The sequence below is a fragment of the Triticum aestivum genome, chromosome 1A (genome assembly GCF_018294505.1).
Source record: "Triticum aestivum cultivar Chinese Spring chromosome 1A, IWGSC CS RefSeq v2.1, whole genome shotgun sequence".
Lineage (NCBI taxonomy): Eukaryota > Viridiplantae > Streptophyta > Magnoliopsida > Poales > Poaceae > Triticum > Triticum aestivum.
Genome location: NC_057794.1, coordinates 12,005,982 through 12,078,070, shown reverse-complemented (window position 1 = coordinate 12,078,070; position 72,089 = coordinate 12,005,982). Strand labels below are relative to the sequence as shown.

Genomic DNA, 72,089 nt, shown 5'->3' with positions numbered 1-72,089 from the left:
GGCTCAAGATGATTCAGGATATGGCTGGAAGAACGGATGACACATTCTTTATGGCCTGGCTTGCGGTTGCCTTCAGCACTTTTCTAGCACCAACCACGGCCTTGAAGCTCAGCCCAAAGTGTTATGGACTTGTGCTAGATCATCAAATGCTAAAGAATACAAACATCTGCCTCTTTGTAGCAGAACACATTAATGAAGCTTTCCGGAACATGGACCAGGAGAAGCAAATTGTCTGTTGCTGCTTGTATCACTTGATGGTTAGTGAAAACGACCACTTTTTTCCATCTGTTCCTGTTCTTTCTGTGCAGTTATAGTTTGCTGAAATTCTCATAACAATAACTGAACTTGGCTTTTTCTTTTGTTTGGGTCTGGTGCAGATACTATACCTTGATGCGCTCGTACATGACATTCCAGTAAGCAATTGTGCAATACGATCGAATGCATAGGATAGTACTCTAATTGCCAAGGTGATCAAGAAGGATACTATCTCTCCTGGTGTGTTCGGCAAATTAGAAGTGAGTTCTTTTTTGTTTTTTTCCAACAGTGTCTTCCTTCTATGTTTTTTTGATGTCTGGTCACTCTTTTTGGAAATTACACAGAAAACTGTTATTAGTTGGCACAACAATGCATGTAGGTGCACAGATTGTAGCTTTAAGTTTGGCAATCTGCACACATGTTCATTTTAAATTGGCACACCATCCTTTTTAAGTTGCACAGTTTTACTAATCTTGTTGCACAGATGTGTTGCATCAGTTGGTAGAAACTTTTTTTAGGTGCCATGTTTGTTGCACAATTTTTGTGTCTTTGTTCAGTTGCATATATGTATAATTGAATTTGTCTACCCCAGTATCTTGTTGTAGTTGCACATGTTGTAATGTGTGGTTTCGTTTAACACACAAATCTATTTTGATAACCTTGTTATTTCCTGTTTCTCTTTTTTTCACATCAGCTTAAAGAGGAGTATAGAGGCACGGAGCAAACACCACTGTTTGGTGGAATTTTGCAAGCTGAAGCATTCGTGACATCCAAGTTACCAATAACATACAATCCGCAGGTTAGTGTTTTGCATACAGAAACTTGTATCACTTACCAATATTTTTCTGTTGGCTGGGGTGTATGTTCAGTTGGACATGTATAACTTTTGTAGTTGCGAGAATACAGAATTTAGTTGGCTGTGATGTATGTTCAGTTGCACATGTCCTTTTGGACAGTCAAAGTGTTCATTTACAACCATTGTCATTAACTTTTGGCAGAATGCATGTTTTTTAGTTTGTGCCATAGTGCATGTGTAGTTGGCTAGAATCATGTTTTTAGTTGGCCAGAAAGTGTGTATTAGTCGTTTTTTCTTATCACATCATGGTCAATTACAGACATTTTTACTTTTTATTATTTTTTCTAACTGAATCAGTACTGAATCTTTTTGTGTTGATGCAGAAAAAGGCAAAGATTACGAAAGTGGTCAATGAGTTGTGCAAGGCTGTAACTGAACAGGTTGGCACCTTCATTGAAATAGTTGCCAAGATCGATGACGAGGAACCAGATATTGATCCTTACGTACAACAGTCATCAATGCAAACTGGGGCGTCATGCCGTGCTCCAAAAAGAAAGAGATGGTGGTCAACTATACAAGAAGAAGAAGAGTTTGTTGAGGATGAGTCAGAAGAAGATGAGAAAATGGAAGCAGTGATAGATGCTGACGACGACGAGGACACAGATGTGGATGAATCAAAGGAGGAGGACAAGGATGAGGATGACAACGAAGAAGATGCGGAGGAGGAGGAGGAGGAGTAGGAAGAGGAAGAGGAGGAGGAGGAGGATGAGGAGGAGGACAAGGAAGAAGAGGACAAAGGAGAGGAGGAGGACAAGGAAGAAGATAGTGATGCAGAGGAGGAGGAAGAAGAAGGGGAGGCCAAAGAGGGGGACGGGGACAAAGGGGCAGCAGTTGATGGCAGTGAGAGGGAAGAAGACAAAGGCGCAACAGCTGATGGCAGTGAGAGGGAAGAAGACGATGATGAAGAACGAGGATGGTTATGGTGATGATAAAGGGGGATCCAATGGAGGCAGCGACAGCAGCGATGACGATGATGCTGACAACGCCCCTGGTTCTGGTGGTACAGGTGGCAACACAGCCAGAAGGACTAGCACTTCTGCCACCCCTGCGAGCAGTAGCAATTCATTGAGTAGCAAGAGCACACTACAGATGTTGATTGACAAAACTTGCTGGAAAGACAAGGATTTGCCGAAGTCAAAGAAAAATGACGAAGCAGAGTCTCAGGGCAGCATTGATATGTTCAAGCTCTACAACTTGAAGCCAGCTTTGCCAACCACCTTTCCCGTGCCAGATTCAGCGACAAAGATATGTGTGAGAAGATCAACTTTGCCATTGACAAGAGCCTATTCTTATCAAGTGATGCTGAAAAGAATCAAATTGACATGGAGGAAGCAGGAAAGGGTCTTGACTGGGTTCACAAAGGAAAAATACAAGGAATATTTAAAGCAGCTCCCAGACCTAAGCTCCACCAAGAGCAAGGCAGCATCCATGCCAAACCCTCACGTGGTCCAGAAGCGTAAAGCAGTTTCAATGAAGAAGAATCTGCAGTTGCCTCAAACAAGGAGAAGATGGTGAGTGCAGATGCTGAAGTAAATATGGTCAAGGAAGCTGTGCTTCAAACTGATATGCCAACTGTAGTGAGCAGAGAGACAACCAATGTCATAGAAGTTAACAGATCAAGGGGAAGACTCCCCTTTTAACAGTTCCACCAAAACCACCTAAGGAGAAGATTGTCAAGTTTGCCAGGGGCAAAGGGAGAACATGACACAAAAGGTTTGGGGTTCAGAGACGAGAGAGAACTACGAGCCGCAGCCATTGATGCAGGGGTGCCAAGTTCTGCTAGGTTGCTGCCAACTCAGATTGGAAAGATGCCAACTACAGATACCAGTGTGCCAACTGATGTGTCAGTTAGCAGCATGGTCACAGTCAAAACCACCACAGCTGGTCAGGAAGGCACCACTGCAACTGCAAGCCCCAAGGTGCCTACTCATAGAGATGCTTCAATGCCAAACACAAAAGGAGGTGATCCAACTATCAAAGTGCCATCCCCAAGAGCTGACTTTCAGCAACCATTAACACAAAAGGAGGTGTTCAACATTATAAGTAGGTGCAAGCCTCCAAGGCCGCCAACTACAGCACTATTGCGAACCAAGTCAGTGAACGATGCACCCGTGTTTGTGCCACAAGGAGATGCCCTGGTCCTTGAACCCTTACGAAGATCAAAGTCTAATCATGGTGACGAGTTCTGCGATGCATCATCTTTTGTCCTCAGCATAGATGGTGATGCTCCAGCAACAGAAACAGTGGAAGCCGGTGTCATTTGCATTGATGAGTGTGAGTTGGACCCAGCAGCTGTGAATGAAGGATGTGATGCTGCTGATGCTGGCAAGGCAATAGCTCAAGAGCTAGATGTTGGTTCACCAGAGAATTGTCACACCCCGATATGCGCAGAACCAGAAGCTGGCACGACCAGTTCTTCGGGACCACCTATTGCACGAAGACAGAGGAGGGTAATAAGGCCCGCAACATCTCAAAGGTCTCCATTCATCGACTACAACAAGAAGAAGACTTTCAGCACCAATGAGGCAGTGAACAAGCTTTACGCTGCCCTCTTGTATTGGGTCAGGCATCACAAGGAGCAGATGATGGAGCTACCAGGTAAACTAACTCCCCACAGCCTACATACATATCTTTTTCAGTTGCATAGGACCAGCCACTTAGTTGCACAGAAAGCATAGCATGTTGCACATAACAGGGCTTTTAGTTGCACACTGTTCTATTTTCAATTTCATGCACATTTTTTTGCTGCTGTGACCCTTCGAGCTAACTTGTCTTTTTATTGCTTTCAAAAAATAATCATCCCTGAGATAATCAGGTATGGTGCTTTCTACATTTCTTTAAAGGAGTTAGTTGATTCGATGAAGCTGGTTCAATGGTTGTCAAAAATTGTTATTGAGACTGGAATCTTACACATCATGGATAACTTACCAGAAGGGTCAAACAAGTTTGTTATGCCACTGAGGTTTTCTGTAAGTTTTTCCAAAACCTTCTTTTTACCCTCATCTTTGTTCTGTAGCACTTTTTTCGTTGACCATTTGAGGGAGGCCTTTCACCTACTAAGGAGTTTTGAGCCATGTTTTATTATCTCTGCAGATAAAATTACAGCAAGGGATCCACAATGTGAATGAGATAAACAAGAAGTTTGATTACAAGAACTGTCTCGACAAGAAAGACTTGGTGAGTGTTGTGCCCACATGATCAATCTTTTTTTAGTTGGCACCCACAGCATGTCCAGTTGCACATGACACATCTGTTAGTTGGCAGATACTTGTTGCAACTTGTTTTTAACTTGACCAAGTCTTTTACTGTTTTTTTAGCTACAGCCTATATTTGTGTTTGAAATCGTTCACGCTTGTAGGTCATGCTGCCAGTGCTCGAGTGCGCTGATGTAACCGATAAGGACGGAGGGAGGCATTATTGGGTCTTTAGTGACAACTTGAGGGACGGACGCTTCGAAGTTCTTGATTCAAGCAGGACGCTGGACACCATTGAGCTGATGAACACCGCCTCTACCGTCGCGGGGGCAGTACGCCAGCTATGGAGGAAGCATTACCCAAAGTTCAGCATCGAGCACTTCCAGATTATTGACATTGACGTACCGAAGCAGCTCGGCAAGTAAGACAATAAGCATTTCATTCCTTCTCAATCATATAACATCATTTTGTAGTTTTTAAAATTTTCTACATGTGCAATCTTTAGTGTTTTTTAGACACAATACTAGTCTTCAATCTGTTTTATCATTTTTATGAGTTTCTAATGGATTATCTAGCCAGTTGCAGAGTGGCGCATAAGTAGTTGCACACTGGCATGTAAGCAGTTGCACAGTGGTACATAATGAGTTGCAGTAGAACACAAGCAGTTGCACAGTAGGACATAAGCAGTTGCACAATAGAACAGAAGCAGTTGCACAGTAGGGCATAAGCAGTTGCACATAGTGCATTACCTTTATTTGGTTTTAATTTTATGTGACAATTTTTTTTGCCCATTTTGCAGTAATGAGTGTGGGTTGTTCGCATTGCTTAACGCCACCGAGTGGAATGGTAGCCAACTGCCCAACTACGACCCCAAGGAAGTACTCAACATCAGGAAGAAGCTGGCATATGATTTGGTCACCAGCGTGCACAACACCGCCCCATGAAGGAAGTTGTTGAGATATGACAAGGAGTAGGTCAGTACTATTTTTTCTTTTTTTCTGCTTCATGGAGGAAGTTGCTGGTTTATACAAATTTTTTAAGCAGATTTTGTAGTTGCACACTACTAGTAATTGCGTTTGCAACTCAATATCATCACTTTTGTTGATACATTAGGAGCACTGGATATACAATTGTTCAACAACTAAATATTTAACCAGTTGACAACAAAGGCACAAATAGCAACTTTTTTTACACAGTGCATGAACTAATTCAAGCAGCATAAATTAGATAAAGAGGAATCATAGATGCTGAATGTGTCCACTTGGTTCCAACATTGCTAAAAACATCATTCTTTTCCTTTTTTGTTCCAAAGTTACAAATGAGGAAACATAATCACAGGATCCTGAGTGGACACACACCAGCAGTGTGCTCTGTAGATTGACACTGGCTGCATTTGTTTTTCTTCTTTGGGTGTAGCTCCAGCGCTGATTTGTACCGTCGACTCTTTGCCTTACCCTTTGTTGTAGACCTTGGAGGATCCCTGGGCACAAAATCATCAAAAGCTTGTGCAAGGGATGCAGCCTCCAATGGGGCAGTAGGACCGTCACGATCACTTGTGTAATAATCATATAAAAAGTTTAGTATTTTTGTTATTGCGCAATTAGCACTGATGTTTTGTGCAACCACACAGCATATTTTGTGCAACTAACTGGTTGCTGTGTGGAAGTTAAGTTGAAAAAACACCTGCAGTAGCACGACCTGTCATGGTACTTGGATTGTAGTCGCCTATGGGCAGAACATGAAAAACAAGTTAGATTTTTAGCTTGATCCTCAAACTAACATAGCGCACGCAACTAGGCAACATGCTCTGTTCAACTGAGCACTATGATATGTGCAACTAAAGTCACTCACCCTAGTTTTTTTTGGAGTCGGTGATGGTACTAACCTGGGTGATGAGTCCCCTGAGTCCTACCTGTATGTCCATTGGGAGTAGCACAAAGAGCACTGCTAGTTGGGCCTGGCAGAGGAGGAGGTCTTTGAGGGTTGGCATCACCTATAGGCAGAACATGACAAACAAGTCAGTTGTGTTTATCTTTTGATGCTCGAACTAACACAGCGTGCGCAACTAGGTAGCTTGTTTGGTGCAACTGAGCACCATGATGTGTGCAACTGGAGTTACAGACCTAGTTTGATGGGGAGTTGGGGGCAGGTAATTACCTGGACGATGAGCCCCCTGAGTGCTGCCTGTAGGGCCATTGGGAGGAGCACGTGGGGGAGGAGGTGGCGGAGGATGCCGTGTACAGCCAGGAAGGGGAGGAGGTGCTTGAGGGTTGACATCACCTATATTCAGAACTGGAAAAATAAGTTAGGTGTATTATCTTGATGCTTGAACTAACACAGCGTACGCAACTAGGCAGTATGTTCTGTCCAAGGGGCTACCATGGTGTGTGCAACTGGGCACAATGATGTGTGCAACTGAAGTTACACACCTAGGTAGATCAGGAGTTGGGGCAGGTAATTACCTGGATGATGAGCCCCCTGATTGCTGCCTGGAGGTGGAGGAGGTCCTCGAGGGTTGCCATCATCTGATGGCCCCGTTGCAGCAGTCGGTTTTTTCTTTTTCTTGAACTTGTTCAGGTGGCTGATCTCGGTACGTGCTGCACGCATATGCTTGTATACAATAGCTTGTGCTGGATCAGAACCACTCGTAAACTTTGCTAGTTTCCGAAAATTGTATATCATGTTCCTCTCACTTATCTGTTTCTTTGATTGAGGAGGCATTTCATCTGGTTGCTCATAACCAGTCCCTGGCACACTAGGTACAACAGTAGGTGTCCACCGTCTTAGGAGGTACCTTTCCGGTATGACATCAACTCCAACATGGATGAACACCTTGAGGATGTGGCAACAGAGGATGCCGTCCTTGTCCATTTTACAGCACTCACACAAATAGGAACCCTCCTCCACCCTTGCCTGCACCAAGTAGTTTCGAGAACCATATTTGGCAACAAATTCCTGGTTCGGTCTGAGCTCAAATACATCAGCACCAACTTGGAATGCATTATAACGTCCAATCAGCTCAAACTCTTCTCTGAACTTGTGGTAAAGGTCCCTAGTATAGGTTTTGTAAGCTTGCTTCTCTATTGGAAGTTGGACCACAACTCAATCTCAAGGTGTTCTGTCCTGTAATCATTGCAGCCTTCTTTGGCAAGGATGTGGTTCTGGATTTTTTCATATTGCTTGACGAAGTTCAGCATTGAGTTGTGTGGGTTCACATATCTTTTCAGGACGGCGTTGAACCCCTCACTACGCTGTGTAGACTGGAGGAAGGGGAAGAAGCTGTGTTTGAAGTAGCACGACACCCAAGTTGACTTGTATTCGTACAACTTCTCAAAGTGCGTGTGTGTCATAGCCTCATACTTCATCATTAACCCAGCCCACACTCGTCTATAGTGAAGCTGAAGTCAACACACTTGTTGAAATCATCAGAGAGTCCAGCATTCCGGCACAGCAGCCAACCAACCTTTTCCTGAGCCTTTTTCATGATGTGCCATCGACAACAGCGGTGCACGGTGGTTGGAAAGATGCTCTGTATTGACTGCCTCATTGCACCGTCCTGATCGATGATGAAGTTGTTAGGAGGTTTGCCATCCATAGCCTCTAGGAATGCTCGAAAGACCCAATCAAAGCTCGATGCCAACTCCTGCCTCACAAACACGCAACCCAGCATGAAAGATTGGCCATGTCGGTTTATTCCTATGAAGGGCGTGAACGGCATATTGTACATGTTGGTCATGTAGGTGGTGTCAAACGATATGCAATCGTGGTACGCCTCCGCATAAGCTTTTCGAGCTAAGCCATCCACCCAAAATATGTTGACAACTCTGTCCTCTTCATCATATTTCACCTTATAGAAGAAGTCTGGATCGATTTTTTGTATATCCTTGAAGTGCGCAATTGTCTCAATCAGATCACCCTCCATTGTGTCATCTCTACGGAAACTTGTACAAAGATTTGTTATTGTCTTTGGTCCGAACGGCACCATCATCTCAGATCCATAGAACTCTGCGATTACATGCATCATTCGTCCTGCATAATACAAAAACAAACAGTATATCCTTTTTTTAGTTGCACAAATGCGCACATCCAGATGCACAGTAATAGGACACGTGTTGGCACAGAAGACAATCACAGGAAATGGACACCTAGTTGCACCTTTTTAAAAACACTTTGCAGTTTTTGCATACAGGACATTGTGTAGTTTACAGTAAAGACAATCTAGTTGCACAAGAAGCACCAAAAGTGATATACAAAAAGCATGGGAAGTTGGACACCAGTTGCACAGTTAAGCCATTTCAGTTGCACAATAGTACCATAACAGTTGCACACTGGACTGCCTAGAGGGAAACTTAATTCTTCAAGGGATATAGAAAAACACCACACCTGTAGTCAAGTTGCAGTTATACAAGATGCGCAGAAACTCCTTTTCATCAGGTGAGATGCCTTGGTGGGATCTCAAGTATTTGGACAATGAAGGTTTGTTCACGAGCGGATGATTGTGGTCACGAACAAAGTGCGTCACCTCTCATCGCCCATCTATGAGCTTCACCAACATTTTCACCTTGCATTCAGTCTGCTTTATTGTCTCACGTTTGCGCTTCTTCTTCTTCTTACTAGTACCAACCTCCTCTTCAGCAAATATTGGAGGTTCTTCTTCCATCTCCTCATCACTGTCAACAGATTTTGGATCTGGAATAGGGTCCAGGACAGGAGGAGCCTCAACTCCTCCATCATCAGCTTTGGGCTTCTTGAACTTGTTGCAACAAAACTATTGTTTTATCAATTCATTGGTGCGGGGTGTCCGTCTAGAGGTGTTCATCTTGATAGAGAAACCCATCCGTAGTGCGTAGCTGTTGTAGTGATCCTTAGCAATTTGAAGGCTGTCAAACCTCATGCCAACATAGGGTTCCATAGGTTGAGAACCAGCCTCATCCTCTCCTTCTTCTACTTGCACAGCTCCGTCAACAGCCCCAGCTCCTAGCTCAGTCCTGATTGCACCAGGAACATTTGACTCGGTTCCTGTGTCATCAAGAGTATGCCTCTCTGACTGCAAAGACACCACTACAGGGGCACCATGGGCTGATGACTGGCCTGCCACATTGTCTTGGCCCGTAGGGTTGCCATCACGACTTGCCCATGTGTAGTAAACAGATCGACCATTTTCTGTCCAATTTCCTTGTTGTATGTTGGGTTGCTGCTGATCCATATCATGAGGAAGCTCATTGAGATCTGGAGGCAACTCATTGAGATCAAGCATTTTTTTCCTTGTTTTTGGATGCTGCCACACACTCACTGCACATATAAAAAAGAAGAAATTGATGCCATCAGTTGGTAACCACAGAAAAAGAGTGTTTCAAACAACCTAAAAACTTAGTAAATAGGCAGTTGCACACCATTTTGTGATAATCTTAGTTCCAAAAGCAACATGACCGTAGCATAATCTTTATTATAACAGTTATGAAATTTTTTTTTTGCACAGATTTGTTATGTTAGTTGCACATTTTGCAGTAAATAACTGGCAAAAGCATGACTTCTTTTTGCTACAGAGTTTTTCTGACTTTTTCCCTTTTTGTTTTGTTGCAATGATCTGTAGGTTTCCGTTTCGCAAGGAGCTCTTTTCAGATTTTTCTGCACATAATTGGATGCTACATTTGAGAAGGAAAATCCAGGTGAAAGAAGAAAGAAGAATTGGAGGACAGATTATAGTTATATGTTTTTCGTCGCCGTTTATGTTTCTAGTTCTGGTATATTTGAACATATTAATATGGTTTACAATAGGTGTGGGACCAGAATATATGCGTGGGACAAGATTATATGTGTGAATGTGTTAATATGGTTTGTGGCTTCATTAGCCATGGACAAAAGTTCTTGTGTTTTTCCTGTTGCATTACAGATTTCTGGTTTTCGCTAGAATTGACGTCTCAATTGCCAGGATGCATCTTTCCACTTGGCCAGCATACATATTCAGTTGGACATTCAATATTTTTAGTTGGCTAGAATAGATGTCTCAGCTGGCCAGGTTGCATTTATTTCAGTTTTTGGCCAACATGCATGTTCAGTTGGACAGTTAATGCATTCAGTTGGCTAGAATAGATGTCTCAGTTGGCCAGGATACATTTTCTCAGTTTTTTGGCCAACATGCATGCTTAGTTGGCCAGAAAACATGTTTTTTATTTGCACATATACTACAGTTTTTCCAAAGTGTTCACTCACAAACATGTATTGCCAAATATACATGTTTACTTGGCCAAGATACATGTTTAGTTGGCCAGGATATATGTTTTTTAGTTGGCCAGAAAACATGTGGGGTATAATGCATGTTTTAGTTTTGGCTAGCATGCATGCCGAGTTGCCAGAATATAGGTTCAGTTGGCTGGGATGCATGTTCAGTTGCACATTTATGAATTTTTTGTTGCACATATCTATTGGGCAGTGAATTTTTTGTTCATTTTGCAAACAATAACTACAAGTTGGTAGAATGCATGTTTAGTTTTTGGCTACAATGCTTTGTTGAGTTGGCTTTAATCATGTTTTAATTGGCCAGAGAACTTGTTTTTAGTTGGCTTGTTTAACACATCCAGGTGGTAGAAACTTGTTTGGCATGCATCAAGTAGTTTCTGGCATGTTTAACACATCCAGCAGTAACATCAAGTAGGCTGGTGTGATGTGCCAGATTCACCTCTTTTTTGAAGCAGATTCTCCATGGATCCATGGAGAAGGGGGTTTACATATGCCTATGCAGTAGAAGAAAGAGGGAAGTGAAGAGGTGCAGAGGGGGCTTACCTGCTTGATCTTACTGCCTGGTATGGCTCTGACCACCCTGCCCTTTAGATCTTGAAGTAGTTCCTTCTACTTTGGGGCTCCCATGGCGGCTGTGTAGGAGGAGGAAGAAGGGTTGGGGGCAATTTCTGTTGGATCTGCTTCTGGCGCGAAGAAGAAGAAGGCAGCGTGAGAGGGGCTGAGGCGTGGGGGCGAGCGGGGGCGTGGGTGCGAGCTGGGGACAGCTGGTTATGTGGGGCGTTTTCTGTTTGGTGGCCGCTCGATCGGTTTGTTTGCTGGCCGGTCGATCGGTCGGTTTGATGGCCCTTCCTTTTCTGTTTCGTGGGGACAGGGGGTTTCCTTTTTCAGCCGGCTGCTCGGTTGCACTAGTGGGCAGCCGGCCGCCCACTAGACACGTCCTTAAAAAAATTAAAGAGTTGTTCCCATTTCTTTATTAGATAATATAATACAAAGCCGGCACCAACGTTTGGTTCCTTCCTATTCTGCCCTCCCCTTGGTGCACAATACCATTAATATTTTCCTTAATGTTTCCAACAATATAATAACTTTATGCAAAAAGCTAAATCATCGTTAGAACTTGATTTTTATCAAATCAAAACACGACCATTATTTTTCCAATTATTATAAATAGCAAAATCTAGAACCATGCGTCAATGCCAGTATAATCCACACACACACTTTAAGATATTGGCTGCATAACTATTATTTCATACCAAGAACATGAGCACAATGCTAAATATTTGGTGTCCACATTTTTATTTCCTTGTGTACATTAGTTAGCTATTTAAACATATAAGGATGCTAGCTAACTTGCCTCCAGGAGTCTCCCCCGATTTGGGCTTCATTGGCCGTCGGATCTATCTTCTGATGCGTCTAAGCCGTTGGATCTTCACAGCAGTAAAACCCAATTTTCACCTCACGGTCATTTTCGCTGGTCAATGACGGGTGGGCTCGCGTCGTGTGCTTGTTGGCTGGGTTCGCCGCCCCGCGTATAGTTCAATCTGCTCCACATAATCCGTGTCCAATCATACCCTCGCCTCGTCCCACTCCCACTCCAGCTGCCAGACAAATCCTAGTATTTTATAAAAGTTGCTGTATGCATAATTTTTAAAGAAAAGGTTTTGTCTTAGCCCGACAAAAGTCTTGATCCCGACATTTAATTAACAAAACCATTAACTAGTCAGGATTACAACAGAAGGCAACATACAACCATTGCAAGAAAGTAAAACGGGATGCAATGCGAAAGCTGTTGCAGGCACTAAAGGAACCTTTAAAAGGTACGGACGGAGGAAGAAAATACAACAACTTGAGGACCTAGTAGGGACTTGACCACGAGAAAAGAACTCGCCTGCGACGCACCGACGGTAAAGTGGAGCTTGTCGCCCGAGACTAAGAGCATCTTCAGCCGTGCCCCCAGAAAGGCCTTTCCAGACAATTTTTTCGCGCATTCGCAAAAAAATCGGCCCAGTCGCGTCCAGGAGCCCGATTTTCGCCGGCCTGGGCCGAAATTAGCGCCGGTGGATCCAGGCCGAACTCGGCGCGCTGGGGGCGCTCGGGGACGCCGGGGCGAGCGGTTTTGGCGCGAAAGAGCCGCGGGCCCACTGCGTCAGCGACACCGTGCGTCGTCTTCCCCCCACGCCTCGGTTTCCCGTGGGGAATCAATGGCAAGGTTGCCGCCGGTCAACCTTACCATTGATTCCTCACGGGCGGCGCGTCACGGGACGGCGCCAACACCTCCCCTCCCTCACACGCGTACAAACGGGCGCGGCGCGGCTATATAAAGACGGCGGCTTCCCTCGCCTCTGGCCACACCAGCCCAAGCCCTAGCCGCGCTAGCCGCCGAGCTCTGCCTCTCCCGAGAGCCGCCGCGGAGCCCCCTCTCCCGAGCGCCGCCGTCGAGCCCTCGCTCCCCCTCCCCTCCCGATGGCCGAGCGTTTCCCCGGAGATGAGGCGGCGGCCAACGGCTTCGGCCGCCGCTCGCTCCGTGAACAGGAGTCTTGGCTCCTGTTCCAGGCAAACATTCCGGCGCCGCCGGACATGAGCGCCGGGCCGACGGGCTGGAAGCTCAACAACGGAGGAGTGCCCATTCCCCCGCTGCCCGACGCCGTGGCCAAACCCGGGTACTTCGCCGAGGAGGTCGACGTTGTGCGCGCCTCCCTCACCGAAGCCCAACTCTCCCTCCCCTAGTACGCCGCCGACAACCATGCGGCTTGGGCGACGTACTTCGAGCGCCGTCAGCAGCAGCGGCTGGCGTCCACCAACGGCGCGGTGGTGGTCGCTGGCATGAAGAACAGCGAGGGGTGCCGCCTGTGGTGGGGCGTCCCCGGACGTACACTCGAGGGCGTGGTGACGCACCTCGAGGGCGGCAACGACCCGCCGTTGGCGTACCCCCGGCGAGGGCGGCCATCCAGGCGCACCACCGACGCGACGGGCCATGGGCGCCAAGGAGGTTCGGCTCCTCCTCTTTTTCCTCCTCCTCGCGCTCTTCCTCGCACTCCTCTGGCACTCCGGCGCTGCTCGGCGTCAAGGCCAAACCCGTGGCGGAGTCGCCGCTCGGCGGGCGCACTCGCAGCGCGGGCATCATCATCAACGAGGGCGGCCGGAGCCCCTCCTCGTCGGCTCCTCCTCCACGTTTCGTCAAGCCAAAGACGGAGCCGGGGTTCGCGCCGGTGAAGGCAGAACCGGGGCTCGCCGCCGTGAAGACGGAGCACGGCGAGGTCGAGCGCGACGACGACGCGACCCTTGAATGGGCACGCCAGGACTCCCTCAAGATGGTGATGGAGCGCCAGTGTGCCACCCTGCAGCGCTTCGCGGAGTGCCGCCGGGGCCGCGATGAAGGAGGAGTCGTCGTCATCGACGACAGCGACGACGACGACGCGACGCCGCCACCAGTCCGCCATGGCGACGCCGGGTCCAGCAGGGGCGCCCGCGTCAAGGAGGAGAAGGCCGACGACGAGGATGGCGGCGACGACGGCGACTACTCGGTGTTCAGCAAGTTTCTTTTAGATTAGTTTATTATATATTTGCTATGTAATGAAAATCGGCGAACTTTGTCCAAATACATGCCCAAGTTGGCTGAAATTTGTCATGTTTAGCCGAACTTCGCCCAACTGTGCCAAGATTTGCTATACTTTTTTTATTTAATCGCGCCAGGGGGCGGCCCTGGGGCCGGCGGCTGGGGACCAACCCGCCCCAGGCCCATTTTTGCGCCGGCTCACCCTCAGACGGCGATTTTAGGCTTCCCCGGGGAGCCAACGGCTGGAGTAGCTCTAAGCTAGAACGCGTGAAGGCGGTCATTGGAGAGGGAACGAGAACAGCCACCACAACAAGAAAATCCGCAGAGGACACAAGTTGCCGCCCACAACATGAAGCACGCTGGAGACAATAGGTACAGTAAACATCAGTGCACAGAAATAAAATATCACTTAATAATTACTCCCTCTGTTTCTGAAAGAAGGCTTATAAATTTGGTATGAATTCAAACCGTGCAATGTTTGACCAAGTTTACAGCAAAGTTTTCAAGAACTATGATACCGAGTAAATATAATTAGACACATGACAATTATATGTTTTCATATTATATTTATTTAATATTGTACTTATTGATGATTTTTCCAACAAACATGGTCAAATTATGCATGTTTGACTTCCTCAAAAATTTATATGCATTTTTTTAAGAAACAGAGGGAGTAATAGTAAAGGTGTGACACATCACAAATTTTGTGGGCAGAGATCATGGGATAGGAAAACGAAGGGGGTTGTTATTACAATGGGATGACAAGTTTCCATTTTTGTGAAATATGAGATAGCAAATTCACTCTTGTACCAGAGCACTGTTATAGAAGCAAAATACTTATAGAGTCTAACTTATTATGTAGAAGTATGCACTTCATATGCCTCAGTATTGAAAAAGAGCAAAGTAAAAGTTTGGTACAGGAAGTTATCATGCAAGTTCAGTTTCATACGTCAACATATAGATTCGACAGTTTGGTACTGATGGTCAAATACCAGTTCAACTGGATTTTAAAGGGTATTATTTAAAAAAAAATCACATTGTAAGCTTACAGTTTGGCCCTTGTTGTAGTTTGAGTTCGTCACAAGGTTCTGCTACATGAGGCAAATTTGACAATTTTAACCCGTGGACGAAAAGATTTCACAAAATGAACTGCTTTGAAAAAAAATTCACTCAGCTGACCGTTTTGAGTGGCGCCCGACACGAAGGCGCCGCACCCTACGGTGCAACGCCCAGCTCGTAGGCGTTACAAGTCTATCCAACGTGGCAGCCCGGGCCCCACTCTTGGTTGTGCAGTGCCTAGCTGAAAGGAGCTGCACAATGTAGTGCAGCGCCTAGCTGAAAGGAGCTGCACAGTGTAGTGCAGTGCCTAGCTGAAAGGAGCTGCACTATCTTATATAAAACTGTTGTAACTTTTAATCCGTGTATCCGATGAAAACGTGCCTTACATGAATGTTGTGCATTTTTCTGTGCTCTATGCAATGGTGGCATTTTTCATCTATGTTAGGATCAATTTGCTTGATGAAAACTCTGTGGCAAAAGTGCATCATAATATAAATGACAGAATCTGTTAAAATTTGCAAACTTGGCTTGATGATATCCATTGACCTATAGCTCTTATGCATTTGCATCCTACATGAGTTTTGCACTACGCAATGTGTACTTTCACACCATGCCTGTCCTTGCCATGTTAATCATCTTTAACATGTTCATTTCTTGCATCTAAGTGACTAACATGATATAAATGAACTTCTACCCCAGAAAGTTGCATTTTGTAAGATCCATAGTAATTAATCCTGGCATCATATGAATATGATCTAATTATGGAAGTTGGAAAATCGATCTTATGTCTACTTTATGTCTGATACGGGCATGGCACCATCAATTGTTAATGCTATCGAAGCTAAGCTAGTTAAGGAGAGAAGCCATTGGAAAATAATGTCATGCATGCGGTGTGGATCTAGGAAACGATGGTCATGTACGTCAGTTGTGTGGATCGAGAATAAATTCTGTAATTAGCAGACCAAAGATCAATGAAGTGTTGCATGCATTAGATTCAAGACCAAGAGACGTGCATGGTCCTGTACGCATAGTATGACCAGATTTGGACTATAAGAAAAACATGGCGTGGGGAGGATCATCATGGGGCAGTTTTGGTTTATTCGTGAGTTATGAGACATACGGAAAACATCCGAGTTTCGGGCGACCATATCTTGTATATCATCTGTGATTTTTCTATCATGAAAATTTACTAGCAACGGAGATTTGATCATCACATCAACACCTACATGCTGATCCAAGGGGATCATTATTTTTATTCGTGTATTTTCATACGTGGGTGAAAATTATTCTTGGAGGTTGCAAGGAGGAACAAGAAGACGGACTGTTGATCAAGCATCGCCGTGAAAGACCGGGCCATCTACACGCACAAATTATCGTCTCTCTAGTCCGTGCCTCATCAATGTCCATGTCATTTTCGTACCCACTAAATATTTGAATCACTATGTTGTTGGGACACTAAAGTACCTAAGGCAATAGTCTACTAGATTAACACATTAATTTCACCAAGTCACTGGATGTCAATAGAACTTTGCATTGTAAAGATATATACTTATATACTCTTAAAATTTAACACTTATAATGTTTGTTGTCAGTAGCAAGAGCACATGTTCTTTGATTTGACCTCAACTTTTAGGCTACTGAAAAAAGATGTACTTGCTTGTATTGCGTACTGCTATATATATAGGGTATAAGGTCGGTACAGAGTGAGTCGGTTTGAACTTGATAGCTTAGGACACCCTAGTGCTAACCAGGATGACAAAACAGAGTTGGCAGAAAAACTAGTTGTTGGTGCTACTAGCTGGAAGTCAGAAGGCTTATCTTACTAGAATAATGAAAAGCGAAGTTTAGCTAGCAGGAAAACTAAACCGATCTGCACAAAATTCTAAATGGAAAACATATCAAGTTCATGCCAAGGGGTTTGGTAAAACTCAAGATATGAACATGTTTTGTGGAAACACTTGTGGTATACTGAAAGTAGACATGGAGATGCTCAAATTCATATATAAAGTTATTCCATATGAAGCACGGTTGATTTACTATGCATTTTACAAAATGTGAAGTTCTCTTGACATCGAGGGACTTGGTGAAATTCATAAGTGTTAATCTGGTAGAATATTGCCTTAGGTACTTTAGTGTCTCAAAAACATAGTGATGCAAAAATTTAGTGGGTATGAAAATTACATGGAGATAAAGTAGACATAAGATTTTCCAACTTTCATAGTTAGATCATATTCATATGATGCCAGGATTAATTACTATGGATCTTACAAAATGCAACTTTCTATAACAGAAGTTCATTTATATCATGTCAGTCACTTACATGCAAGAAATGAACATGTTAAAGATGATTAACATGGCAAGGATAGGCATGGCGTGAATGTACACATTATGTAGTGCAAAAATCATGTAGGACGCAAATGCATAAGAGCTATAGGTCAATGGATATCATCATGCCAAGTTTGTAAGTTTTAAAAGATTCTGACAGTTATATTATGATGCACTTTTTCCATAGAGTTTTTATCAAGCAAATTGATCCTAACATAGATAAAAATGCCACCATTGCGTAGAACATAGAAAAATGCACAACATTGATATAAGGCACGTTTTCATCGGATACACAGATTAAAAGTTATAATGGTTTTAATATAAGATAGTGCAGCTCCTTTCAGCTAGGCGCTGCACTACACTGTGCAGCTCCTTTTAGTTAGGCGCTGCACAAACAGGAGTTGGGCCCGGGGTGCCACGCTGGACAGACTTGCAACGCCTGCGAGCTAGGCGCTGCACCGTAGGGTGTGACGCCTTCGTGTCGGGCGCCACTCAAAACAGTTAGCTGGGTGAATTTTTTTGCAATGCAATTTATTTTGTGAAATGTTTTCGTTCACAGGTCAAAATTGTCAAATTTGCCGCTACATGAACGGCGGTGGAGTGTCAGTGACCGTGGCCAACACCTGTGTGCGGTACAGTACCTGGCCGTTGTTGTTGTCGCTGATGTCGTCGCTCGCAGTGGTGGTACCAAGTGGCCCAAGGAGGTGGGAATGTCGTGGCAATTGGCACTAGTACAGAAGAGGAGGGAAAAAAGAGACTATGGCATGCTGCATGTCTTGAATTAGCACTGCCAGAGGTTCCCGCGGGTTGCACTCGCACCCACCTGCCGAGCGGTTGCTCGACCACTAGTGCAGACCAGTGGACCGTGGATAGACCGTAGTTCTCAGATCTAAAATTGACATCAGACCAATTTATACTGGTTTGTTGTTGCATATGTTTCTTGATACAGTGATGCTTGCTTTGTGCATTTTGTTCAAACTGAAGAAACATGACTAAGAGAAATCAAAAAAGAACGAGCTCTTCCAAGTTTTACGGCTAGCTGTGGCACACACAAACAACATACCGTTGCAAAATGAGAGATTCCTTATTCAGCCCTACATAAAAACATGCTTACTAGCGGCATCGGTGCGTCGTCGTCACTGTCCTTGAGGATGATGACGCCGCCCGCGTCGCGGCCGCGGTGCCGGGCGGCGATCTGCTCGAGGGCGTAGCGCTGGCGTTCCATCTCCAGTTTGATGTAGTCCTCGTCGTCAGCGGCGGCTAAGTCGTCGTGCTCGCTCTTCGCGGCGACGAGCCCCGGCACCATCTTCGGCTTGACGAGGCGGGAGGAAGAGAAGCCACGGCTGGCCACGTTGATGACGAGGGCGCCGCCGCGAGTGCGCCGCCCAAGCGGTGTCTCCACGCGATCGGCCTTGACGCTGGTGAGCGCCGGCGGTTCGGACGAGTGGGAGTGGGAGGAGGAGGAGGACCCACCCGCCATGTGCCGCGACAGCCAAATGCCGCCGCCGCTCCGGCGTGGGACAGGCGTCGAGGCCACCGGGTACTGGAGCGGCGGCTGGTTGCCGCCCTCGAGGTGCTCGAGCACGAAGTGCAGCGTCCGCCATGGGACACCACACCACAGGCGGCGGCTGTCAGAGTTGTGGCGCCTCCTCAACGGCGCGTTGTTGGTGGGGGCAAGTTGCTCCTCGTGGCGGCGTTGGAAGTACGCCACCCAGCTGGCGTCATTGTCGATGGCGTACTCCAGGCGGCCACGCACCTCCTTTGGCAGGGAGGCCTGGACGCGCTCGATCTCGTCATGGAAGTGGGTGGGGTGGTCGACGTCGGGCCGCGGGGAGACTAGGATGCCTTCGGCACGGAGCCTCCACCACCTCGGTGTGTGCATGTCAGGCGGCGCCGGGTAGTTGGCGTCATGGAGGAGGTGCACCCCCCCCCCCCCCCACACACACACCGTCGCCGGGGAAATGCTCACCCATCAGAGGCCATAGACGCGGTGGCTGGTGTCGGGGGGAGAGAGATATGGGATGGGGCGGCAGCAACGGGGGTGGCGAGTTGAGATGCTCTTAGCTTGTGGCATTACATTCAAATCAAGGATGGACCGTTACATGTCATAGATCTAGACACATTATCATCCCGGCCTTCAGATCCAAGGATTTGATTCTGCAAAACTATTGTAATCACTAATTAAGGCACTCCTTTAAATCTTTTCCTGAAATGCCTCTAGTAGAAACTTCAAAAAAGCATCTAGTAAGAACACCCCTAGGTGTCACTTCTCTCTATCGGGGAGTTTTCACTAGTAGAAAAAAAATCATTCGTCCCGGTTGATAAGGGCCTTTTGTCCCGGTTTGTGAATCGAGATTAAAGGGTTGTTACTAATGCCCTAACCCTTTAGTCCCGATTCTTACACGAACCGGGACAGATGGGCCTCCACGTGGCCGGTGCACTGAGCCCAGGCAGGAGGGCCTTTGGTCCCGGTTGATGGCACCAACCGAGACCAATAGACATCCACGCTTCAGCATTTCAGGGGTTGGGATTTTTGTTTTTTTTAAGGGGGGGGGTGGGGGTTGGGGGTTTTGGGGGTTTAATTTAGGTGTTTCATATATTGTGTTAGCTAGCTAATTAATAGAGAGAAGTGTCCTCTTTTATGTTCGTGCTTGGACGACGCTATATATATATATATATATATATATATATATATATATATATATATATATATATATATATATATATATATATAGTAAGCAAATAAAGAAAACAGAAGATCGTCATGAACATATGCATACAGAGAGAAGTGATATCGACCACCTCTCCTTCTCCGAGAGATTGGTCGAACAACAAGTTCTTGTATATCTATCCGACACTACCGGCTACATATATACAATAATTATCTCTTACAATATAATATCCGAATTATATATGAACACAGGGTCCACATAGTATTCTTCGTCTCCAGCGATCACGTGGTCAAGGAATAATGCCGCCAATTCCTCTTGAATTGCTCGCATACGATCTGGTGCTAGGAGTTCATCCCGCATCTGAAACATCTAATTTGAACAAGGGGGTCATTACATATATATATGAATAAATGAAACTCAACACAAATGATGGTAATAAAATAAAATTGTGAATATTATTGCTTACGCACTTCATATTGTTCGTCAGAGTACCCTTGTTCATTGAAATAAGACACCTCAAGGTCTTCGTTCTTAGGCTTACACCATTGTTGGATGCTGATCGGGATCTTGTCCCTAACAAGAACCCCGCACTGAGCAGCAAATGCTTTCTTTGTCCGGATGGGTTCAATCGGCATGCCATCGTGCGCGATTGATGTGATCTCAAACCTTTCATCCGAGCGCAACTTTTTCTTCGGGCCTCGTCTCTTTACCGAAGTTGTGCTCGATCCGGAGGGCTAGAAAAAAGAAGAATTAAACGAGAGTTAATTAATATGTGTACATACCAAAACAATGAATGCATCAATTAGCTAGTCATTACATGCTTAACTAATATATTTACCTGGCCGGACTCTGTTCGGTCACCGGAGCAGTCACCACGGGCTCCTTCTTGCATTAGCATTGGATCACCGGAGCCATCATAATCATGTCTTTCCTCCTCCATTCTTCGATCACCGTAGCCTGCTTCTTCTTCACCCTGTTCTGCTTCCAGACCATCATTGTCGTTAAGATACAATATGACATCACCTCCGGCTAAGATTATGTCCCCCAACACCTGTTCTTGTTCCTCGTCTCTTCCAAACTCCATTGTTACACAAACATGACAACATGTGGATATATTAGTGGCAAACGTAGACCTAGCTTATTCCGGGTTTGGGGTGGCCTCGGCAACGCTTCAAGGGTAGGGGTGCGACGGGAGGGGGTAGGAGACCGACATTGTTTTTTTCTAGGGTTTGGGTGTCCTCGAGAGTTTTGGTCAAGCGAGAGGGCCGGGGGGTGCTCCCGTGGTATAAGTTATCACGGTCAAAGTTATCCGGGAGGGGGTTATATCGACAACGACGACATACATACATGGGAAAATAATGTTATCGGGGATGGGGTAGGTCGAACCCCCTCCCCTTCGTGTTGAAGTTATCGGGACACGGGGTATATCGACAACGACATATCCGATAAAAAATAAAAAGACGAAGAAGAAATAAAAAGAGGAGAAGAAGATATTAATAGAGGAGAATATTGAAGAAAAAAAGAAGAAGAAAAAAGAGGAGAAGAAGAAAGAAATTCTATTTTCTCTTCTTCTCCTCTATTCTTTTCTTCTTCTCCTCTTCTTTTTCTTCTTTTTTCTTCTTCTTATTTATTTCTTCTCTTCTTCTTCTCCTCTTCTTCTCCATTCTTCCTCTTCTTATTTTCCTTTTTCCTCCCATTCTTTTTCTTCTTCTTCCTTTCCTAACTAGATATATAAAACTTTTCTTAAAATGTAACTTTTGCATACATACATGGGAAAATAATATTATCCGGGAGGGGGTAGGTCAAACCACCCCTCGTGTTGAAGTTAGCGGGACACGGGGTATATCGACGACGACAGACCCGATAAAACATAAGAAAATGAAGGAGAAATAAAAAGAGGAGAAGAAGAAAGGAATAGAGGAGAAGATCGAAGAAAAAAAAGAAAAAAAAGAGGAGATGAAAAAAATAGAATATTCTATTTTTCTTCTTCTCCTCTATTCCTGTCTTCTTCTTCTCTTTTATTTCTTCTTTTTCCTCTTCTTATTTATTTCTCCTCTTCTTCCTCTCCTCTTCTTCTCCTTTCTTCCTCTTCTTATTTTCCTTTTTCCTCTCCTACTTTTTCTTCTTCTTCCTTCTTTCTAGCTAGATATATAAAACTTTTCTAAAAATGTAATTTTTGCATATATAAAACTTTTTCTTCTTCTTCCTTCTTCCTTCTCTTCCTTCTTCCTAAATGTATAAAACTTTTCTAAAAATGAAACTAACCTAAAATTAATGTACTAAATCAGAGAACATTAACATTCTAAAATTAATGTATTATTAAAACACCATGCGTATTACAATTGAAAAAAATACATACATACATACAAAAAAACATGTAAAAAAATACATAAATACATATATGAACATACATAAGAAATACATATATCTAAAAAAAATACATACATACATATATGAAAATCTAAAAACATCTAAAAACATGTAAAAAAATAGCATATAACTAAAAAGCACGGCGGCGGCGGCGGGGTCGGCAGGGGCGCGCGGTGCTCACAGAGGGCGGCGTCGGGGCGGGCAGGGGCGAGTGGCGGGCGGCATCGGGGCGAGCAGGGGCGCGCGGCGGGCGGCGCCGGGGCGAGCTGGGGTGCGGGGAGTGGCGGCGGCGATGTCGGGGCAGAGGGCAGTGGCGACGGTGAGGACGCGAGCGACGGCGACGGCGAGCTACGGTGAGGGCGCGGGCGACAGCGACGACGGGGCGGCGGACGGCGTTGGGGCAGCCTGGCGGCGTCGGGGCGGCAACTGCGAGATGACAAGTGAAATTTTCACTTGTGTTTGCTTATATACCAAAGCCTTTAGGCACCAACCGGCACCAATGCCGCCCTTTAGACCCGGTTGGTGCCACCAACCGGGACCAAAGGTCATTCTCGGCAGCCCAAAGGGCGGGAAACAGAGAACTTTGGTCCCGGTGGGTGGCACCAACCGGGACCAAAGGCCTTGCGTTGCCCGCGGCCAAAAGTTTAGTCCCACCTCGCTAGTTGAGAGGGGCTTGGAGTGGTTTATAAGTCCCACTGCGGCTGCCCTCTCGAGCTCCTCTCAAATGCAGGCTTACGGGCCTAATCTCACACTATGCTGTCTGTGGGCCTATTGGGCCTTCTGCGGGTCTGAATCCTGGCCCAGGTTGGATTTCTAATCGTATTCAGACCGTGGTGGCCCAATAGGTGGCAGTTTTTTTTCTATTTTTTGCATTATTTATTTTCTTTTGTTTCTTGCTTTATTTTTTAAATTCTTTTTGCTTTTAGGTCAGAAAAATTATAAGCTTTCTCTTAGTGCCATTAGTTTTGAATTTTGAATAGTTAAAATTTGAATTCTTTGAAATTTGTGTGAACCAAAAGTTTGTGATTAATTTTACTATAAAAATAGTTTTTTTTCATTTTTGTTTTGTTTTTTGCATTATTTATTCTCTTTTGTTTTTTGCTTTTTTTAATTCCTTTTGCTTTTAGGTCAGCAAAATTATAAACTTTCTGTTAGTGCCATTAGTTTTAGAAAAATTATAAACTTTCTGTTAATGTCATTAGTTTTCAAATTTGAATAGTTAAAATCCGAATTCTTTGAAATTTGTGTGAATCACAAGTTTGTGATTAACTTTACTAAAAAAATGAGCATAGATGCGCTTATAGAGAAAATTCAACCTAAATCCATAGTAAATTTCTATGAATTTTAGAGAAATTCACTCTGAATTTAGGTTAAATTTCCTTTATAAGGGCATCTATTTTCATTTTGAGAGGAGCTCAACAAGGCAGAGAGGAAAGGGCTTATAAACCGGTGTGAGCCCCCTTCGGTTGGCGAGGTGGGACTAAACTCTGACCTCAACGAGAACCAACCCTTTAGTCTCGGTTTGTGGCACAAACCGGGACTAATGGTCATGGGCCAGGGGTGAGGAGCATTGGTCCCGGTTGGTGCCACGAACCGGGACCAATGCCCCCTTTAGTCCCGGTTGGTGGTACCAACCGGGACCAAAGGCCTTGTGCTGCCCCGCGTCAAAAGTTTAGTACCACCTCGCTAGCTGAGAGAGCTCGAGAGTGGTTTGTAAGCGCTGCTGCGCCCACCCTCTCGAGCTCCTCTCAATTGTAGGCTTTCGGACCTAACCATACGCTGTGTGCCTGTGGGCCTATTGGGCCACCTGCGGGCCTGAATCCTGGCCCATGGTAGGGTTTCTAGTCGTATTCAGGCTGTGGAGGCCCATTAGGTGGCACTTTTTTGTTTTTTTGTTGCTTTATTTATTTTATTTTGCTTCTACTTACGACAAAATACTTATTGTTTTTATTTTTATTTATTTTATTAAAGTTTATTTTTAATTATTTTTCTTTTAGGTCACAAAAATTATAAACTTTGTGTTAGTGCCATTAGTTTTCAAATTTGAATAGTTAAAATTTGAATAATGGTATTACGAGGGCCGAACCATAAGACATTAAAGCATTTCAAATGAACTCTGAAAAAGTTGAAAGTTGGCATGGTATCATAATTTCACCCACATAGCATGTGCATGTACAAAACGGACAATGGTATCATACTCGTCTGTTACAAAGTTGGCATGGTATCATCATAATAGTTGCGGGAGAAAGTCTTCACTTTTTCTTCGCTTGTGTCATTTGCTTATTGCGCCGTAACCATGGATAATCTTCATCGTTTATCAGGATGCTTGGGTCAGCGTTGACTTTGAAGGAAGGAATTTCATGAAACTTTTCATAATCTTCAGACATGTTTGTCTTGCCCTCCACTCCCACGATGTCCCTTTTTCCTGAAAGAACTATGTGGCGCTTTAGCTCATCGTATGATGTATTCGCTTCCTTATCTTTTCTTTTTTCTCGGTTTGGTAGACATGTTCTTCACATAGATAACCTGTGCCAAATCATTGGCTACGACGAACTGTTCGTCAGTGTACCCAAGATTTTTCAGATCCACTGTTGTCATTCCGTACTATGGGTCTATCTGTACCCCGCCTCCTGACAGATTGACCCATTTGCACTTAAACAAAGGAACCTTAAAATCATGTCCGTAGTCAAGTTCCCATATGTCCACTATGTAACCATAATATGTGTCATTTCCCCTCTCGGTTGCTGCATCAAAGCGGACACCGCTGTTTTGGTTGGTGCTCTTTTGATCTTGGGCGATTGTGTAAGATGTATTCTCATTTATCTCGTATGCTTTGTAAGTCAATACAGTCAAAGATGGTCCCCTGGACAACAAATACAGCTCATCACAAACAGTATTGTCACCTCTAAGACGTGTTTCCAACCAACTGTTGAAAGTCCTGATGTGTTCACATGTAATCCAGTCGTCGCACTGCTCCGGGTGTTTGGACTGCGGACTGTTCTTGTGTTCATCGACATATGGGGTCACCAAGGTATAGTTCTGTAGAACTGTGTAGTGTGCCTGAGACCAAGAATATCCGTCCCTGCATATTATTAAATCCCCTCCCAGCATGCCTTTTCCAGTCAGTCTCCCCTCATACCGCGATTTAGGGAGACCTATCTTCTTAAGGCCAGGAATGAAGTCAACACAAAACCCAATGACATCCTCTGTTTGATGGTCCATGGAGATGCTTCCTTCTGGCCTAGCGTGGTTACGGACATATTTTTTTAGGACTCCCATGAACCTCTCAAAGTGGAACATATTGTGTAGAAATACGGGCCCCAGAATGAACATCTCGTCGACTAGATGAACTAGGACGTGCGTCATGATATTGAAGAAGGATGGTGGGAACACCAGCTCGAAACTGACAAGACATTGCGCCACATCACTCCTTAGCCTTGGTACGATTTCTGGATCGATCACCTTCTGAGAGATTGCACTGAGGATTGCACATAGCTTCACAATGGCTAATCGGACGTTTTCCGGTAGAAGCCCCCTCAATGCAACCGGAAGCAATTGCGTCATAATCACGTGGCAGTCATGAGACTTTAGGTTCTGAAACTTTTTCTCTGGCATATTTATTATTCCCTTTATATTCGACGAGAAGCCAGTCGTGACCTTCATACTGAGCAGGCATTCAAAGAAGATTTCTTTCTCTTCTTTCGTAAGAGCGTAGCTGGCAGGACCTTCATACTGCTTCGGAGGCATGCCGTCTTTTTCATGCAAACGTTGCAGGTCTTTCCGTGCCTCAGGTGTATCTTTTGTCTTCCCATACATGCCCAAGAAGCCTAGCAGGTTCACGCAAAGGTTCTTCCTCACGTGCATCACGTCGATTGAAGAGCGGACCTCTAGGTCTTTCCAGTAGGGTAGGTCCCAAAATATATATTTCTTATTTCACATGGGTGCATGTCCCTCAGCGTCGTTTGGAACAGTTAGTCCGCCGGGACCCTTTCCAAAGATTACGTGTAAATCATTGACCATAGCAAGTACGTGATCACCAGTACGCATGACGGGCATCTTCCGGTGATCTGCCTCGCCTTTGAAATGCTTGCCTTTCTTTCGACATTGATGGTTGGTCGGAAGAAATCGACGATGGCCCAGGTACACATTCTTCCTGCATTTGTTCGGGTATATACTTTTAGTTTCTTCTAAACAGTGTGTGCATGCGTTGTATCCCTTGTTTGTCTATCCTGAAAGGTTACTGAGAGCGGACCAATCATTGATGGTTACAAATAGCAAAGCATGCAGATTAAATTTCTCCTATTTGTGCTCATTCCACGTTCGTACGCTGTTTCCATTCCACAGCTGTAAAAGTTCTTCAACTAATGGCCTTAGGAACACATCAATGTCGTTGTCGGGTTGCTTAGGGCCTTGGATGAGAATTGGCATCATAATGAACTTCCGCTTCATGCAGATCCACGGAGGAAGGTTATACATACATAGAGTCCCGGGCCAGGTGCTGTGATTGCTGCTCTGCTCCCCGAAAGGATTAATGTCATCCGCGCTTAAAGCAAACCATACGTTCCTTGGGTCACTTGCAAACTCAGGCCAGTACTTTCTCTCGATTTTTCTCCACTGCGACCCGTCAGCGGGTGCTCTCAACTTTCCGTCTTTCTTACGGTCCTCACTGTGCCAACGCATCAACTTGGCATGCTCTTCGTTTCTGAACAGACATTTCAACCGTGGTATTATAGGAGCATACCACATCACCTTTGCAGGAACCCTCTTCTTGGGGGGATCGCCGTCAACATCACCAGGGTCATCTTGTCTGATCTTATACCGCAATGCACCGCATACCGGGCATGCGTTCAGATCCTTGTACACACCGCGGTAGAGGATGCAGTCATTAGGGCATGCATGTATCTTCTGCACCTCCAATCATAGAGGGCATACGACCTTCTTTGTTGCGTATGTACTGTCGGGCAATTCGTTATCCTTTGGGACCTTCTTCTTCAATATTTTCAGTAGCTTCTCAAATCCTTTGTCAGGCACATCATTGTCTGTCTTCCACTGCAGCAATTCCAGTATGGTACCGAGCTTTGTGTTGCCATATTCGCAATTGGGGTACATCCCTTTTTTGTGATCCTCTAATATGCGATCGAACTTCAGCTTCTCCTTTTGACTTTCGCATTGCGTCCTTGCATCGACAATGACCTGGCGGAGATCATCATCATGGGGCACATCGTCTGGTTCCTCATGATCTTCAGCAGTTTCCCCCGTTGCAGCATCATTGGGCACATCGTCTGGTTCCTCCTGATCTCCAGCAGCTTCCCCCGTTGCAGCATCACCATATTCAGGGGGCACATAGTTGTCATCGTCCTCTTCTTCTTCGCCGTCTTCCATCATAACCCCTATTTCTCCGTGCCTCGTCCAAACATTATAGTGTGGCATGAAACCATTGTAAAGAAGGTGGGTGTGAAGGATTTTCCGGTCAGAGTAAGACTTCGTATTCCCACATTTAGGGCATGGACAACACATAAAACCATTCTGCTTGTTTGCCTCGGCCACTTTGAGAAAATCATGCACGCCCTTAATGTACTCGGAGGTGTGTCTGTCACCGTACATCTATTGCCGGTTCATCTGCGTGCATTATATATAATTAAGTGTCAAAAACCATTACATAACATCATGAATAGATAATTAAGTGACCAAATTAATAGAAGTTCATCATCACATTAAAACCAAAGTACATACATAGTTCTCATCTAACAACATATAGCTCTCCAAAGCATCTAATTAATTAAATCATACACTGAAACTATGTAAAACATTTCAATGCGAAAACAAATGCGATCATAATCGCAACCAAGGTAACAATTCATCCAACGGCATAATGATACCAAGCCTCGGTATGAATGGCATATTTTTTAATCTTTCTCATCTTCAACCACATTGCATCCATCTTGATCTTGTGATCATCGACGACATCCGCAACATGCAACTCCAATATCATCTTCTCCTTCTCAATTTTTTTTATTTTTTCCTTCAAGTAATTATTTTATTCTTCAACTAAATTTAACCTCTCGACAATAGGGTCGGTTGGAATTTCTGCTTCAACTACCTCCTAGATAAATAAAATCTATGTCACGTTGGTCGGCATAATTGTCATAAACAATAAATGAACCAAATAGTTATAAAAAGATAATATATACCACATCTGAATCATAGCCAGGACGAGGGCCGACGGGGGCGGATACCAAAACCATCGCACTATATAATAACAAGCAATAATGAAAGTAAGAAAATTAGACAAGTATCTATCTAAAGTAAGAATTTTTTTTCAGAAAGAAGATAAGAACAAGAGGCTCACCACGGTGGTGCCGGCGACGAGATCGGTGCGGGCGATCGACGGCGGTGAAGACGGGAATGGGACATGACGGGCCGCTAAACCTAGACAAATCTCGAGGAAAATGGAGCTTTGAGGTCAAGCTTCGAGAGGAGAAAGCTTAACTATTGTGGCTCGGAAATTTCATCGAACACCTCATGTGCATAGGAGGTGAGCTAGAGCACCACAAAGCCCTCCGCTCGTCGGCCAAAGAAAAACAGAGCACTTGGGTGCTCTGCTCACGGGCGAGGGTTATATGTAGGCACCTCATTGGTCCCGGTTCGTGGCAATGAACCGGGACCAAAGGGAAGCCTGTGGTCCCGGTTCAAGCCACCAACCGATACCAATGGTGATGGGCCAGGAGCGAGGCCCATTGGTCCCGGTTCGTTCCACCAACCGGGACCAAAGGGGCCAGACGAACCGGGACCAATGCCCCACGAGGCCCGGCAGGCCCCTGGCCTCACGGACCGGGATCAATGCCCCCATGGGTCCTGGTTCTGGACTGAACCGGGACTAATGGGCTGACCCGACCTGAACCAAAGCCCTCTTTTCTACTAGTGTTTGGTGAATTTATTTTTTCCGTGGGACGAGCGAGAATGCATGTACGGACATTTTTCATGATTTACAAAATTCAAATAAAAATATATTTGTCAAGTGCCAAAATTATGAAGCATTTTCATGCTTGCTCTCCTTGTGCCGACATGTTCAAAATTATATCTTACGCAGGGCCAGTCCTGAGAAATCAGGGGCCCGGGGTGAGAAAAGAACTCGGAGTCCTTAATACAAAGATCCGAATAATAAAAAGTATAGGTAGATATGAAACCTAATAGATAGAAAAAACTTTAGTGGCATAGCTTTTCTTGAATACAAGTAAAAAAAGATCTAGCAGTAGTGTTACCTATCAGAAGAAAGTAAACTAATTTTATTATAAGAAATAATGAATTAGTTTAGTTAAGGCTTCTCCCTAGAAACGCTTATCAATGAGTATGATGCGTACGCATGTCAAAGATGCAGCATCGTCGTGTACGCATGTCAAACAGGGAACATCGTCGCGTCCGCCTGGTTGAGGTAGTGGCACAAAACCACTTGTAAATTGTAATAATTGGGAAACGCGCAGCGGAGTAAGCAAAACAGGCAGAACTAAATAAAAGAAAACCCACTGATGGCATGGTTGGGTGGGTTGCTTCAGTAGACTCTTTCCACAATAAGATATGTTCATTCAAACAAGGGGCAATGCCCTGTTTAAATTTTCTAGACGTTGCTTCAATTTTGGCTCAAATTTCATATATACTCCACTTGTAAGTTGTCGGCATGGATGAAGCCATTTGAGAATACACCAGAGAGAAGACCAAAATGGTTACTGGATTTCAGGGCGTCCAAAGTCTTCTTAGTATACCCCGCCTACGTACCATCTGTTGATGCATCGATCAACACGCGAGTCAGTTGCGTGCAGGTGCAAACGTAGAATCAGTGGCAGCGGGTGGCAAGCTAATTAAGTAGTACTTAGCTAGAAGCAGTGGCAAGCTCAAGCCAGGCTGCATGCATACTACTTACTCACTCCGTTTCTAAATATAAGTCTTTTTGACATTTCAGATGGACTACAACATATAGATGTATATAAACATATTTTAAAGTATGGATTCACTCATTTTGCTCCCTATGTAATAGTCACTAGTTGGAATCTCTAAAAAGACTTGGATGTGGGAACGGAGGGAGTACTTAACTAGTAGGCAGGCCGTACTAGAAGACCCACAGGGCCCCCACAAGGAACTAGGGCGTGCCCAGGGGGTGGCCGCGCCCTAGTATCTGGTGGACCCCCTGTGGCCCCTCTTTGCGTGATTCAAACGCTGAAAATCCTTCTATATTCATAAAACCTGCAAATTTAATCTAAAATGAGTTGTTCCACTGCCGCAAGCCTCTCTAGCAAAGTGATCTCTATCAGAGCCCTGTTTCGGCACCCTGTCGGAGGGGGGAATCATCCCGGAGGCCATCTCCATCTTCCTGGCGGTCTCCATGACGAGGAGTGAGTAGTTCACCCTCGGGGTTGAGAGTATGTATCAGTAGCTATGTGTTTGATCTCTCTTTCTCATATTCTTGATTTGGCATGATCTTAATGTACCGCGAGTTTTGTTAATATAGTTGGATTATGTGGTGTTTCCCCCTCTCTATCTTGTTGTGATGAATTGAGTCTTTCCCTTCGAGGTTTCACTGTTATCAAATTGAGTATCTAGGTGACATTAGAGTTGATTGATGTGTATCACTTGGTGTTATTTTAGTATGCCTCTGGGGTTGTTCGTGTCACTTATAGGAATAACTCAATAGATTGTTAGGAAAGGATAACTTTGAGGTGGTTTGCTACCTAAGACAATTTATTCTTATGATCTCCGCTTGATAAGAACTTTGGAGTGATTCTTTGTCGCACGTTGAGGGATTGTTATATGATTCAATTATCACTGGTAGAAAAAGAGGCTTCCGTCCAGCCCCATTAGTCGCGAAACTGTAGGAACCGCGACTAATGAAGTCTTTAGTCGCGGTTCGGCAGACGAACCGCGACCAAAGGCCTGGGCCCAGGGCGCTCGGTGGCCAGCTGGTGCACGTGAGGGGCTTTAGTCGCGGTTGGCCAGGCCAACCGCGACTAAAGGTGCGCAAAGGCCTTTAGTCACGGTTGGCCAGGCCAACCGCGACTAAAGCTCCTCCCCTATATATACCAGTTCAGCACGCTCACTTAGCCATTTGGTGCCACTTCTCTTCACAAGCTTCACAAGGGGGTGTAGGTTTGCTTTTGGTTCCTCTTATGCACACAAGGTGTTTGATGAAATGCCCTAAGAGGGTGAAACAAACATGATATGAAGTGTTGGAGCCACACTTGAGGTTCCTCATTTATTTTTTCCTCCTCGATCGCGGTTAGCAACTTGAACCTTTCATGCATGTGTGTCATTGATAAAATATGCATGTGTGCAGTTCATTGTTTAATTTATATTGTTTGTAGCTAGTTAGTTTAACAAATGCATGATGGTTAATTATATATTTTATATTATAATAATGCAGATGAATCGGCAATGGATGTACGGTAACCGACTCTCCGGCGAGTTCACTACGGGTTTGAAAGATTTCCTCGTAGTGGCTAATGCGAACAAGCAGGGGGGTTTTGTTATCTGTCCATGTGTTATCTGTAAGAATCAGAAGGGTTACTCTTCCTCAAGAGATGTTCACATGCATCTGCTTCGGCACGGTTTCATGCCAAGCTATAATTGTTGGACCAAGCATGGAGAAAGAGGGGTTATAATGGAAGAAGATGAAGAAGGGGATGATTTCATCGATGAAAGCTATCTTGCTCATTTCGGTGATACTTTCATGGAGGATGCTGAAGGTGAAGGGGAAGGTGAAGAAGAGGCACGTGATGATCCCGTTGATGATCTTGGTCGGACCATTGCTGATGCACGGAGACGCTGCGAAACTGAAAAGGAGAGGGAGAATTTGGATCGCATGTTAGAGGATCACAGAAAGGCGCTGTACCCCGGATGCGATGATGGTCTGAAAAAGCTGGGCTGCACACTGGATTTGCTGAAATGGAAGGCAGAGGCAGGTGTAGCTGACTCGGCATTTGAAAACTTGCTGAAAATGTTGAAGAATATGTTTCCAAAGGATAACGAGTTGCCCGCCAGTACGTACGAAGCAAAGAAGGTTGTCTGCCCTCTAGGTTTAGAGGTTCTGAAGATACATGCATGCATCAACGACTGCATCCTCTACCGCGGTGAATACGAGAATTTGAATGAATGCCCGGTATGCACTGCATTGCGTTATAAGATCAGAGGCGATGACCCTGGTGACGATGTTGAGGGCCAGAAACCCAGGAAGAGGGTTCCCGCCAAGGTGATGTGGTATGCTCCTATAATACCACGGTTGAAACGTCTGTTCAGGAACAAAGAGCATGCCAAGTTGTTGCGATGGCACAAAGAGGACCGTAAGTCGGACGGGGAGTTGAGACACACCGCAGATGGAACGCAATGGAGAAAGATCGACAGATGGTTCAAAGATTTTGCAGCTGACGCAAGGAACATAAGATTTGCTCTAAGTACGGATGGCATGAATCCTTTTGGCGAGCAGAGCTCCAGCCATAGCACCTGGCCCGTGACTCTATGCATCTACAACCTTCCTCCTTGGTTGTGCATGAAGCGGAAGTTCATTATGATGCCAGTGCTCATCCAAGGTCCGAAGCAACCCGGCAACGACATCGATGTGTACCTAAGGCCATTAGTTGATGAACTTTTACAGCTGTGGGGTGGTGTCCGTGTGTGGGATGAGCACAAACAAGAGGAATTTGACCTACGAGCGTTGCTTTTCGTAACCATCAACGATTGGCCTGCTCTTAGTAACCTTTCGGGACTGTCAAATAAGGGATACAATGCATGCACGCACTGCTTACATGAGACTGAAAGTGTACATTTGCCAAATTGTAAGAAGAACGTGTACCTTGGGCATCGTCGATTTCTTCCGAAAATTCATCCAGTAAGAAAGAAAGGCAAGCATTACAACGGCAAGGCAGATCACCGGCCGAAGCCTGCGGAACGCACTGGTGCTGAGGTATTTGATATGGTCAAGGATTTGAAAGTCATCTTTGGAAAGGGTCCTGGCGGACAATCAGTTCCGAAGGGAGCTGACGGGCACGCAGCCATGTGGAAGAAGAAATCTATATTCTGGGAGCTAGAATATTGGAAAGTCCTAGATGTCCGCTCTGCAATCGACGTGATGCACGTTACGAAGAATATTTGCGTGAACCTCCTAAGCTTCTTGGGCGTGTATGGGAAGACAAATGATACAAAGGAAGCACGGCAGGACCAGCAACGTTTGAAAGACCCTGATGACCGGCATCCGGAATGGTTTCAAGGTCGTGCCAGCTACGCTCTGACCAAAGAAGAGAAGGTCATCTTTTTTGAATGCCTGAGCAGTATGAAGGTCCCGTCTGGATTCTCGTCCAATATAAAGGGAATAATAAACATGGCGGAGAAAAAGTTCCAAAACCTGAAGTCTCACGACTGCCACGTGATTATGACGCAATTGCTTCCGATTGCTTTGAGGGGGCTCCTGCCGGAAAATGTTCGAGTAGCCATTGTGAAGCTATGTGCATTCCTCAATGCAATCTCTCAGAAGGTAATCAATCCAGAAGTTCTACCACGGTTACAGAACGATGTGATCCAATGTCTTGTCAGTTTCGAGTTGGTGTTCCCGCCATCCTTCTTCAATATTATGACGCACCTCCTGGTTCACCTAGTCGAAGAGATTTTCGTTCTCGGTCCTGTATTTCTACACAATATGTTCCCCTTCGAGAGGTTCATGGGAGTATTAAAGAAATATGTTCGTAACCGTGCTAGGCCAGAAGGAAGCATCGCCAAGGGCTATGGAAATGAGGAGGTAATTGAGTTTTGTGTTGACTTTGTTCCTGACCTTAAGCCGATTGGTCTTCCTCGATCGCGGCACGAGGGGAGACTAAGTGGAAAAGGCACGATCGGAAGGAAATCAACGATATGTATGGACGGCCATTCTCTGACTGAAGCACACCACACTGTACTGACCAATTCCAGCTTGGTGGCTCCGTACTTTGAGAAACACAAGAATATTTTACGCTCGGACAACCCGGGGAAGCCTGAATCCTGGATTAGGAAGGCCCACATGGAGACTTTCGGCAGTTGGTTGAGAAAACATTTAATGAATGACAATGATGTTGTAGATCAGCTGTACATGTTGGCCAAGACACCATCTTCGACTATAACGACTTTCCAAGGGTACGAGATAAATGGGAATACATTTTACACGATCGCCCAAGATAAAAAGAGCACCAACCAAAACAGTGGTGTCCGCTTTGATGCAGCAACCGAGAATGGGCAAAAGGTCACATATTATGGTTACATAGAGGAGATATGGGAACTTGACTATGGACCCTCCTTTAAGGTCCCTTTGTTCCGGTGCAAATGGTTCAAGCTAACAGGAGGTGGGGTAAAGGTGGACCAGCAATACGGAATGACAATGGTGGATTTCAACAATCTTGGTTACCTTGACGAACCATTCGTCCTAGCGAAAGATGTCGCTCAGGTTTTCTATGTGAAGGACATGAGTAGCAAACCGAGGAAACGGAAAGATAAGAAAACGATCAGTGCATCATGCGATGATCCAAAGCGCCACATTGTTCTTTCAGGGAAAAGAAACATCGTGGGAGTGGAGGACAAGACAGACATGTCAGAAGATTATAATATGTTTGCTGAAATTCCGCCCTTCAAAGTGAACACCGACCCAAGCATTAAGTTAAATGATGAGGATGCTCCATGGATACGGCACAATCGTAAGCAAGCAGGGACACAAGGGAAGAAATGATGTGTAATAATTTATTGTACCAAACTTTGTTGAATGGATCATGTGAATTATATTACCCGTGATGTGTTTGGTGTCCATTTTCGAATGATACATGAAATTTGGAGTGATGTAGTCCATGACGCTCCATGGATACCAAAGTTTGACGACCGGCCTCTGGTATATTATTTTGAATTGAATTAGTTTTATTTTTCTGAATTTTTTGATATATTATTTGTATTTTTAACATTTTGAATTGAATTAGTTTTATTTTTCTGAATTTTTGATATATTATTTGTATTTTTAACATTTTGAATTGAATTAGTTTTATTTTTCTTAATTTTTTGATATATTATTTGTATTTTTAGAATTTTGAATTGAATTAGTTTTATTTTTCTGAATTTTTTGATATATTATTTGTATTTTTAGAATTTTGAATTGAATTAGTTTTATTTTTCTGAATTTTTTGATATATTATTTGTATTTTTAACATTTTGAATTGAATTAGTTTTTTTTCTGAATTTTTTGATATATTATTTGTATTTTTAGAATTTTGAATTGAATTAGTTTTATTTTTCTGAATTTTTTGATATATTATTTGTATTTTTAGAATTTTGAATTGAATTAGTTTTATTTTTCTGAATTTTTTGATATATTATTTGTATTTTTAACATTTTGAAAAAGAAAAAGTATTTGAAAAATACTTTTAGTCACGGTTGGCCTGACCAGCCGCGACTAAAGGTGGTTGCGCGCGGGAACGAAAAAGTCCTTTAGTCGCGGGTCGCCTCCCCAACCGCGACTAAAGGTTATCCTTTAGTCGCGGGTCGCCTCCCCAACCGCGACTAAAGGTTACCCTTTAGTCGCGGGTCGCCTCCCCGACCGCGACTAAAGGCCCTTTAGTCGCGGGTCGCCTCCCCAACCGCGACTAAAGGGGGGGGGCTATAAATACGTGCGCCCGACCCGTCGCCTCCATTTCTCCGCTCGTTCTCTGCCGCGCCGAAGGCCTGCCGCGCCCTCGCCCTCGACGCCGCCCGCCGTCGACGCCGCCCGCCCTCGCCCGCGCCCTCGACGCCGCCCGCCGTCGCCCGCCGCCTCCTCTCGCCCACGTACGGCGCCCGCCGCCCCTTTCGCCACGCCGCCCGACGGCCTCCCTCGCCCACCACCGCGCCGCCTCGCTGCCCTCAACGCCGGCGGCCGGCCTCGCCGCCCTCGCCGGCGGCCGGCCTCGCCTCCCTCGCCGGCGGCCGGCCTCGCCGGAGTTGATCGAGAGAGAGAGAGAGAGAGCAGAGAGAGAGAGAGCAGAGAGAGAGAGAGAGAGAGAAAAAGAAAAAGAAAAAGAAAGGAAAAGAAATGAAAAGAAATGAAAATAAACAAAAGAAAAAGAAAAAGAAAATAAACAAAGGAGAACATTTTTTAAAAAGAAAAAGAAAAATAAACAAAAAAAGAAAAGAAAAACGAAACAGAAAAAGAAATGAAAAGAAATGAAAATAAACAAAAGAAGAAAAAGGAAATAAACAAAGGAGAACATTTTTTAAAAAGAAAAAGAAAAAGAAAAAGAACAATAAACAAAAAAGAAAAGAAAAACGAAACAGAAAAAGAAAGGAAAAGAAATGAAAATAAACAAAAGAAAAAGAAAAAGAAAATAAACAAGGAGAACATTTTTTAAAAAGAAAAAGAAAAAGAAAAAGAACAATAAACAAAAAAAGAAAAGAAAAACGAAACAGAAAAAGAAAGGAAAAGAAATGAAAATAAACAAAAGAAAAAGAAAAAAAATAAACAAAGGAGAACATTTTTTAAAAAGAAAAAGAAAAAGAAAAAGAACAATAAACAAAAAAGAAAAGAAAAACGAAACAGAAAAAGAAAGGAAAAGAAATGAAAATAAAAAAAGGGTTGGGAACCCTCGTAGGTGCGTTCGCTCGACAGTTTGACGCAGACAGCGTCATATAGGAAATTCCAACGTATCCTAATCACTGTTTCGGCGTCGGCTACAACGGGCCGGTGCATTAGCAGCAGTACAGCCGCGGAGGCTGCAACTGCAGCCCGGCTAAGACCCAGGCTCGGCCATATCCAGCCCTGTGTGACGCTCTTTGCATCAAAAAGTCGACGCGTCTCACAGGACGTAGCTCACCTGGGCCGGCCCATTTTGGGTTCGCGACATGACAAATTGGAATTTCCTCCCTCTCCGTGACGCCGTCGTCTGCCGCCCCGTCTCGCGCTCTACCGCGACACCCTCTCCCACCCCTTCCTCGCCCCCTCCTTTTGCCACCGCCCTTTCGCCACCGCCACCGCCACCGCCCCCCTTCTTCACTTAATTAATTTGTTTTTACTACATGTTTTCAGGACTGACATAATGGCGGACGATAGAGCTGACCCGATTATGGACAACTATGATCCGGACGGTGAAGCACATATGTTCGGCATCATAAACGGCGATATTCTATATGTGCCGACCGGAGAAGAAGAAGATGATATCTCTTCTTATCTGAACCTTGACGGTGAAGATGAAGGGCGCCGTCAGCAAGATGATGCCGAACAAACGTCGATAAACGATGATCTTCAAATGGAAGTAGCAACCACCTCCGGCGCCGAGGTATATATATACATTGAGCCTCTGGTGATACAAACTAACTGATTTGAATAAATATGTGTGTACTAACGCGCGCGACTCTTTCTTATTTTAGCCCTCGGCCGGATCGTCGAAACAATCGAGTACGTCGTCAAAGCGTGGCGCAACCAAGACGATGAAACAAGGAGAAACATGCACCATCGAGGTTGTCGACAGTGCAACCGGCAGGCCGCTGGAGCCCCGCAAGAACGCCACCAAGTTTGTCAGCCAATGCGGAGCCATTGTTAGAGACAACGTCTCGATCACCATCCAGGAGTGGAATGAGCCAAAGAAGGCACGAATTGATGGTTTCACTTTTGTCGATAAGAGAACAAAAAAAGATTGCTTCAAGAAGCTTATGGAACATTTCGTTCTACCTCCGGAATACAACAAATTCGATGAGGAGGGTAACAAGATTGAGGAAAACAAGGAGAGGAGGAGGCTAGTCAAACAGTTCGCTCTTCATAAGATGGCCGACGCATTCCGGAAATTCAAGCAAAATCTAGTCCATGACTTTGTCAAGCAGAACAAGACTCCGGATTTCAAAGGACAATATGAGAAACTGAAACATGATTGGCCAGAATTTGTGAAGCAAAAGAAATCGGAGCAGTTCATTCAAATATCGAAAAAAAATAAGGAAAATGCGGCTAAGAAGGAGTACAATCATGTTATGGGGCCAGGAGGGTATCGCATTTGGGTGCCTAGGTTGGAGAAGATGGAGAACGAGCTGACGGCGCGAGGAATCCGTCCAGGTACGGAGGGATGGGACCCAAGGGCCAAAAGCTGGTGGTACGGGCATGGGGGAACGCTGAACCCGGAGACAGGGGAGTGTGTTTACCGGGGCAAATTAATTAAACCCACCCAAGCCCTTATTAACGCAATGAGGGATGCTCAACAGGGGAAGATCAAGTTCAACAGAGAGAACGACGCGCTGACAAAAGCCCTCGGGAATCCTGAACACGGAGGACATGTACGAGGCATGGGGCACATTCCGTGGAAAATAGGGTTCCCCCAGAACGATGACCCGTACGGTTACAGAAGCCGTAAGAGAAAGATGGATCGGGAAGCAGATGTTGTGGCGCGGTTGGCATCGGAAATGGATGTGATGAAGAAAACCATGAGTGTACTAGTAGCCGAAAGAGATGCAGCTCGGGTGCAGCATGAAGATCATCCAGCGGATCTCGGAAGCCAGCAGCGGAGAAGCAGCGTGGCTTCCACGGAGGCCCCACCGGCTGGTGCAGATGCACCGACGATCGAAATTACTGCACCGGAGCCTCTGGTGGTCGAAATTACTTCACCGGAGCCTCCTCGCTACCCCGTGGACGATATAAAGGAGATGAAAGAATGTCATCTGTATTATCCTATTGGGAACATGTCCATGAAGGTAGCCATCGGCAGTGCTTTACCATGTTTACCTGGAGCACTCCACCACAACAACCCCATTCAAGATGGCTATGCTCGTGTCACGGTGGAGGACATAGTCCAAGGGTTTGAGGACCTGGAGATTGACATTGCTACACCTGAAGGGGAGAAAAGACTTGGAGATGTCAAGCGCCATTTCATTCTATGGCAAAAGAAGTTTATCAAGTTTCCAGGCGAGGCGCCAAGGACAACAAGTCCACCCCCCTACGGTGGTGGTGGTGGCGGTGGCGGTGGTGGTGGTGGTGGTGGTGGTGGCGGTTCACCTACACCTCCGTCACGTCAGCCGACGCCGCCCCCCAGTCCACAACGTCCGGCGGGTGATCAGCCGCCGCCCCCCAGTCCTCGTCCGGCGGGTGATCAGACGCCGCCCCCCAATCCACCTCCGGCAAAGAAGCAGAAGCAGTCCTGGATTATTAACCCGGACCCTTATGTACCTAAGACCACAAAGGTACCGGAGCCATCACTGAAGCCTCTCCCCACAAGGCCTTGGGAACGTAGTGCCGAGGAAGTCGACGCGGCCGCGGCTGCTGATTTGGAGAAATGGAAGGCGGACTGCAAGAAGAAAAGAGAGCCCGAGCCCAAGCCAGTATTTTCTGATGAGCAAAAGAAGTGGGCTAAGTCATTTTTGAGCACACCGTCCCAAGCCGCGAAGAATCTGCCTAACGACTATGCACGTGAACTTCGCAGGCAGGCACTCATGTTCAAGGAGAACAAAGAGCGGGAGAAGGCCGAAAGTAAAAAAAGGGGGAAACAAGTTGCCCAGCTCGGGGAACAAAGTAAACAATCGATTGCCCCGCTTATAGTGGAAGCCTTCTGTCCGGATGCCCCCGAGATCATACAAGCTGCGGCAGCACAGGGATTGACTGTAACGAGTGCCAGAGAACAAGCGGCCAACTTAGGTATTACTCTTCGTGAACTGTTAGGCCTTGATGAGGCGCCAGTGAAGGAGGTAGTAATTACATATGTCAAGAATGGGCCTCTCGTCGAGCCTGCGCAGGAAAAGGATCTACCTCCACAAATGAAAGGTCTGCTGAAATGGTACAAGGGTTACATAAAAAATAAAAACGCCAAAGAATATATTTATGCGGAAGTTAGACATGAGCATCACTTCAAACATTACTATGTACAAATTGAACTGAGTGAATTGTTCCAGCTTTTCAATCTGCGCGAGCTCGATAAATCTATCATCAGTTGCTATGTTCTGTAAGTGATTTATTAATTTCTACCCCATCTCGTTCATATTGCCTGCACTATATATATGTCCTAACTATATTGTTGTGTCCGCTATTATACATGCAGAATGAAGATTAAGGAATGCAGAGTAAGGAACATCCATGATGTTGGGTTCATTGACCCACACATCGTTAATGGACATGTGTTGGAGCGTTACCCCGCCGACGTGGAGGCAGACCTGTGGCAGTTTCTTACAAAGCAGGAACTCAAAAGTGATATTCTATTTCCTTACCATTTTGAGTGAGTGTTTCTGTCTTGAGCACATTCTCTTTTGTTTACTCCATGCATGGTATGTGGCCGGCTAATCGATGAGTTATGCATGACGTACTGTGCATGTATCGTGTCCGCAGGTTCCACTGGATTCTGCTAGTAATTAAAGTTAACACCTCAGAATGTCTCGTCCACGACTCTATGAATATGGATCCAAAGCTTTGGGGCGGCATGAGAAGAATGCTGCAGAAGTAATTATTTTCATTCATTTGCGCTCTATATCGATCGGCCTATTTCGTTCATTTCCTAATATCAAGTAACTAATTAATAACTCTCTTGTTCATTTAATTTCTTTGCCTCGTAGGGTTTGGAGACGGTTCGTAGATACAAAGGTCGGTGAATTCAAAAAAGAGCTAGAATTCAAAATGTTAAAGGCTAAGAATGCTGGGGATATTCAGCCACCGGAGACCAATCTATGTGGATACTATGTCTGTGAGATGATCCGGAGATACACCTCTGAGCGGATTCCGAGTGATACCAATGCTCAGAGGAATAACCTCCGGTGGATGCTTAGTCCAGAAGCTCGCTTCCGACCACTTCAAGAGGAACTAGCTGGATGGTTCAGCAGGGAAGTCCTCCATCCTAAAGGAGAACACTATTACGAGGACGTAGAACTTTATATGCATTAAATCATGTATGGAAACTTGTTCAAAATTGTATATGGTCATCCGATGATATTGAATATATATTGTATATTCCTCTTGAATTCTTTTTGGTTCTAATTTCAAATTTATTTGAAATTGTACATTCATATGCATGTATGTAGTACCGTAGAATATATGAAACTCCTTCAAAATTAAAATAAAGCACAAAAGAAATAAAACAATACAAATTAAACAGAAAACAGGTTTAGGGGGGGGCTAAAACCCTAAACCTGCGGCGGCCTTTAGTCGCGGTTGGCCAGAAGAACCGCGACTAAAGGTCCTCCGCCCCGACGGCCACCTGGCGCCCACGTGGACGGGCCTTTAGTCGCGGTTCTTAAGCAACCGCGACTAAAGGGGGGGGGTCTTTAGTCGCGCCCGTTCGGTCGCGGTTGCGCAACCGCGACTAATGACAGTTGCGAACCCCGACCAAAGGCTCTTTTTCCACCAGTGTATGTTAGCACTGTTGAGAGACTGCACTAGTGAAGGTAGGCCTTGTTTTCAAGCATTGCAATATCGTTTGTGCTCACTTTTGTGACATGCTACCTTGTTTTTTTTTATATTTTCAAATTACAAAACCTACATCTACTATCCATACTACACTTGTATCACTATCACGTCGCTGAACTAGTGCATTTATACAACTTACCATTGTATTGGTTGTTTGAGAGATACCATCTTCATTCTACATCTCCTACGGATTGATAAACCTTAGATCATCCACTTCAATTTTTTTTGCTGCTATACTGCAAAACTCCGAGCTTGGAGGCCCAACACGAGTCTATAAGAATAAGTTGTGTAGTAGACATCAGTGGCTCAATGCCAAGTAGATCAGGGGTCCGAGACATGGTCTACTTGGATGTGGCTCAATGCCAAGTAGATCCGGGGTCGAAGACATGGTCTACTTGTGTGTGTGTGTGTGTGTGTGTGTGTGTGTGTGTGTGTGTGTGTGATATCTGACAATAAACATTAGAGTTTTTCTCAATAAAAACAGCAAAGATAGAACTGCATTTTGTTCTAAACAAAATATAGCATCGTGGCTTTTTAAGAATACCCTACGCCCCACAGTGTGGTCCGAGACAATGCGAAGCATGTTCTAGCCAAAGTTATGATTGCTTAAAGCAGGAGCATTATTCCCATTCCTTCCCATTGCCTATAGACAAAAATGCCTCATGCTGAAAACCCCTTGTGCTACCCCAGCCTGTCGCTTCCTTCTAGAATTGTGGTTTCCAATAGACAGTCGTACGCGAAGCCCATGCGACTAACATGATGGCAAGGTCACTGGTCACTCTAGCTTGTCGCTCACGAGCAGATGGGAGTGGCACCAACAGCCCATGTTAGTGGTCCTGGTCCTCCATTGTCACAGATCCCATGGGCTTCATCTCGTGGAGATTTCGACGCTGGTTTCGATTTCTTCAGACAACCCCCACCCCCCCTCCTCCTTGACCCCACTATCATCATTTGGTCCATAACATTCTTGCCCCTCATGGTCGTCTTGTGATAGATCCGGTGGTTGTACAACCCGATTCAACGCATCAGCCTCCTATTGGATCGTCTTCGTCCAATGTAAGACATGTATGTGAAACGTTGTTTACATATGTTCGGAGTGAAGAGGCTAGATGCTAATATTTAACTCTAAAACACATGCCATGTACTCGCATATTATGCGAACAATAACCATTGATTATCTTGTAGATGCAGACTATGTTATGGCATCAATTTGGTCCGGTCTATTTGATTTATGGCATATTGCAGACGCTGGATGTAAGCCGATTCCTCCTTACAAGCCATGATTTTCTAAAAGTGATGCATGCTTACTACTAACATATAGATGGTGAAATTATTAATGCACAAGAGGTGTATTATGTACCATAATCAGATATGGTCGTCAGAGAGAGAGAGAGAGAGAGAGAGAGAGAGAGAGAGAGAGAGAGAGAGAGAGAGAGAGAGAGAGAGAGAGGCCCCAGCCACCGTCATCACTAGGGTTCCCTCACCCACACGTTGAATGTTCTTGTGACAGTGGGAGGAATGGGAACCACCGGATTTTGTTCCACATGCATCTAGTATTCTAGGTTTGTCTAAATACGGACTTTTTGGTGGTCCAAATCTTTGGCTCCAGCATATGCAATGACGGCGGTGAATAAGATTCATTCAGATTTCCATCTGGTATGGTACCTCTCTTTGTTGTTGGTGTTGGATCTGGGATGTAGTGTCTGAGTGTGCCCTATACATTTCTCAGATCTAAGCAGGCGCATTGGGCATCTAGGTCGTGACATCCAGGTAGTGGGATGCTTCTTCCCTATATACGGACGTAGGGATCGCCTACATCATGCCATCGGTCATCATTGGCCTCTTCTCCGACACGAAGTGTCGATCTTGTGATTCATAGCTCGATGACTTCGTAGCTGCCAATATATAGTCTTGCTAGCTCCATAGGTGGTGAGCAGTTCCGGTCATGTCATCGAGCATGGATCACAACAACAGGCGCGTGGAGGAGGAAGGTGGCTTGAATTTCCCTAAGGACATGGTCATACTAAGAATACTAGGCCCGTAAGGGTTCCTTTTACCTGGTTTTTTTGGAATTTTTTTTACCATTATTGATTGAGTGACGCGTGTGCAGGATGGCTTCCTAGAGTTTGATGGATCTCATTTTTTGCTTGGTCAGGTCGTGGGGCATGTTTCGTTTGGTGTTGCCGTTGCCACGTTATGAGCTCTTGTTTATCGACGGGTGTGTGCTGCACTCTTCGGGAAGGTTCTTCCATTCTTTAAAAAACTTTGATTTACTGTGCGGTTTGCACTTTTGATTTCACGTGTCCAGTCTAGAGGTGTGTGGATTGCTCTTGTTCCACGTGCCACTGCTTGATCCATGCATGTGGCCACGTCTGTCCATGGGTCATTGACTGCTTATTTCCATGATGGACACGTATAGGTCAATGAGATTATGGGGTAAGCAGTTTGGACATATGTTGTGTTTTTCTCTAGACCGGCTAGATATTTCGCCTGGTCTCTCTGGAAGGATCCCGTGAAATCCAGTTCCACTGCTTGGTCGTTGTTTGGCCCTATAAAAATGCGTCACTCCGTGTGCGTCTTCCATCTCGGATGCGCCATCATCCCTGCTCCTTCACTCCTGACACCCCTTCCGTCGAACACAATGTGAGCTCTGCCCTGTTGGTGTCTGATGAAGCGCCGCCGACGGCACCGTGGAGTGCCTAGGGTTCTATCATAGGCCGCTCGCAGGTCATGGGCCCGCGCGACTCCGCAGCGTCGTGATCCTCCAGCGCGGGCGTGCCGCCGCCATCAAGACGAACCGGCGCCGCCTTCGGTCGCTGGTGCGTTCCCTCGCTAATAAGGTCGATGGCTCCCTTCCCCGCACTGCTTCTTTCCTACTCATCTTTCAATTTTTCTCTATCCTTGCAGTCACCGCAGGTAGCGGCAGCATGTACGCATCAGGAGCGGGCGCCTCTTCTTTCGTGCTCTCGCTAGATCCTCCCAGCAGCAAGTCACCCTCTCCACCACGCCCTTTTCCTGCGGACTACGGGAGTCAAATGCTAGCTGGCCCTTGATCTGAATGAACAGACCTGCAACCGGTGCTTGATACGGAAGCATGAATAGTGCAAGAGCTAGCAAAGTCACCGATCGCCATACAGAATGCCAACGTGGGAAGGTGGAAGCACAAATAGAAGCAGTGTGAAGCTGCTATTTTTTCCTCGCCGGCTACAGATCAAGCGTCTTGGTCAGCGATGTGTTACATACGTTATTTCTCCAGCACAAGTTCTCCCAATCAGCACAGGTTTGGCGACGCCCCCCTTTCGTTGTCCTCTCGACGGCGGGATTACTTCCGTCTCTGGTGCAGCGACGGCGTTCGGTGATTGTTTCTCGCCTTCAGAAGATAAGCTCTCAAAGCACAAGACTCTCTTCAGGTTACTGAAAACTACTTACTGAAAACTTTCTTACGCACAAAACTTCTTGCGGATATGTAAACATGAACTGACAGGACAACTTCATAATCTTGCACGTTTTTAACTTAGGACCTACTATTTGTCTCGCCTCATTCATCTGCATGCGAGTCCTCTTGAGAGTCAATTAATGACTGCATATGCTTTGATTTGATTCCCACTGACTAATGGTTTCTTGACCTGTGTTTCTTTTCTCATATTGGCTGGTTGCATGACAATTGGTGTTAGTGACTTCCTTTCGTTTAAGTTTGATTTAGTATTTGTAGGGATGCATCTGTATGAGGATTCTCATCATTAATTGGTGGGTTGGTTTAGCAAAAAAATGACAAGTGTGCATGCAACAATGGGTGGACTATGCAGAATTTTTTCTATATTTTATTTATGGCCAATGAGGACTGGTGACGGTTGCTACTGATCCGGGTGTTGACAACACTCATGCATGGTTGTGGTTGTGTGGTATGCAGTATATGTGTATTCTCAGTCTATGTAAGCAGTTGCATGTTGAACACTTGGTATGTGTATTCAGAGCAGCTAATTTCTGAATGTAAAAGAATACAACGTTATTTTTTCTAAGAGTAAGGCCCCGTTTGGAATCTCTCCACTCCGTTCTCCACGGAGCTGCAGAGCTCGGTTTGAGCTGCTCCATAAAAAGCTGCAACAGCCTGCTCCGCTCCGGGATCTGAGTCGCGGGAGCGGAGAGAAACCGAACAGGCACTAAATCGATACTTCTGCGAAGCTCCTATTTTTTCATTGGTTTATTGCTATTTCTCCTTACAAACCTACTGTCCGAAGAGAGTAGAGTTAATAGCCTTGGACTAATAATTGATGAAATCCCAGCACGTATATTGATGGGTGATATATATAGCAGATCTCAGTTAATTGCATGTTACGTGAACAGTGACTGCTTGCATGGTTTGAAAAACTGTTCTGTTTTTATTGAGTGGCTATACATGCATGTAGGGATGGGCATATTAACCTAGCACCCAACTACCGAACAGAAAAAACCGGGACCGAATTCGAAAAGACCGAATCCGAAAATTCCAATTCTTAGTTCAGTCTGCACTTTGTAAGAACCAAAATTAATTTAGGAATTCCGGTCTTGTACTTTAGTTAACCAAAGTAATCGATCAGACAGATTAGATGCACATGGACAAATGCCTGCGTAAAAGCCCGGCCCACGCACAACCCAACATCTCAAGTCTTTGCTCATGTATGTGCCCTTCTTTCTTCACAGTACGTAGCCTCCAGCAATCCCCTCCTACCCTAGCCACCACTCCCGATCGATTCCTCACTCCTTATCCTAGGCGCCAGCGCGCCGCCTCTCCATCTCCCCTCTCCGCACCCCAACCGGCGACGATGGTGTAATTGGCTTATAAGTGTGTAGGCTTACTATGGGCGATGAGTTATGCATTACCAAGTTACCAACAGACCCTACTTATAGTCATCAATCTATGTTTGCATGTACACCTGTAGGCAAGAATCGCATTCCTGAAGAAACCAATAAATGGATAACCAACACATGAGCCTTTTCTCAATATATACAAAACTTCACTGAAACATGCAAATAAAGCGCGGTGCCAGTTCTCTACCACTGTATCAAAGAAACAAACTTACCCGAGGATCTCAAATCTAAGTGGAAAGTAGAAACGTTGCACTCTGCCTGTGTTGACTCAATGAACCTTATCTATATGTGTGAATGACTATGTTATCAACCAAGTACTAAACAAAGTTTTAAGAACTTCAAAAGGAAAATCGTCGCACAACAATCAGTATGGCGCGGCGTGCCGCCGCGCACTACACGCTAGTAATTTCTATTCCGTTTGGAGTTGCCTTCTATGGGTTGGTTTCTTTTTTATTGTATGAAATTTCTGCTTTAAAAGAGAGTGGATTGTTTAAGAAAAGGAGGATATATGCTGGCCTTTGCATCACGAAAAAGTAAATTTACCGGAACTGGTATGTACCGGTGAAGCATCCGCCGTCCATGTCAACATCACGATGCACACTGTCATTTAACTAATAAACTAAGAAATCTTTTCGCGCTAAAATACATCTCAATACTAGTCTGACTCCAGCTGACCAATACGTGAATATGCCCACACAACCTTTCCATTTAGTCATGCATGTGTAATCCCAGAGTACTCAACTTACAGTAGTAACATTTTACTTTCTTGTTAGCTACTAAATGATTGATATCTTCGAAATAATATATTTTTATTTTTAAATCTTTTAAGATATTTGAATTCCAACAGACAAGATCTTTAAAACAGGACCAATATTCAATATATTGTGCGTAGTTTAAATTTTACAGTTCATTCGCTTTGGCATTTAAAAAACGGATTTAACTCATTTCAAAAATCTCGTTTCACTTTCTCTAAAAAACTGATTTCATAATTAAGAAAACAAATTTGAGTCATTCCAAAATACAGATTTCGCTTATTCTAAAATAGATTTAATTCATATTGGGAAACTAATTTATTCATTTTAAAACACTAATTTCACTTGTATCAAAACACATATTTAAGTCATTTCAAAGAACTGGTTTTGCACATTTCAAAAAGGTGATTGTAGTCATTTGAAGAAACTAAATTCACTATTTTGACACGTTGATTTCACTTATTCTGAAACAGATATCTCATTTACCAAAAAAAAAATCACTTGTTTCAGAAAACAAGTTACTCTTGTGTTAAAAAAAAATCTAATTTAACTCAACTTAAAGACATATTTGAAAACACATATTTCATTCGTTTCACAGAACTGGTACACTAATTTCATCAAATTGATTTCACTCATTTGAAAAATCTCATTTCATTATGTTAAAAAATGATTTCACTCACTTCAAAAGAAATTACTAAGTGGAGAAAAAATATTTCACTCATTTTCCTATTCAGTTCTAAATGGCTTCCAGTCAGTGCCAAAACCCGATTTCATTCATTTAGATATTTATTTCACTCAGAGCAAAAAACTGATTTCAAATATTTCAAAAAATTGCTTTGACTCAATTCGAAAAACAATTTCACTTGTTTCGTAAAATAGATTTCACTCATTTAAAAAAAGGTTTGAAATAATTAGTATCATATGCTTTACGTGACTAGTTTCAAAATCCTAAAATAAAAAGTTTCCCGTATTTCACACCCAAAAAACTGCCATGTGTATGAAAAACATATTTCACTAAATTCAAATAATTGGTTTCACCAAATTCAGATATTGACAATTTTTGTGACAAATATTGACAAATTTTCTAGATGCTCACAAAATTTCACTCATGAAAGAACACTCCTGGTAGTCATGGCACAAAAAAAATGGATGCTCCAAACGTTCTATTTTCAAAATCATTTTGGATTGCTAAATTTTTTTATTTTTCCCATGACTTCCATGAATGTTCTTTCATGATGAAATTTTGCAAGCACCTAGAAAAATTGTCAACGGTTGCACCATAAAATTTCATAATCCGTGAGTATGCTTTCATTTTTTTTAATTTTCATCCCAAGCTCATTTTGGCTTGGGCCGAGCCTCTTCACAATTCTTTTCTTTTAATTTTTCTTTTAAATCAAACATTTTTTTACTTTCTATTGATTTATGTTTTCATTTTTTACTTCTTTCTATAACTGAATGTTTATCGCATGGTTATAAAAATATATTCATACATGTATGAGCAGCTTTCTTAAAATGCACATTTTCCTTAGAAAAGTATATTAACTTTTGTTACATCAATATGTTTTACACAAACAGTTCTCACATATGCGATGCAAATTTTTGAATATACATTCCTACGCATATGACTATTTTCTATTTTCCTTAATATATTTTTTCCTTTGTCAACTGGATTTTGACAACTTTCGAAAACCTTTTTCAAGAAAAGAGTCACTAGTAGAAAAAGGGTCAAATGTGCGACACATTAGTCCCGGTTTGTAACAGAACCGGCACTAATGTGTCCATCAGTGCCGGTTCCAACGGCTAGGCGGGAGGAGCTCTTTAGTACCGGTTCGTGGCGAACCTTTAGGACCGGTTCGTGCCACGAACCGGTACTAAAGAAAGTGGTGGCAGGATGTTGTCAGAGTGGGGCCTCTCCAGCACATTTAGTACCGGTTCGTGGCACTAATCGGTACTAAAGGTCGTCCTATATAAACCCTTCGTCCACCTGCACTCTGTTCTTCCCCCTTTCCCCTCTCCCTCTCCTCTGTTCTTCCCTTCTTCCTCTCGAGTTCATCACAAATTTTGCCCAAAGTTTGTCAAGATTTGCAGGCCACCATCCATTCAAATGATCACAAAGGTTAGCAGCTTTGTCCTTTCATCTCTCATTGCTAGATTAGCTCTTGCATTGGTTTATATAGTGATTAATTGTGGGTTTTAGTAATTTGGGAGGAATTATATGTGGTAGTATTTGATTTATATGCAAATTGAGGTCAAAATAACACTTAGTTTGCATATGTAGGTGTGGTTTACTTAGTGCCTTCTAAATCTCTGTCCTAACCACCGTCAATCGCCCGCACCGTCCCGTCACCGGCACCACATTGTGGTGATCCTCTTGTTCATGAAATTTTATATAAAAAATTGATGTTTGTGTGATTTGGATATATAGTTACTCATATAATTATCTTACCCATATGTTGTTTGTTATACATAGTGCCATGGTTTTAATATCCGTCCCCGTCGGCCCTCGTCCTTGTTATGATTCGGATGTGGTATATTCTCTTTTAAAACTATTTGTTGCATTTCGTGTTTATGACAAATTATGCCCATCAAGCTGACATAGATATTTGTATGTAGGAGGTAGTTGAACCGGAAATTCCAACCGACCCTATTGTCGAGAGGTTAAATTTAGTTGAAAGAGAAAACGAGGATTTGAAAGAAAAATTGAAAAGAACTGAGGGGGAGAAGATGGAATTGGAGTTGCATGTTGCCGATGTCGTTGATGATCACAGATTAAGATGGAGAAAATGCGCTTGAAGATTAGGAACATTAGAAAATATGCCATTCATAGTGAGGCTTGGTATTATTATGCTGTTGGATCAATTGTTACCTTAGTTGCGATCTTGATCGCATTTGTTGTTGCATTTAAATTCTTTAGTTAGAGAGTTATTTGTTTGTTGCATTAAAGTGTTGTATGAAGTTTATGTATTGTATTAATTTGTTGTTTTCGGTGTTGTGTATTGAAGATGAGCCGGCAATGGATGTACGATGACCGATGCTCTCCCGAGTTCATTAATGACATGCATACTTTTCTGCTTGCGGCTGAGGCAAACAAGCGGGCGGATGGTTTTATGCCTTGTCCATGTGCTGGCTGTAAGAATGGTCACAATTACTCTACGTCAAGAACCATTCACGTCCACCTGTTTGAGTCCGGTTTCATGCCCCACTATAATGTTTGGACCAAGCACGAAGAAAGACGGGTTATGATGGAAGACAATGAAGAAGAAGAGGACGACGACAGCTATCCTGGCCATGGGTTTCCTGAATACGATGATACAACAATGGGGGAAGAAGCTGAGCTGGTAATGCGGGAAGAAGCTGAGCCGGCAATGTGGGAAGAAGCTGAAGAAGAGGCATCATATGAGCCCGTTGATGATCTAGGTCAGGCCATTGCCGATGCAAAGAGAAACTTCGCAAGTGATTTGGAGAAGAAGAAGTTGCAGCGCATGTTAGAGGATCACAAAAAAATTGTTGTACGCGAATTGCGTAGGTGATAAGAAAAAGCTGGGCACCACACTGGAATTGCTGCAATGGAAGGCAGAGAATGGTGTATCTGACAAGGGATTTGGAAAGTTGTTGGTAATGATAAAGAATATGCTTCCAAAGGACAATGAATTGCCCGAGAATACATACGAAGCAAAGAAGGCTGTCTGCCCTCTAGGGTTAGAGGTGCAAAAGATATATGCATGCCCTAATGATTGCATCCTCTACCGCGGTGAGTACGAGGATTTGAACGCTTGCCCGGTATGCAGTGCATTGCGCTATAAGATCAGCCGCGATGACCCTGGTGATGTCGAGGGCGAGCGCCCCAGGAAGAAGATTCTTGCCAAGGTGATATGGTATGCTCCTATAATACCACGGTTGAAACGTTTGTTCCAAAACAAAGAGCATGCCAAGGCGATGCGATGGCACAGAGCAGACCGTAAGAAAGACGGAAAGTTGAGAGTACCCGTTGACGGGTCGCAGTGGAGAAAAATCGAAAGAAAGTACGGGAAGGAGTTTGCAGATGACGCAAGGAACGTATGGTTTGGTCTAAGCGCAGATGGCATTAATCCTTTTGGGGAGCAGAGCAGCAAAGATAGCACCTGGCCTGTGACTCTATGTTTGTATAACCTTCCTCCTTGATTGTGCATGAATCGAAAGTTCACTATGATGTCAGTGCTCATCCAAGGCCCTAAGCAACCCGGCAACGACATTGATGTGTACCTAAGGCCATTAGTTGAAGAACTCTTACAACTGTGGAATGGAACAGGTGTACGTGCGTGGGATGAGCATATGGGGGAAGAATTTGACCTAAAGGCGTTGCTGTTCGTGACCATCAATGATTGGTCTGCTCTTAGTAACCTTTCAGGACAGACAAGCAAGGGATATCGTGCATGCACGCACTGTTTGGACGATACCGATAGTATATATTTGGCTAATTGTAAGAAGAACGTGTACCTGGGACATCGTCAATTTCTTTCCAGCAGGCATCCCGTAAGAAAGAAAGGCAAGCATTTCAAAGGTGAGGCGGATCACCGGACGAAGCCTCGCCACCGTACTGGTGCTGATGTACATGATATGGTCAAGGAATTGAAGGTGGTCTTTGGAAAGGGTCCTGGTGGACAACCTGTTCCGAATGACGCTGACGGACGCGCACCCATGTGGAAGAAGAAATCTATATTTTGGGTCCTGACCTATTGCAAAGACCTAGAGGTCCGCTCCGTAATCAACGTGATGCACGTGACGAAGAATCTTTGTGTGACCCTGCTTGGCTTCTTGGGCGTGTATGGGAAGACAAAAGATACACCTGAGGCACGGGAGGACCAGCAATGTATGCACGGAAAAGACGACATACATCAGGGTCATGCAAGCTACGCTCTTACCAAAGAAGAGAAGGAAATCTTCTTTGAATGCCTGCTTAGTATTAAGGCACCGTCTGGCTTCTCGTCGAATATAAAGGGAATAATAAACATGGCAGAGAAAAAGTTCCAAAACCTAAAGTCTCATGACTGCCACGTGATTATGAGGCAACTGCTTCCGATTGCATTGAGGGGGCTTCTACCGGAAAATGTTCGATTAGCCATTGTGAAGCTATGTGCATTCCTCAATGCAATCTCTCAGAAGGTAATCGATCCAGAAATCATACCAATGTTAGAGAATGATTTGGTGCAATCTCTTGTCAGTTTCGAGTTGGTGTTCCCACCATCCTTCTTCAACACCATGACGCACGTCCTAGTTCACCTATGCGAAGAGATTAACGTTTTGGGTCTTGTATTTCTACACAATATGTTCCCCTTTGAGAGGTTCATGGGAGTCTTAAAGAAATATGTTCATAACCGTGCTAGGCCAGAAGGAAGCATCTCCAAGGGCATGAAAATGAGGAGGTCATTGAGTTTTGTATTGACTTTATTCCTGACCTTAAGCCGATTGGTGTTCCTGAATCACGGCATAAGGGCAGACTGGATGGAAAAGGCATGCTTGGAGGGGAACAAATAATATGTATGGACGGACATTCTCTCACTGAAGCACACTACATAGTTCTACAGAATTCCGCCTTGGTGGCTCCGTATATGGATGAACACAAGAATTTGCTATGCTCCAAACACCCGGAGCGGTCTGATGACTGGATTACACGTGAACTAACCAGGAGTTTCGCCAGCTGGTTGCAGACACGCACCATGCATGATGCCTCTATTGAAGATGACCTGTACTTGCTGTCCGAGTTACCATCTTCGAATATAATGACTTTCAAAGGGTATGAGATAAATGGTAATACATTTTACACGATCGCCCAAGATAAGAAGAGAACCAACCAAAACAGTGGTGTCCGCTTTGATGCAGAAACCAAGACGGGAAAAGAAACATATTATGGTTATATACAGGACATATGGGAACTTGACTATCGGCGTGGTTTGAAGGTCCCTTTGTTTCGGTGCAAATGGGTCAATATGACACGAGGCGGGGTAACGGAAGACCCGCAGTACGGAATGACAACAGTGGATCTCAACAATCTTGCGTATGCAGACGAACCATTCGTCCTAGCCAATGATGTCACACATGTTCTCTATGTGAAGGACATGTCTACCAAGCCGAGAAAAAGAAAAGATAAGGAAGCGAATGCATCGTACGATGAGCCAAAGTGGCACATAGTTCTTTCTGGGAAGAGAAACATCGTGGGAGTGGATGACAAGACAGACATGTCAGGAGTTTATGAAAAGTTTGATGACATTGCTCCATTCACAGTGAATATTGACCCGAGCATCCCGTTAAATGATGAAGATTTTCCATGGTTACGGCGCAAAGGGACACACGCGAAGAAAAAGTTTCACACTCAAAGATCTGGGATGTGATCGGCTTCACTATCATCACTTTCTTCTGTGTTTCACACCCAGGAGGGAATCTCTATAATAGTTAGGGTAGTTATGTGTTTTGGCATTGGAAACGCGAAGAAATTTTATGTGCAAACAAATTCTTCCATGCCTTTACTGATGTTTTCAGCTAAAAAAGCATTTCATTTTTTAAATAACCTAAGCATTACCAAATTGAATATAATGATAAAACACACTAATATTAAACATAATAAAAAAGAATCACTGAAAAATGTATTTTTAAAGTTAAGTTATTCACAAACTAGTGATTCACACAAATTTCAAATAATTCAAAATTTAAACTATTCAAATTTAAAACTACCGGCACTAACTAAAAGTTTCTAAAAATTATCAAAAATATTCACAAAGAAACTCTAAATACAGCAAAAAAACAACTAAAAACCCACCTACCGGGCCACGGCGGCCTGCATACGACTAGAAACCCAACCTGTTGTTCGGCCAGGATGCAGGCCCGCAAGCCCAATAGGCCCAGAGGGCAGAGTAGCAGAGGTAGGCCCAGAAGGCCTGCTTTAGAGAGGAGCTCGAGACAGCAGTGGCGGCGGGGCTTATAAGCAGGTGCGAGCGCCCTTCGGCTAGCGAGGTGGGACTAAACTTCTGCGCCCCTCGCGTGGCAGCGCACCCCCTTTAGTACCGGGTCGTGGCATCAACCGGTACTAAAAGGGGGGGTCTTTAGTACCGGTTGGTGAAGGAAATATGCCCTAGAGGCAATAATAATGTTATTATTTTATTTCCTTATATCATGATAAACTTTTATTATTCATGCTAGAATTGTATTATCCGGAAACATAATACTTGTGTGAATACATAGACAAACTAAATGTCACTAGTATGCCTCTACTTGACTAGCTTGTTAATCAAAGATGGTTATGTTTCCTAACCATAGGCATGTGTTGTCATTTGATTAACGGGATCACATCATTAGGAGAATGATGTGATTGACATCACCCATTCCATTAGCTTAGCACCCGATCGTTTAGTATGTTGCTATTGCTTTCTTCATGACTTATACATGTTCCTATGACTATGAGATTATGCAACTCCCGTTTGCCGGAGGAACACTTTGTGTGCTACCAAACGTCACAACATAACTGGGTGATTATAAAGGAGCTCTACAGGTGTCTCTAAAGGTAAATGTTGGGTTGGCGTATTTCGAGATTAGGATTTGTCACTCCGATTGTCGGAGAGGTATCTCTGGGCCCTCTCGGTAATGCACATCACATAAGCCTTGCAAGCATTGCAACTAATGAGTTAGTTGCGAGATGATGTATTACGAAACGAGTAAAGAGACTTGCCGGTAACGAGATTGAACTAGGTATTGAGATACCAACGATCGAATCTCGGGCAAGTAACATACCGATGACAAAGGGAACAACGTATGTTGTTATGCGGTCTGACCGATAAAGATATTCGTAGAATATGTGGGAGCCAATATGAGCATCCAGGTTCCTCTATTGGTTATTGACCGGAGACGTGTCTCGGTCATGTCTACATTGTTCTCGAACCCGTAGGATCCGCACGCTTAAGGTTTCGATGATAGTTATATTATGAGTTTATGAGTTTTGATGTACCGAAGGAGTTCGAAGTCCCGGATGAGATCGGGGACATGACGAGGAGTCTTGAAATGGTCGAGACGTAAAGATCGATATATTGGATGACTATATTCGGACATCGGAAAGGTTCCGAATGATTCGGGTATTTTTCGGAGTACGGGAGAGTTACGGGAATTCGTCGGGGAGTATATGGGCCTTATTGGTCTTTAGGGGAAAGAGAGAGGAGAGGTTGGGCGCCCCCCCAAGGCCTAGTCCGAATTGGACTAGGGGGAGGGGCTGCGCCCCCTCCTTCCTTCTCTTCTCCCTTCTCTTGCCTTGACTATTACTCCTACTACTTGGAAGGGGGGGAATCCTACTCCCGTTGGGAGTAGGACTCCTCCAGGGCGCGCCATAGGGGCCGGCCCTCTCCCCCCTCCTCCACTCCTTTATATACGTGGCCAAGGGGCACCCCATAGACACACAAGTTGATCCTCATGATCGTTTTCTTAGCCGTGTACGGTGCCCCCTTCCACCATACTCCTCAATAATAATGTAGCGGTGCTTAGGCGAAGGCCTATGACAGTAGAACATCAAGATCGTCATCACGCCGTTGTGCTGACGGAACTCTTCCCCGACACTTTGCTAGATCGGAGTCCGGGGATCATCATCGAGCTGAATGTGTGCTAAAACTCGGAGGTGCCGTAGTTTCGGTGCTTGATCGGTCGGGTCGTGAAGACATATGACTACATCAACCGCGTTGTCATAACGCTTCCGCTGTCGGTCTACAAGGGTACGTAGATCACACTCTCCCCTCTCGTTGCTATGCATCACCGTGATCTTGCGTGTGCATAGGGAAATTTTGAAATTACTACGTTCCCCAACAGTGGCATCCGAGCCTAGGTTTTATGTATTGATGTTATATGCACGAGTAGAACACAAGTGAGTTGTGGGCGATATAAGTCATACTGCTTACCAGCATGTCATACTTTGGTTCGGCGGTATTGTTGGATGAAGCGGCCCGGACCGACATTACGCGTACACTTACGCGAGACTGGTTCTACCGATGTGCTTTGCACACAGGTGGCTGGTGGGTGTCAGTTTCTCCAATTTTAGTTGAACCGAGTGTGGCTACGCCCGGTCCTTGCGAAGGTTAAAACAGCACCAACTTGACAAACTATCGTTGTGGTTTTGATGCGTAGGTAAGATTGGTTCTTGTTTAAGCCCGCAGCAGCCACGTAAAACTTGCAACAACAAAGTAGAGGACGTCTAACTTGTTTTTGCATGGTATGTTGTGATGTGATATGGTCAAGACATGATGCTAAATTTTATTGTATGAGATGATCATGTTTTGTAACCGAGTTATTGGCAACTGGCAGGAGCCATATGGTTGTTGTTTTATTGTATGCAATGCAATTGCACTGTAATGCTTTACTTTATCACTAAGCGGTAGCGATAGTCGTGGAAGCATAAGATTGACGAGACGACAACGATGCTACGATGGTGATGAAGGTGTCGCGTCGGTGACGATGGTGATCAGGATGGTGCTTCGAAGATGAAGATCACAAGCACAAGATGATGATGGCCATATCATATCACTTATATTGATTGCATGTGATGTTTATCTTTATGCATCTTATCTTGCTTTGATTGACGGTAGCATTTTAAGATGATCTCTCACTAATTATCAAGAAGTGTTCTCCCTGAGTATGCGCCATTGCGAAAGTTCTTCGTGCTCAGACACCACATGATGATCGGGTGTGAAAGGCTCTACGTTCAAATACAACGGGTGCAAAACAGTTGCACACGCGGAATACTCAGGTTATACTTGACGAGCCAAGCATATATATATATGGCCTCGGAACACGGAGACCGAAAGGTCGAGCGTGAATCATATAGTAGATATGATCAACATAGTGATGTTCACCATTGAAACTACTCCATCTCACGTGATGATCGGACATGGTTTAGTTGATTTGGATCACGTGATCACTTAGAAGATTAGAGGGATGTCTATCTAAGTGGGAGTTATTAAGTAATATGATTAATTGAACTTTAATTTATCATGAACTTAGTCCTAGTAGTATTAGCATATCTATGTTGTAGATCAATAGCTCGCGTTGTTGCTTTCATATGTTTATTTTGATATGTTCCTAGAAAAAATTGTGTTGAAAGATGTTAGTAGCAATGATGCGGATTGGATCCGTGATCTGAGGTTTATCCTCATTGCTGCACAGAAGAATTATGTCCTTGATGCACCGCTAGGTGACAGACCTATTGCAGGAGCAGATGCAGACGTTATGAACGTTTAGCTAGCTCAATATGATGACTACTTGATAGTTTAGTGTACCATGCTTAACGGCTTAGAATCGGGACTTCAAAGACGTTTTGAACATCATGGACCATATGAGATGTTCCAGGAGTTGAAGTTAATATTTCAAGCAAATACCCGAGTTGAGAGATATGAAGTTTCCAACAAGTTCTATAGCTAAAAGATGGAGGAGAATCGCTCAACTAGTGAGCATGTGCTCAGATTGTCTGGGTACTACAATCGCTTAAATCAAGTGGGAGTTAATCTTCCAGATAAGATAGTAATTGACATAATTCTCTAGTCACCATCACCAAGTTAGTAGAACTACGTGATGAACTATAGTATACAAGGGATGACGAAAACGACTCCCGAGCTTTTCATGATGATGAAATCGATGAAGGTAGAAATCAAGAAAGAGCATCAAGTGTTGATGGTTGACAAGACCACTAGTTTCAAGAAAAGGGCAAAGGGAAAAAGGGGAACTTCAAGAAGAACGGCAAGCAAGTTGCTGCTGAAGTGAAGAAGCCCAAGTCTGGTCTTAAGCCTGAGACTAAGTGCTTATACTGCAAAGGTACTGGTCACTGGAAGCGGAACTACCCCAAGTGATTGGCGGATAAGAAGGATGGCAAAGTGAACATAAGTATATTTGATATACATGTTATTGATGTGTACTTACTTGTGTTTATAGCAACCCCTCAGTATTTGATACTAGTTCAGTTGCTAAGATTAGTAACTCGAAACGGGAGTTGCAGAATAAACAGAGACTAGTTAAGGGTGAAGTGACGATGTGTGTTGGAAGTGGTTCCAAGATTGATGTGATCATCATCGCACACTCCCTAAACTTTCGGGATTAATGTTGAACCTAAATAAGTGTTATTTGGTATTTGCGTTGAGCATGAATATGATTTGATCATGTTTATTTTAATACGGTTATTCATTTAAGTAAGAGAATAATTTGTTGTTCTGTTTACATGAATAAAACCTTATATGGTTACACACCCAATGAAAATAGTTCATTGGATCTCGATCGTAGTGATACACATAATCATAATATTGAAACCAAAAGATGCAAAGTTAATAATGATAGTGCAGCTTATTTGTGGCACTGCCGTTTAGGTCATATTGGTGTAAAGAGCATGAAGAAACTCCATGCTGATGGGCTTTTCGAATCACTTGATTATGAATAAGTTGATGCTTGTGAACCCTGCCTCATGGGTAAGATGACTAAGACTCCGTTCTTCAGAACAATGGAGTGAGCAACAGATTAGTTGGAAATCATACATACTGATGTATGTGGTCCGATGAATATTGAGGCTCGCGACAGGTATCATTATTTTCTGATCTTCACAGATGATTTGAGCAGATATGAGTATATCTATTTGATTAAACACAAGTCTGAAATATTTGAAAAGTTCAAAGAATTTCAGAGTGAAGTGGAGAATCATCGTAACAAAAATAAAAGTTTCTACGATATGATCGCGGAAATAAAATATTTGAGTTACGAGTTTGGCCTTCAGTTAAAACAATGTGAAATAGTTTCACTACTCACGCCACCTGGAACACCACAGTATAATGGTGTGTCCGAACGTCAAAACCGTGCTTTATTAGATATGGTGCGATCTATGATGTCTCTTACTGATTTACCGCTATCGTTTTGGGATTATGCTCTAGAGACGGCCGCATTCACGTTAAATAGGGCACCATCAAAATATGTTGAGACGACGCCTTATGAACTGTGGTTTGGCAAGAAACCAAAGTTGTCGTTTCTGAAAGTTTGGGGTTGTGATGCTTATGTGAAAAAGCTTCAACCTGATAAGCTCGAACCCAAATCGGAGAAATGTGTCTTCATAGGATATCCAAAGGAAACTATTGGATACACCTTCTATCACAGATCCGAAGGCAAGACTTTTGTTGCTAAATTCGGAAACTTTCTAGAGAAGGAGTTTCTCTCGAAAGAAGTGAGTGGGAGGAAAGTAGAACTTGATGAGGTAACTGTACCTACTCCCTTATTGGAAAGTAGTACATCACAAAAACCGGTTTCTGTGACACCTACACCAATTAGTGAGGAAGATAATGATGATGATCATGAAACTTCAGAACAAGATACTACTGAACCTCGTAGATCAACCAGAGTAAGATCCGCACCAGAGTGGTACGGTAATCCTTTTCTAGAAGTCATGCTACTAGATCATGATGAACCTAGGAACTATGGAGAAGCGATGGTGAGCCCAGATTCCGCAAAATGGCTTGAAGCCATGAAATCTGAGATGGGATCCATGTATGAGAACAACGTATGGACTTTGGTTGACTTGCCCAAAGATCGGCAAGCAATTGAGAATAAATGGATCTTCAAGAAGAAGACTGACACTGACGGTAATGTTACTGTCTACAAAGCTCGACTTGTCGCAAAAGGTTTTCGACAAGTTCAAGGTATTGACTACGATGAGACCTTCTCACCCGTAGCGATGCTTAAGTGTCTCCGAATCATGTTAGCAATTGCCACATTTTATGATTATGAAATTTGGCAGATGGATGTCAAAACTGCATTCCTGAATGGTTTTCTGGAAGAAGAGTTGTATATGATGCAGCCGGAAGGTTTTGTCGATCCAAAGGGAGCTAACAAAGTGTGCAAGCTCGAGCGATACATTTATGGACTCGTGCAAGCCTCTCGGAGTTGGAATAAATGCTTTGATAGTATGATCAAAGCTTTTGGTTTTGTATAGACTTTTGGAGAAGCCTGTATTTACAACAAAGTGAGTGGGAGCTCTGTAGCATTTCTGATATTATATGTAGATGACATATTACTAATCGGAAATGATATAGAATTTCTGGATAGCATAAAGGGATACTTGAAAAAGAGTTTTTCAATGAAAGACCTCGGTGAAGCTGCTTACATATTGGGCATTAAGATCTATAGAGATAGATCAAGACGCTTAATTGGACTTTCACAAAGCACATACCTTGACAAAGTTTTGAAGAAGTTCAAAATGGATCAAGCAAAGAAAGGATTCTTGCCTGTGTTACAAGGTGTGAAATTGAGTAAGACCCAATGCCCGACCAATGCAGAAGATAGAGAGAAAATGAAAGATGTTCCCTATGCTTCAGCCATAGGCTCTATCATGTATGCAATGATGTGTACCAGACCTGATGTGTGTCTTGCTATAAGTCTAGCAGGGAGGTACCAAAGTAATCCAGGAGTGGATCACTGGACAGTGGTCAAGAACATCCTGAAATACCTGAAAAGGACTAAGGATATGTTTCTCATATATGGAGGTGACAAAGAGCTCATCGTAAATGGTTACATTGATGCAATCTTTGACACTGATCCGGACGATTCTAAATCTCAAACTGGATACGTGTTTACATTAAACGATGGAGCTGTCAGTTGGTGCAGTTCTAAACAAAGCATTGTGGCGGGATCTACATGTGAAGCGGAGTACATAGCTGCTTCGGAAGCAGCAAACGAAGGAGTCTGGATGAAGGAGTTCATATCCGATCTAGGTGTCATACCTAGTGCATCGGGTCTAATGAAAATCTTTTGTGACAATACTGGTGCAATTGCCTTGGCAAAGGAATCCAGATTTCACAAGAGAACCAAGCACATCAAGAGACGCTTCAATTCCATTCGGGATCTAGTCCAGGTGGGAGACATAGAGATTTGCAAGATACATACGGATCTGAATGTTATAGACCCATTGACTAAGCCTCTTCCACGAGCAAAACATGATCAGCACCAAAGCTCCATGGGTGATACAATCATTACTGTGTAATCTAGATTATTGACTCTAGTGCAAGTGGGAGACTGAAGGAAATATGCCCTAGAGGCAATAATAATGTTATTATTTTATTTCCTTATATCATGATAAATGTTTATTATTCATGCTAGAATTGTATTATCCGGAAACATAATACTTGTGTGAATACATAGACAAATTAAACATCACTAGTATGCCTCTACTTGACTAGCTTGTTAATCAAAGATGGTTATGTTTCCTAACCATAGACATGTGTTGTCATTTGATTAACGGGACACTAATAGGAAAAGGGCTACTAATGGCGCACCACTTTTGCCCACTAATGGCGCACTGCTGGTGCGCCATTAGTATAGAACACCATGCACCATTAGTATGCCTCCCAGGGGGCCATATTTAACCATGTGATTTGGCATACTAATGGCGCACTGTTGGGTGATGCGCCATTAGTGTGATTATAACAGTGCGCCATTAGTGTCTTGTGTGGTGCGCCACTAGTATGAATATTAGGGATTTTTTTTTCATTTATGATATTTTCACAGGTTAAAAAATATTAGAGATAACATACAACATAGATCTGCTTAGCTTACATACAGGGGGGCATATGTAACGATGTTACCTGCGTCCACCAGATCATATCCAACACACAAGTTTCATCTTATATACATACATAGCCAACACATAGTTCCATCGTTACATATTACAAAAGTTTCACAATGTTCATTCAACACCATTATCCATCAATTCACAAAAGTTTCACATTGATACAAAATAAAAACACAAATGGAAAAGAAGCACTCCATCCATGTAAGATTCCGTGAATTAAATCAAATCTGCAAAATGATAAACAAGAAGTTAGAAGAAGAACAAGAAGAAGAAGAGAAGAAGAAGAAGACTAGAAGAAGAAGAAGAAGAAGAAGAAGAAGAAGAATAAGAAGAAGACTATAAGCTTATTATGTAAACTTGATCATTTTGTGCTAACATAAGTAATTTTGGAGCTAACCTATAGGAAACTAAGCATATAAGCTCTAAGTTAGCATATTAGAGCCAACTTAAGTAAAATGAAGGTAACCTATGTCATTTTGGATAAGAAGAAGAATAAGAAGAAGACTATAAGCTTATTATGTAAACTTGATCATTTTGTGCTAACATAAGTAATTTTGAAGCTAACCTATAGGAAACTAAGCATATAAGCTCTAACTTAGCATATTAGAGCCAACTTAGGTAAAATGAAGCTAACCTATGTCATTTTGGATAAGAAGAAGATTAAGAAGAAGACTATAAGCTTATTATGTAAACTTGATCATTTTGTGCTAACATAAGTAATTTTGGAGCTAACCTATAGGAAACTAAGCATATAAGCTCTAATTTAGCATATTAGAGCCAACTTAGGTAAAATGAAGCTAACATATGTCATTTTGGATAAGAAGAATAATAAGAAGACTATAAGCTTATTATGTAAACTTGATCATTTTGTGCTAACATAAGTAATTTTGGAGCTAACCTATAGGAAACTAAGCATATTAGAGATAAATAGGTAACTAAGTATATATATATATATATATATATATATATATATATATTATTTTGGAGATCTAACATACCTGGCATAGTTCAGTTCTCATTGTTCTTCTCCCTCTCCTTCCTCAGCCTGATGCGCCAAGAGCGGCGAGGCGGTGGAGGCAGTGGAGGCAGCTGTGGAATGTAGTCTTCTACCACAATTGGCGTGGTCATGTCGTCCAGCTGTGGGATCGCTGGCGCCACCACCGGTGCGTGGTAATTGTCAGGCACCACTACCATCGCGAGGCCACCCTCAGCCACCACCATCTCACTACTGGAAAACAGGTTATTAATGGCGCACCTATTCTGGCTACTAATGGCGCACATTAGGTGCGCCATTACTAGCACGCCATTAGTAAGTTTTAGTAATGGCGCACATTTGGTGCGTCATTACTATCCCAGACAGTAATGGCGCACCTAATAGTGCACCATTACTAACCCTTACGTGCGCCATTAGTAATAAAGCCAAGTGCGCCACTAGTAACCTTAGAGGTGCGCCACTAGCTAAAAAGCTAGGTGCGCCATCAATAAAGGCTGAAATTCGCCACTAATAGTATATTTGAAAAAAAAATACAAATTTAAAAAAAAAACTTATAAGGAAAAATAATTTAAAAACAAAAAATGAAATAGAACCATAATTTTTATTATAGCAAGAATATTACCATGTCTTTACAAGTATCCAATAAAAAGAAAATTGCACAGAAATAAAACAAAATCCTATAACTAATCTTCTACTCCCTCTGTCCAAGAATACCTCTCGCAAGGGGAGGAAATTTTGAACTGAAGTGCATTTTACATTACAACCCGTCATATTTCAAATCAAAATCAATCGAGTCCACATCCGATCGGTAGCAGCGCCTAGTCCTGGCATCGAGGAGAGCCAGAACTCATCTCTTCGGTAGCTCGTCACCACCCTCCCGGCAGCCTACGACATCACGTACCCACCCTCCCGGCGTCGATCAACTGCTTTGAGGTAGCAGATTCCTCCTCTGTGTCTGCTCCTGCAATTAACACTTTGAATGCAATTAACAATTTGAATGTTAATAAGAGGCAAAAACAAGATGGATCAGTATATAACAATGGAGTACATGCACAATTAGATGTTCAAGCTGTTTAATGTCACTCCCATCATCACAATTTCATCTCATGAAATTGAGTAGAATAGATTTAAGCATAGTGGGAGAACTTGGTGATGTGAGCGAAGCAAACTGCCTACATTCTAGAGATAGAGGAATATAGATATTGTTCCATACGAGTCTGCAAACTTACAATATAGGACCATATAGGCAGCCCTGTCATTGCCAAAAAAAATATCACAGGCAGGCAGGGATTCTAGAAATAGAGACCAACCAGAATTAACAAGATGACACAGGCCAACAACACAACACACTCGTGTAGTTTTAAAGAGCAGTGAACCCTTGATAATATGGAACGACAACATATAAAGCCCATTCATCGTCAGTAAAGTAAATATGTGTGTGCCGGACTAGCAGGACTGGATTTAACCAAACAATTAATCACAGCGCACTACTGGACCTTAAAAGAGTTAGCTAGCTAGGGGGGAGGGGGAAGTAAAACTAAAGCGTTGCTGGGTTAGTCCAACAAATTTGCGATACGGACAAAGTTAATCCATTGGAGTCAGACTTGTTCGTCACCAAAAAAAACATGCAAGTTACTAACTTGCTAGCGGACCAAGAAGCTACATGATGTGATGCATTTGTGACAGCCTCTGTTTCATCCAAACTAGTGTAAATGGATTTGAGCAACCCTAAACCGTGTGCGTACTGTATGGGCGGCCAAATCTGAAGGCACAGGCGGACGGGAGCAGCTTCTCTTTCTCCCGCTTGACCAAATCAGGTCAGAGACACAAATGCTCAGGAATCAGATCTGGAGATGGAAAAAGAGCTAAGGTAGCAGCAACAGGAGAGGATACCTTCCATGGCGTGCGTGGTCCTGGTGGGGAAGGGGAAGGAGCAGCTTCCATGGCGTTGTCCTCCTTCCTACAGAGATGAGACCTCTCATGGTGAGAAGTCCATGGAAGAAGGAGGAGCATAGGGGTCCGGTGCTGTACCTCGTTCCTGCGGCATGCATGCTAGGGTTTCGGGTGCGAGGCATGGCTGCCGGCAGGTCGAACTTCCATGGCCGGCCTCGAGGACCTCGGTGCTCGTGGCCCAGGTGGACGGCGGTGCGCCGAAGTGCAAGGACCCACCCACCCACCCGATGTGGATCTGGGACCTTCCCTTCCCGATCCACGGATGGGAGAGAAGGTTCTCGATCTGCGGATGGGAGAGAAGGTGGGGGCGCGGGAGAGGGTGGAGCGGGGACGGCGGCGGCTCCACCACTCCCAGATCCAGCGCCGACGCTGCCTTCCGATCCGTCGCCGCCGAGCTCGGGCTCCTTGGCTGCGACTGCCGCGAGGAGGCGCGAAGGCGACCGAAGAGAGAGGAGGGCAAGGGCCGCCGCGCAGGAAGAGGAGGGAGCACTGGGAGGCAGCATGGATCGGGGCCGGGGCGAGGCCGAGAGACGTGTGTGCGTGGGGTGAGGGAGAAGAGGATAGGGTTTCCGTGCGAGAGAGAAAGGAGAGAGATGGTGGGCGGTCGGGCTGCGGCACTTTCCTACAAAACCACAATGGCACACGGCATGGAAAAGTGCGCCATTAGTATCAAAAATAGCAATGGCGCATCAATGGAAAAGTGCGCCATTACTATGTCCAGAAGTGGGTCAAAGCTTGGTCAAACATAGTAGTGGCGCACTTTTTACTAGGTGCACCGTTAGTAGTTTTGCAAAAAAAGGAATAAAAAATATAATAAAAAAACAACATTAGTGGCGCACTTTCCGACAGGTGCGCCATTACTAGTTACAACTAGTAATGGCGCACTGTGTCTGGATGCGCCATTAGTATGTTTGGACAGGCGCTCTAGTTCAAAAAAAAATTTGATACTAATGGCGCACCCTGGGCCAGGTGCGCCATTAGTAGTTTCAACTCTAATGGCGTATCAGAAGGTGGTGCGCCATTAGTATATACTAATGGCGCACCGCTTGTCTGGTGCGCCATTAGTGTCAATTCCATCTATAGCCCTTTTTCTAGTAGTGTCTCTTGCCCATGGTCAGCCACCACCATCTCTTGCCCATGGTCAGCCACCACCATCTCTTGCCCATGGTCAGCCACCACCATCTCTTGCACCTGGTCAGCCACCACCATCTCTTGCCCTTGGTCAGCCACCACCAGCGCTAGGTCATCCTCAGCCTGATGCCCATCGTCATCCTGCAGCTCCTCATCCCCACTCTGCTCCTCTTCTCCCCCACTCCAGTCCAGATCATCCTTCTTGTTGTCTTCGCTGCTGCCAGAATCGTTGTTGCTTTCGCTAAGGCCAGAATCGCTGTTGCTTTTGCTACAGCCATAATCGCTGCTGCTTTGGCTGTAGCCAGTGTCGCTGCTGCTCTCTCATTGCCTGTCCAAATGCAACAATGACCGTTAACAATCGATGTGAGACAAAGCCAAATATGGAGGAATAAGAAGAGGCAAAACGCATTGGCATCTTCGTCTCCAGCGTAGCGCATGCGACACATAGTCTTGTTGAAAAACTTCACGATGAGCATTGTGGCGTCATCGTCGTACCTCAAGAGAAGAAAGTACCCGGTCCGCAGGTCGTAGGCACTGTAGAACTTCTCCCAGCCACGGCACAGGTACATGTGGCCCTCCTCGATCACCAACTCCACGTCCCACAGCCTGCGAACCCTGCTGCCAGCCTGTCGGAGCTTCACATTATCTGGCGGATCTTCACCCAGCATCTTCATAAAAGCGTCAGGCAGCCTCTGCAATTTGGGACAAGGAGTGATGTAGCAAACTACAGAGTTATCATAATGAGATGGATGAAGGGGAGATCCCTCGTTTTATATACCTGCCTCATGGCTGATATTGAAGAAGAAAGTATGATAGTGAAGAACTCGAAAGCATCCAACTCATATTCCGGTGAGGCAGAGCGGCGGTGGCTGCTTCCCCCCATCTCTGATAAGCAGCATAAGAGACCAATTAGTACCCTTACAACATTATAGCAGCATAAATTTTGAGCAGAAGATAATCAACATTAGTCGCAAGTACCCCATATGTCCTATTTTTAGCAAAGTCATGCTAAAATTCACGGAAAATTTCAGCATGACCTTTGCTGAAAATAGGACATATGGAGTACCCGAATTTGCCGGAACGGAAGTTAATCGACATTCCGGCAAACTCAAGGGCCTCTCGGGGTACTTGCAATATCATTATCCCCGCGTAATGAAGTCGCCAATGGTCATTTCAGAAGATCACAAGTAGCATCATCACAAGTACACCATCATCTATAGCTTTATATTAACAAAGCATCAGCACATATACAAAAGATCACTTATGCCAACAGTATGGTTTATATCAGATTCAGAGTTAGAAACAGGAAAACCGGTGCTTCAAAGCCTACTGGACACAATTTACATCTATCAGTACGAGATGTCCTGACTAATTTCAAGTGTTCACAGGTGAACTTGTACCATGGATGAGCCTAGTGCTTCATTAGTCAACTGAACAGAGATAACAGGGCATAACACCATACATAAAGTGATGAGCATACATACTACTGTCCAATCAAATTAATTGAATAGTATTGTGTCAAGTTCAGTTTAAAAATTCAGTTACTGCTTGAGTGATTTGACACCAAAAATTACTCCCAAAAATTACAATGACTGTATATATTCACTATAGAGGCTGTCAAGTTCTATTTCAGCTCAAGTTTCATTACAACACAAACACTGTAATTCATCTGCTCATAGAAAAATTAATAATCAAATTAAATTACAATTGGGGTCCCAGGTTTGACCCCATGATACGTGCTATCCTGGGATTATTCCTCTTCTGAACAAACCATCATGCATCATTTTCTAACCAAGGCATAGCTCAGGAAAACCACTTGCTTTGACCAGAACTAGGTGATTACCCCAAATCTCATGGTAAAATTAGCAAGGCAAAGCATTTCTCTTACATGACCATAGCAAGAATGACACACTACATATAATCTGGTGAGATAGCAGCAGCAATCTCAAAAAAAGCGGAGACATCATACATACCACCTGAGCATCGCCCACAGACATCCAGGTACATCACCCACTATTATTGCCTGTAAAAATGCCTAATATCCACTAGTATTGCCTATTGATCATATACTACCTACTCATATTTTATTAAGTCATTTTACCAGTTGTTTAACCACAGATTAGGGACTGTCTAGGAGGTTCGTCAATGTAAAAATTCAAAAGCTAGCTAGCAGTACAGTAAGTAGCAACAGTATTAGCGTAGCAGCAGGGCAAGAGCTTCAGCAGAAGCAGCTCAGGCAGGCACAGGGGCGCGCGCGGGGCGGCAAGCAGGACCGGCACGGCTAGGTGCGTGTGCGGGTGTGCAAGGCAGCGAGCGGCCGCCGGAGGCAGCAGCAGAATGGGGAATGGTGGATAGAGGGGGAAAGGATGAAGGAGGGGAGGTACCTGGTCACCGGAGGGGTCGGGGTCGGGGTCCGCGAAGGGGTCGGGGTCGGGGTCCGAGCTCGTCCAGGTCCTCGCTCGCCACGGTCGAAGGAGAGCAGGGGCCGGTGGTGGAGGACGGCAGGGGCAGGTGGGGTGGGTGCGTCGGGGCCGCACTCGCTGGCTGCTGCAGGGGCCGGAGGAGGCCCTCGCTCGTCGGAGGTAGGAGGAGAGGAGAGGAGCGGGCGGCGCGCGCTCGGCCGATCCCGTTCGGGGGGCACGGGGGCGGCGGGGGTGGAGTCCCGCGGGGGTCGGGGCGGCGGCGTCGGGGCAGCGCAAGACCACAGCGGCGGCGGCGGACGGAGGGGGCGGAGCAAGGAGGCGGCGGCGTATGTTTGGGGTCGAGTGGGGGATCTGGCGAGGGAGGGAGGCCACACAGTGCGAGGGGAATAGGTGGAGTGGGGGAGGGTTAGCACTGGCGCACCTCCCCCTAGTGCGCCATAAGTACGACGATTCTAATGGCGCACCTCCCCCTGGTGCGCCATTAGAATTTTGTTTTAATTACTAGCCTGACTGGTCAGGTTATATTCCACCTAACCCTATCTCCATTAGAACACGCCCACTAGCCCGACTGGTCAGCACGCAACACACACACTAGGAGGTCTTGGGTTCGATTCCTAGGCTCCCCAATTTTTGTTTTTATGCATTTAAAATGTTGTTTGATATTTATTTGTGTTTAAATATGTTCAAACTTGTTTAAATCATAACAGTAATATTTTTTATAAAAAAGTAATAATTTTTTAAAAATATCATCAAATTTGTTATTTGAAAATATTTATAAATATGAAAAAATATCATCAAATTTATTATTTTAAAATATCATCTAATTTGTTATTTGAAAATATAATCAAATTTGTTTTTTTTTGCAATTTTAGTTGCATTCATTTGTGACGGTGGAGCGGGCCGGGGAGGGTGCGGGGGAGAGGGTGCGGTGGGTCGTCGGCGACGGTGGAGTGGGGGAGGGTGCGGGCCGGGTGTCGGCGGCGGTGGCCGGTGGAGCGGGGGAGGGTGCGGTGGGTCGTCGGCGGCGGGGGAGTGGGGGAGGGTGCGGGGGGTCGGCGGCGGCGGCCGGTGGAGCGGGGAAGATGGTGCGGGGGGTGCTCGGCGGCGAGGGGGACCGGATCTGGCGAGGTGGGATAACGATCGACATGGAGGGGGGTCGAGATCGTGTGTCCATGAAATTGTTTAAATCATAACAGTAATATTTTTTATAAAAAAGTAATATTTTTTTAAAAATATCATCAAATTTGTTATTTGAAAATATTTATAAATATGAAAAAATATCATCAAATTTATTATTTTAAAATATCATCAAATTTGTTATTTGAAAATATAATCAAATTTGTTTTTTTTGCAATTTTAGTTGCATTCATTTGTGACGGTGGAGCGGGCCGGGGAGGGTGTGGGGGAGAGGGTGCGGTGGGTCGTCGGCGACGGTGGAGTGGGGGAGGGTGCGGGCCGGGTGTCGGCGGCGGCGGCCGGTGGAGCGGGGGAGGGTGCGGTGGGTCGTCGGCGGCGGTGGAGTGGGGGAGGGTGCGGGGGGTCGGCGGCGGCGGCCGGTGGAGCGGGGAAGATGGTGCGGGGGGTGCTCGGCGGCGAGGAGGACCGGATCTGGCGAGGTGGGATAACGATCGAGATGGAGGGGGATCGAGATCGTGTGTCCATGAAATTTAAAAACATACATGAGTTCAAAAAGTGCCCATGAAATACAATTGAGAAATGAAGGCTACATTTAAATACAATCGATCTTAGCTAGCTATCTGTTCACAATCTTCTTGCCCTTCTTTTTCGCAAATGGAGTTCTTCTGTGGAATGGACGTCCTTTAGGTAGGGTGGTCCTGCTTCTTCTTATGGTGTATGCTGCTACTTCATCGTCGTGGTCATGTTTGATCTTCGGGTCACCGTACTTGTCAAAGTCTTGCTCATTGGCTACTCCATCCATTCCGATGATCTTCCTTTTGCCTCTCCTCACGACAACACGACTGGGCTTTGATGGGTCGGTAATGAAAAAGCATTGGTCCACTTGGGAAGCCAGTACCCATGGCTCATTTTTCGCGGTGACGTTTACGCCCGCGGTCTTGGATTTGGCTTCGGGTATAACCATGGTGGTGAAATACCGGTCTTCTTTTATGACGCTCTTGGCCCATCTGACATGGAACATCGGGACCTTCTCTCCAGCGTAGCTCAGCTCCCAGATCTCCTCGATCCTTCCGTAGTATTTGTCCTTGTCGTTACCGGTGTAGGATTCCATCGTTACCCCGGAGTTCTGATAACCATCGCTCATCATGTCCTTGTCCTCGGTGTAGAATGTGTAGCCGTTGATATCGTACGCCTCATAGGTCATCAGGTTGTGCTCGGCGCCCTGTGACAAGGCGAATATCAGTTGTTCTTCCGTGGAAGAATCCTCATGTAAAGGGTACGACAGAAGCTTCTGCTTGAACCAATGCGTGAAACATGAGTTGTGCTCTTTGATTATATCTCCGTCCGTCCTCTGTTGGCCTCGGTCATTGTACGTCTTCTCAATAAATGTTTTGTGCTCTACCACCCAAGGATCGACCATGTCTATGTGTTGTAGCGCGACTAGGTTTGCTCTTTCAAAGTCGGCGAGTCGACCCTCGAAGTCGACATGCATTTCGCGGCGACCCTCACGGTGACCCCATCCCGCGAGCCTGCCGAGGTGCCTGTTAACGGGTAGACCAACGGGGTTCTCGATGCCTAGATAATTCGTGCAGTAGGAGATGCACTCTTCGGTCAGAAAGCCCCTGGCTATACTTCCCTCTGGACGTGACATGTTGCGAACGTATCTTTTGATGACACCATTCATCCTTTCGAACGGCATCATGCTGTGCAGGAACGTCAGCCCGAGTTGGATGATATCCTCCACGATATGGACCAGTAGATGCACCATAACATCGAAGAATGCGGGCGGGAAGTACATCTCAAGCTCGCATAGTATCACCACGATCTCTTCCTGTAGCCTTCTAAGTTGCCTCACGCCAACCGACTTCCGAGAGATGACGTCGAAAAAGTTGCATAGGCCAAATAGCGTTTCACGGACGTGCGCGTCCATGATCCCACGGATTGCAACTGGAAGTATCTGCGTCATCAGCACGTGACAGTCGTGAGACTTCATCCCGCTGAACTTCTGCTTCGCTGGGTCTAGGTATCTGCTTATCTTCCCCGCGTAACCGTAAGGAAGTTTTACTCCTACGAGGCAGGTGAAAAACTGCTCGATCTCCTCCTGACTTAGAGTGAAGCACGCGGGAGGGTAGTCATTTCCGGTCTTCTTGGCCTTTTTGCCTTTACGACGACTTTTTGTGTCCTGCTTCGCCTCATCATCATCATCACCATCATCATCATTAGCGTGAAGCTCCTGCCTGATGCCCATTGATTTCAAGTCTGCCCTTGCTTTCGGCCCATCTTTGGTCCTCTTTGGCATGTTGAGCAGGCTACCAAGCAGACTCTCGCACAC

At 44.5% G+C, this 72,089-nt stretch overlaps 1 long non-coding RNA gene across 1 annotated transcript; it reads left to right on the top strand.

Moving 5' to 3' along the window:
• The first annotated feature begins 44,465 nt into the window (after nt 1–44,465).
• Nucleotides 44,466–45,776, top strand: LOC123069890 (uncharacterized). The gene is made up of 2 exons (XR_006433192.1): nt 44,466–44,736; nt 44,825–45,776. It is a non-coding gene; the product is annotated as an uncharacterized lncRNA (long non-coding RNA).
• The last annotated feature ends 26,313 nt before the right edge of the window (nt 45,777–72,089 follow it).